The following is a 72089-nucleotide window of genomic DNA, read 5'->3' on the forward strand; positions in this document are numbered from 1 at the left end:
ACTAACCCAAAACAGCCAGCGGTGTTACTACGACGGCGTATATCCAGTTTTACGGTGTTTTTCGTGTTTTCAGGTTTTAAATCATTAAGTTAGCATATCATATAGATATAGAACATGTGTTTAGTTGATTTTAAAAGTCAAGTTAGAAGGATTAACTTTTGTTTGCAAACAAGTTTAGAATTAACTAAACTATGTTCTAGTGATTTCAAGTTTAAATCTTCGAATAAGGTAGTTTTATATATATGAATCGAATGATGTTATGAACATTATTACTACCTCAGGTTTTGTGGATAAACCTACTGGAAATGAGAAAAATAGATCTAGCTTTAAAGGATCCTTAGATGGCTTGAAAGTTCTTGAAGCAGAATCATGACATGAAAACAAGTTCAAGTAAGATTTTCACTCGAAATAAGATTGTTATAGTTATAGAAATTGAATCAAATTTTGAATATGAGTATTACCTTGTATTAGAAAGATATATTACTATAAATAAGAAAGATTTCTTGAGGTTGGATGATCACTTTACAAGATTGGAAGTAAGCTAGCAAACTTGGAAGTATTCTTGATTTTATGAAACTAGAACTTATAGAATTTATGAAGAACACTTAGAACTTGAAGATAGTGAGAGAGATCAATTTAATGAAGAAAATTGAAGAATGAAAGTGTTTGTAGGTGTTTTTGGTCGTTGGTATATGGATTAGATATAAAGGATGTGTAATTTTGTTTACATGTAAATAAGTCATGAATGATTACTAATATTTTTGTAATTTTATGAGATATTTCATGCTAGTTGCCAAATGATGGTTCCCACATGTGTTAGGTGACTCACATGGGCTACTAAGAGCTGATAATTGGAGTGTATATACCAATAGTACTGACATCTAAAAGCTGTGTATTGTACGAGTACGAATACGGGTGCATACGAGTAGAATTGTTGATGAAACTGAACGATGATGTAATTGTAAGCATTTTTGTTAAGTAGAATACATATTAAAACACTACGAGGATGAATAAGTGTCTTGAAATCTTTCAAAAGTGTATGAATACATATTAAAACACTACATGTATATACATTTTAACTGAGTCGTTAAGTCATCGATAGTCGTTACATGTAAATGTTGTTTTGAAGCCTTTAGGTTAACGATCCTGTTAAGTGTTATTAACCCATTGTTTATTATATCAAATGAGATGTTAAATTATTACATTATCATGATATTATGTTGTATTAATATATCTTAATATGATATATATACAATTAAATGTCGTTACAACGATAATCGTTACATATATGCCTCGTTTCGAAATCCTTAAGTTAGTAGTCTTGTTTTTACATATGTAGTACATTGTTAATATACTTAATGATATGTTTACTTATCATAATACCATGTTAACTATATATATATCCATATATATGACATCATATAGTTTTTACAAGTTTTAACGTTCGTGAATCACCGGTCAACTTGGGTGGTCAATTGTTTATATGAAACCTATTTCAATTAATGAAGTCTTAACAAGTTTGATTACTTAACATGTTGAAAACACTTCAACATATAAATAACAATTTCATTTAATATATATAAACATGAAAAAGTTCGGGTCACTACACAGACTGTCCCTGAACTCAATTGGCTTTGGCACAAAAGGCTTTCTCATCTTAATTTTAAAAACATTAATGAGCTTTCCAAAAAGAAGCTTGTAAGAGGTCTTCCACAACAACCTTTTAAGAAAGATAAACCTTATTCTGCTTGTATTATGGGTAAACAGACCAAAACAAAGTTTCCCTCAAAAACCCTAGCTACTATTAGTGATCCACTTTACATGCTCCACATGGATCTATTTGGTCCAATGAACACTAGTAGTTTGGGTGGGAAAAGATATACTCTGGTGATTGTTGATGAGTATTCTAGATTTACATGGGTTATTTTCTTAGCTGCAAAAAGTGATGCTCATGAAGAAATCATAAATTTGATCAAAAGAGAGCAAGTTCAAAAGGGTGTTCTTGTTAAACAATTGAGAAGTGATCATGGTACTGAGTTCAAAAATGTCACATTAATTGATTTTTGTGAAGAGTCTGGAATTGGTCAAAATTTCTCTGCTGTTAGAACTCCACAACAAAATGGAGTTGCTGAAAGAAGAAATAGAACCCTTATTGAAGCATCCAGAACCATGCTATGCCAATCAAATGTTGCTCTAAGGTTCTGGGCAGAGGCTGTCAATACAGCATGTTATACTCAAAATAGGTCCTTGATTGTGAAGAAACATGGCAAAACTCCTTATGAGTTATACCATAAAAAGGTGCCTATTATTCATTACTTCTATGTTTTTGGGTGTAAGTGCTATATTTTAAATCAAAGAGATTAGCTTGATAAGATGAGGCCAAAGTCTGATGAAGGTATATTTATAGGATATTCTTCTGTATCTAAAGCTTACAGAGCATATAACCAGAGGAGAATGAAGATTGAAGAATCCATTAATGTTTCCTTTGATGAAAGTTCTATAGAAATGGACTAGTCATCCATCACTGAGCAATCTGCACTTGGTGAATTGTCAAATTTAATTTCTGGAAACAGTGTTCAGACTCAGGATTCAGAGTCTGAGTCAGATGAACCTAACTTGTCTGGATTGAGAAATGAATCTGCAGATAATACTCACACAGACGAAGCTCTACAGGAAGATGAGCCTGTTGTCATTCAAGAAAGTGATCAGTCATCAAATACCAACTTGGATCCTGTTGTTCCTACTAGAAAGTCATCTAGAAATATAGTTCCTCCAAAGCATCTTGAGGACTATGTTGTGGATCTTACAGGTTTGCCTAAACCTAGTTATTCTTCTCAGACACCTGTGTCAGATTTTGCTATAGCAAATTACTGCTTCTTTTCAAATTTTCTCTCACTAATTGAGCCAAAAGAAGTAGATGAAGCATTAGCTGACAATGATTGGGTTGAGGCTATGACTGAAGAGTTGACAGAATTTGAAAGGAATGATGTATGGGAGTTGGTTCCAAAACCTGCTGGTAAAACTGCAATTGGCATAAAACGAGTTTACAGAAACAAGGTTGATAAAGATAGTATTGTAATCAGAAAAAAAGCAAGGTTGGTTGCTCAAGGGTATAGACAAGAAGAAGGAATAGACTATGATGAGACTTTTGCTCCTGTTGCTGGAATTGAGGCTATTAGATTGTTTCTGGCATATGCTGCACACAAAGATTTTAAGGTATTTCAAATGGATGTAAAGAGTGCTTTTCTGAATGGTAAATTGCAAGAAGAGGTTTATGTGAAACAACCTCCTGGTTTTAAAAGTAAGAAATTTCCTAAGCATGTCTACAAGCTGAAGAAAGCATTGTATGGTCTGAAGCAAGCTCCCAGAGCCTGGTATGATACCTTGTCAATATTTCTTCTAGAAAAGAATTTTTCCAGAGGAGCTATTGACAAGACTTTGTTTATCAAAAAGGAGAAAGGTGATGTGTTACTTGTTCAAATCTATGTTGATGACATTATTTTTGGGTCTACTAATCTACACTTGAGAAAATGGTTTTCTGACATTATGTCTAAAGAATATAGAATGAGTAATTTATGTACTTTAAACTATTTTCTTGGGTTGCAAATAAAACAAAGTTTTGAGGGCATTTTTATTAACCAAAGTAACTACATTTCTGACATGTTAACTAAATATGGTTTTAAAAATTGTTCCTCTTTAAGAACTCCAATGAGTGTTTCTGAAAAGCTTGATAAAGATGAGTCTGGGAAATCCACATGTCAATCAACCTATAGAGGTATGATTGGATCTTTGCTTTACTTAACTGCAAGTATACCTGATATAATGTTTGCTACATGTCTTTGTGCACGTTACCAATCTGATCCTAGGGAGTCTCATTATAAAGCTGTGAAAAGAATTTTTAGGTACTTAAAAGGTACCCCTAACCTGGGTCTTTGGTATTCTAAAGACTCGGGGTTTGATCTAATTGGTTACACAGATGCAGACTATGCAGGTTGCAAATTAGACAGAAAAAGTACTTCTGGTGGATGTCAATTACTAGGTGGAAAGTTGGTTAGCTGGTCTAGTAAAAAGCAAAACTCTGTGGCCACTTCCACAGCAGAAGCTGAATATGTTGCTGCAGGAAGTTGTTGTGCTCAGTTACTTTGGATGCAACATCAACTTCTGGATTTTAGGTTAACATTGACCAAAACTCCAATAATGTGTGACAATAAGAGTGCAATTGCTATTACTGAGAATCCAGTGTTTCACTCAAGAACCAAGCATATTGAAATCAAGCATCATTTTATAAGGGATTGTGTTAAAAAGGGCAAAGTGTTTTTAAAGCATATTGGTACTAAGGATCAATTGACAGAAATTTTCACTAAAACACTTCCTGAAGAAAGGCATTTTTATCTTCTCAGACAACTTGGAATGTTAAATCCATCAATTGAAATGTTGTCCAGTGATGATACTCTCTAAACTATTATTCTATAAAAAAAAAATTAATTAGAGTCTGGATTACTTCATATTCAGAGTCTGGATGACATCATGTTATTTAGAGTCTGGAAAGGTTTACTCTGCTGGTGTATTTTTACTATAAACTTGTTTCCTTATTTGGTCAATAAAGGTTTTCTTTATTCGGTTTTCTAAAGTAAAAAGTTAAATTTTGAAGGGGGTTAATGGTAACTTTTTGAAATTTTTGTGTCAGGGGTATTTATATCTCTCCTAATTTTTCTTCTTCAAAATCTTCTTCAAATTAATCTTCAATCATCAACCCTAATTTCTCTCATTCGATCATCATCTTCTTCAAAACCTCTCTCGGTTTTTATAATTCACTCGTGTTCTTGAAAGTCTTTGGCTGAAGTTAATGGCAAATATGAAGTTCATTTCTTTTGTTCTTGTTCCCACTGATAACATGATTAGGGCTAAAGATATCAGAGGAGAAAAGGATGTGCAGGTTTCGGCTAACAATAGGGTTGCTTGTGATACTATTCCTGCGAATTTTGCTAATGAAGGGTATGAGGATCTGGTATTGTTCATGCGAAATCACCCTTTGAAGGATGCTTTCTTCAAGACAACGATCATGTTTCCAGAGATGTTAGGAGAATTTTGGTACACTTGCGTTGGAAACAGGGAAGCTAGGACTATCACTGGTACTTATAGAGATGGTAAAAATTCTTTAACTCTTACTGAAAATCATTTAAGAGTTGCTTTAAATCTTCCTGTTCAAGATAACTTTGTTAGAACTGTGTCAAGGTCTGCTGTGAGATCTTGTTTTTCTATGGTTGGTCAACCTTTAACTGATTCATCATCTGTTAAGATCAGTATATTTTCTCCAAGGTGGATGTTTTTGTTGTCGAATATCATTAGAAGTCTGAGTTTCAAGTGTGGTAGCTTGACTGAAATTAATGATTTTGAGGCTTATCTGTTTCATGCTATAGTCACAGGAAGGAATATTGATTTTGCACGTTTGTACTTCAATGAACTCTTGGTTCTCGCTGAAAAAACTCCAAGGGATCATAATGTGCCTTTTATCAGAATTTTGAGTCTTATGTTTGAACAAGCTATGACTCCTGCTTTGTATGATGGGCTTAAAGTGTTTCGTGTGTATGAGTATAGATCTATTCCAGAATGTAGTGTCAGAATGTTTCACAGCCATATTGTGAATGATCAAGAAGTTGCTCTCACACCTGCTATGATGCATTGGGTCAATCTTGGCCGTGCAGACCAACCTATAGATTCTGAGCAATCAGAGTCTGCAGGGGCATCTTCCTCAGAATCTGAGCAATCAGGGTCTGAAGAAGATCACAACAATGGTCAACAGTCTTTAGAGTCTGAGCAATCAGATTCTACCCCCCACAAACTCCACCCCATGTTGTTACTCATACAAAGCAGGCTGAGGACATGAATGAGGAAATCCCACCTCATTCTAACCCATGTTCACCCACTGCTACTGAGCAAATTTCTCACTCAACCCACCTTACGAACTCACCAGTTCATACTGAGAATACCACCATAATTGAAACCTTAGATGATACAGCACTTGTGGATTCACCTCAACAATCCACTAGGCAAGGTGCTTCTAGTACTACTCCATCACCTCTGCTAGAGGTTGGTGAGAGGAGTGCTTTTGATCCAACCTGAACCTGATAGGATAGTAAACTTGGATACCCATATTACAGTCACTGAAGAAACCAACTCAGTTGACTTATTTGAAGAAGTCCCAATCCTGGACTCAAATAACCAAATCCAAAAATCAGCTGCAATGACCAAGCCAACTGTTACCCCAGACTTAAGTCTGTCACTATCCATCCAAAATGTTCCATCCTTACACATTCTTGCACATGCTGCCAATGTTACACTCATGTCACAAGGTGTGATACAGGCCTCAAATCCTTCTATGTCCAAAGATCGCCCTACTTTGCAACAGAAAGGTTTTGAGGACATACCAACCTTACCCAGGTTGGCCTGAGGCACAAGTCACTATGGTTGGCCTGAATCAGGTTTTGACCACTTTGACTAAGAAGTTTGATGACAAGCTTTCTGATGTGTAGTCTAAATATGATAACCTTAATCTTCACTTTAATAATAATTTTGTTTCTAAAGCTGAGATGATGGAGGTGAGGAGGATGGTTGGGGATGTGCAGGGGTTGACTGGTTCAAGTAGTGCAGAGTCTGTCACAGATATTGTTCAAAGGTTGACAGCATTGGAGAAGAAAATGGTTGGTGTTGATGAACTAAGAGAATGCTTTACTGGGTTTGCATCTGATTTTAGTTCTCTTAAAGCTCAACAAAATGAAGTTTGGGAGTTTCTTTCTTCTATTCCTTTAGATGATGTCAAAAAGGAGGAGAAAAGGAAAAGGTCCACTGATGAAGATAATGCAGGTATTGAGGGGGAGCAATCCAAGAGGGCTCAAATTGAGGGGGAGCAATCACACAGGAATCAGGTTGAGGGGGAGGATATTACTGTTAGGTATATTACTGATATTACTGTTAGGGGTGTTGGTGATATTCAGGGGAGTTCTAGTGGTGTTTTGGTTGCTGCTACACAAAGAACAGATGGTGATCTTAGGGCTCAGATGAATAAAAGGTTCAGATTCAGAAGATATGATGGTGATGTTGTGAAAGTTGAGGTTGAAAAATCTGAGGTTGAAGGTGTGACTCTATTGTTAACAATGACTCATTTGCCAGACAGGAGGTTAAGAGTTAAAACGAATCAAATTGTTCGTTTGGGTTTTTGTGAGTGGAGAGGCATAGCTGTTTGTATCAAGGAGTATGCAGGTGATCAAGTTATTGTGAATGAAGTATTGAAGAGAGTGTGTATGTTGATTCACTTGGTGTTTGAAGAAGGGTTCATCAGTACTAAAGATTATGAGGTGTTTTGTGGAACTTTTAATCTGGAGATGAAAGAGAGAAGGGTTAAGGGACATGTTGAAAAATATGTTGTTCCTGAACATTTGGATTTTGTGGATAATAAGTTTGTTGAGTACTTGGATGGTTTAATGATTAAGACCACAGGAAATCAAAGGATGCTGATTAGGTGTGATCACTTTGAAGGGCTAGTATTGATATGTTAATTAATCTATTATCCAGGTGTGAAACAGAGCAAACATTTCCTTTCAGGGTACAATTGTTGAAACACTTGTATAGCAAGCTGAACATATTGAAGAACATTCATCATATGAAGAGCAAGTGTAAGCTTATTGAAAAGGAGTATGCTAAGGTGGTTAAGTAGGTGAACATGTTGTTTTGACATCATCAGATAGGGGGAGATTGTTGGGAATAATAATCTGACGAGTCAAAAGTATTTTGCAGATTTTAGAGTCTGGAGGTTTAGAGTCTGAAGTTGCAGACTGGCATTTACTGAAGTCAACGGTTGAAGATTTCTTGAAGCCAAAGCTAAAGATTATTCTGGAGATATATTTGCAGATTAAGAAGATATGTTTTGAAGATTCAGTTTTATCTCCAGAGTTGACTTTTGAATTAATAGCAAATTAGTTTGGTTTTTAGTTTATCTTTTCCTTATTTATAGCTAAGTAGTTTTGGAAACCAAATCTCCAGATTTGGTGTTTAAATAGGGACGTATGGTTTATTTTGAAGATGTACTTTGCACGTTCAATTATCTATCACTTATTCTATTCATCGTGTTCTCTCATTTTCTGCACTTTAAATCTTATTTATTGTATAAAGTGAGAGTCTGGTGTTCATAGTTGTATTACTGTGAACTAAAAATTTGTTTTGCATCACATAATTGTATGAAATTAGCTTCGCTCATTAACTTTATATTGTTTTATAGTATTATGACTCATTGCAGGCTCTTTTGTAATTCTATAATGGAAATTCTTATCATATTTGTACCTACACCAAATTGCAGATTAATGTGGTTTTGACATTTGTCTCTTTTATGTTTCAATGGATGCGTAATCAATGATGATAATAATAATGTGAGATGATGACTAATATCTTATTTAAATCATGCTAATTAAAATTTAATCTAAACTAAATGAATCTTAGGGAAGAAGTATGTTTAATTAAATTAGTCAAGCCGGCCAGGTTCCTTAACAATGTTGCCAAAACATCAAATATATAGTCTTCCCACCACCACAATATCAGTCACACCATCTCATTCATTAATCTATCTCTTTTGTTTAAGTTCCTTCACAAAAATGAACACTCAACAATCAATCAAAAACCAAACCCATGTTTCTATCAAACTTTCAAATCACCTTCTGAACAAATCCCACAACTCAAACGTTGTTTTCTCTCCACTTTCAATCCATGTCGTTCTTAACTTGATCGCCGCAGGTTCCAAAGGCCTAACACTTGACCAGTTGCTATCTTTTTTAAAAGCTAAAAACATTGATGAACTCAATGCTCTTTCTTCACAGCTTGTGTCCATGATCATGGTAGATGGTAGTCCAGTGGGTGGGCCACAGTTGTTTTTTGCAAATGGAGCTTGGGTTGAGCAAACTGTTACTCTTAAACCTTCCTTTAAACAGGTTGTGGAAACTGTTCATAAAGCTACTTGTAATCAAGTCGATTTCCAAACCAGGGTTAGTTCTATTTTACTCGCAATTGTTTCTTTGTTATTTAAAATTTTTAAATTCTAAATACTTAGTTTAATCCCTGCTCAAAATCTCATAGAAGTAGAATTGTAATATTAATAGATATGTGTAGTGAAATAAAATTTAGTAATAATCTATAAACCACCAAATCAAGTAATTATCAAACATCCATGGAAGTCCCCGACTCATCCTAACTACGCGGAATTTTGAAGTAGTCTGACAAGTAGTGGACTAGTCTTTGACTTGGTTGATTTATTTGGTCAAAGTTGTCAAAGTCCAATTTGTTGGAGATAATCGGTTAAGGAAATGCACAATGGTCCCACATCGGAAAGTGATAGAACCAAATGTATGTATATAAGCTTATGGGAACCTCAATCTATCACCAATTGGTTTTAGAGTAATGTGGAACTCATGAGTTTATATATCGTACATGTTGGTGGACCTGAAACGATCATACACGTGGTATCAGAGCCGGAGAAGGGAGAAAGTAAACGGTACGCAAGATGATGAAATTCGGTGATCGATAGCATGTAGCAAGTAGCATGCAGAAAGCAAGAGCAAGGATGATCACCAATGCTCGTCAAGCAGCATGGGTTAACCGATTAAGGGGTGATTGTTGGAGATAATCGGTTAAGGAAATGAATAATGGTCCCACATCGGAAAGTGATAGAACCAAATATATGTATATAAGCTTATAGGAACCTCACTCTATCACCAATTGGTTTTAGAGTAATGTGGAACTCATGAGTTTATATGTCGTACATGTTGGTGGACCTGAAACGATCCTACACAATTTAATCTATTAAAGTCGGATTTATTTAGTTTGATCTGTTCAAAGTCGGAATTACACGATCAAAGTAAGACAAAAAAGTGACAGTCAAGGTTGGTCTACGTCTAATTAGACTCTGACTAGTCTCCAACTTTGCCGATTCGTTTTTACATTGTCTCAATTGACTACATTTAAAACCTTGAAATCTTGAAATGCCTTATATGTACAGTAATAGTTAATAATTGGATGTACGTTTCCTGATTATTGAAGGCTGCTGAGGTAGCTAAAGAAGTGAATTTGTGGGCCGAAAAACAAACTAATGGTCTCATCAAAGACATCATTCCTCTTGATGCGGTTGATGAATTTACAAGGCTCATCTTTGCAAATGCAATCTATTTTAAGGGAGCCTGGAGAGAAAAGTTTGACCCGTCAAAGACTAAAGACTTTGACTTTCACCTTCTTGATGGTAGCAAAGTTCAAGTACCCTTCATGACAAGTAAGAAAAAACAATTCTTGCACAAATATGATGATTTCAAAGTATTGGGGCTTCCATATGAAAATGGTAATGATAAACGGCGTTTCACGATGTACATCTTCCTCCCAAATGCAAAAGACGGCCTTTCATCTTTAATACAGAAAGTCGGCTCACAATCTGACTTCTTGGAGAGTCACATTCCACGCCGAAAAGTAGAGGTCGGGCAATTTTTGATCCCAAAGTTTAAGATCTCATTTGGGTTTGAAGCTTCCGACACATTGAAAGAATTAGGCCTCTTGTTTCCTTTTAGCACCACACATGGTTTGAGTGACATGTCTTACACGGATAAAAAGTTATATGTTTCGAGCATTCAACATAAATCATTTGTGGAGGTAAACGAAGAAGGTACAGAAGCTGCAGCGGTCACTGGAGCAGTCATTATTTTGGAATGCAGAAAACCCGTTTTTGTGGCAGATCATCCGTTTTTGTTTGCGATTAAAGAAGATACAAGTGGAGCCGTGTTGTTTATGGGTCAGGTTGTTGACCCAACTATCAACTGATCGTGTTTTTGATGTCTTTGTGTGTTTATCCAGCCAAAAGTGAGTTTAGTGCGACTTTTGAGAGGCAATGCATAATTGCATAGAACGTTCTCACAAATCGCATTCAAGTGGTTTTTGACTTGATCATTTATGATGGTTATATTTGTTTCTAACTAATAAGTTATTCTATATAAATTACCTTCAACATATGTACCATGTGTATATTAAGCATATGTACCATGTGTATATTAAGTTATTGACAATTTGACATGTTGAGACAATTAGTACAGGGAGAAAAACAGAGGTAAAGTTTGACGATATAACATTGCTCATATTATCATATTATGTAGGTATTAATATTTTTCGAAATAAAATAATATAAATAAGCAGATTCGAAGATTCGAAGATTAGAAAAGGTACTTACCATTACAAGCGGAAATCGGAATACTAAATCAGATACAATACTCAAAAGAACAAAAAATCAATTACAAACGGAAATCAGAATACTAAATCAGATACAATACTCAATAGAACAAACAAACAAGTAAAGCCTAATGCAATCTAACCACCAACAGGTGAACAAAGATAAACAAGCTAGGAATCAAAGTGACCAAATGTACAACTAAAACCTGTAATACCGGCCATACCAAAATCATTTCCGACGAAACGCGGCGGATAATCCTGAATTCATATAGGTATAGAATCTACCTTAGGTTGAGAATCTATCTTGATTTCTAGAATCTGAATTTCATGCACCTTAGGTTCAGATTCTAAGAAGTAGTTTAGAGATTTACACCTAAATGATTCTAACATACGTTCAACATTGTCAAACTTGACTAAGAAAGAATTACTTAAGTCTATTTTGGGCCGTTAAAAAAAAAGTCTATTTTGGTTGATGCCATAGTGTCTATTTTGGTGTTAAAGGTGTGGGGTATGTCCCTCCTTTTGTATGGTGGTCTTGTGATTATTAATAACATAATTCCTTTCCGAAAAAAAAAAAAAAAAAAAAAAAAGTTCTTAAGATCAGACCTCACAGTTAATATGTACATCATTTTGCAACTTCTTGTGCAAACTTGTGTTTCTCATATACAAGAACACTTGTCATCATTTGAATTTCAATTTCAAACCTAGATATTTCAAACTTGTAATCTGTTTTTTCAGATTCTCAATTTGGTTTGAAATTTGTTTTCGTTGGCAAAGAAATACGGTGTTCCTAACATCAGAGAATGTTGACTGACCGAGTACATCATTTTAAAGTACGGAGATTTTCTTACTTAAAGTGGTGTTTTCCGACTCACTTTTTAACAATTTATCATTTAGAGACATAAGTTGAGTTTGTTTTCGACCTTCTTCAATTTCGAGCTTCTGAATAAGAAGAGAAGAACTTTCAGCCTTGGATTCTGATGCATCAGTCTGAGATTGCTTTTGTGTAAGTCCTTGTTGCTTGACATTGGAAATCTTGTTGAAGAGTATACATTTTCCGTTATAGTTTTTCTTCTCTTGATTTAATTTGAGAAAGATGTAAACCATTTCCTGAAAATATGAGCTTTCAACTTATATTCTGATTCCCGTTGAGAAGCTCATTTTTCAACTTGAGAATCCGTTCTTTCAAATCATTCTCATTTGTTGCTTGCTGAGAATTCGACTTCTTGTTAAAAAAAACCCCTTAAAGTTGATCCCAAAGTTGTGTATGAAGCTTTTGTTGAACTTATAAAAAATCAGTCAAAGTAACAAAAGTTTACACAATTGGCCCTTTCAGGTTAACTCTAGCTGACTCAGTTAAGTAGACAATCGGATCTAAATTTGGGCCCGATATAATTTATTTGTATTACATGGGCTTGATCTGAATTTATTTAGCATACTTTATTTGGGCCTGATCTAAATTATTTATTGTTTTATAACCTAAACAAAATAAATTGCGTCTTCTGATTCAGAAATTAACTCAATAAAATCCGAACCTGCAACTACGAAAAATTCTCGGTTAAAAGTTTTCTCGGTTGAATATAAAGTTTACAGTTGAACTAAATTTCCGGTTGAAGGTAAAGTTTCCGGTTGTGTAAAGATTTCGGTTGTGATGGTGATCAGATCGGGATCAAACTCTCATACACGAGGAAGAAATATTGGGTTCTTTTTTGTATCTTTTTGTATTTGTATTTGTTCTTCAATCTATATTGCGTTTCTTATGTATACTGCTACCACTCTGAACGACCCTCATCAACACTACGAAAAACATGTTACCGGAAAAAAGTTACTTGCAACCCACGTTTTATCCAACACATCAAACGTTGTTTTCTCGCCACTTTCTATTGATACAGTCCTGAGGTCAGTTGCGGCGGGTTCGACGGGAGAAACACTCAAGCAGTTGCTATCTTATTTGAAAGCAAAAGGTATTGATGACGTCAATGCTCGTTCGCAGCATGTGTCCTCTGTTTTGGGTGATGGCAGCCCATTTGGTGGACCTCTTTTAAGGTATGCAAATGGAATTTGGGTTGAGCAGACACTTTATCGTCGTTCTTATTATGAAAATAGGAGGAAAAGTCGTCATAAAGTTGCTTGTAAGTTTGGAGATTTCAGGAATAAGGTTAGTTTTCACAACTTTTTTTTTTTGTTAATACTCCGTAGTACGCAACTATATATAACAAAAGATCACATTTAAACACCCCTTTTATAACTAAGAAATATCATATTTAGTGATGTACATTGTGTTAGCCATTAATCCATATTTCCTGAATAGTTAAAGTTTTGAAGTTGTTGAATGTTTCCAAATTCATCTTGATGGTTAAGTTAACTTAAAAAAATACATGATAAAGTTTAGTCATTTTAGTAATATTACTTTTTTGTTTTGTCAATTTATTATCGACTTATGGTTAATGTTTCTTAGTGTGGTGGTGGGATCGATACCAAATTGTCATTAATCTTCACTAGTAGTATAAAATTTGTATTTATTGATTAATGTAGCCTAATGAGGTAGCCGATGAAGTGAATATGTGGGCCGAAAAGAAAACTAGTGGGCTGATTAAAGACTTGCTTCCAGTTGATGCGGCTAGCAATGAAACCGCAATATTGTTTGCAAATGCTCTCTATTTTAAGGGAGTCTGGAAGGAGAAGTTTGACCGGTCAATGACAAGACTACACGATTTCCGTCGCCTCGACGGAAGCACAGTTCAAGTACCCTATATGACAACTAACCAAAAACAAATTCTTCGTCAATATGACGGTTTCAAAGTCTTGGGCCTACCTTATGAACAAGGCGAAGATAAACGGCGTTTCACAATGTATTTTTATCTCCCAGATGAACGGGACGGCCTTCAAAGTTTAGTTGAGAAAATAGATTCAGAATCTGACTTTTTCGAATCTTATATTCCAAGCGAAAAAGTAGATGTAGAGAAGGTTATGATCCCAAAGTTTAAGATTTCGTATGGGTTTGAAGCTTCTGATATGTTAAAGGAATTAGGTCTAGTGTTGCCTTTCATACCTGGAGGTATAACTAATATAACGAAATGTTTAAGGGGTGACGAACTATATATTTCGAGTATTCATCATAAATCGTTTGTGGAAGTCAATGAAGAAGGTACAGAAGCTGCAGCATCAACTGCAGTCTCTATTGCAAAATGCATAAATATGGAGTTTGTTGCAAGTCATCCATTTTTGTTTGTGATTAGAGAAGATACGAGTGGAAGCATTCTGTTTGTGGGCCAGGTGGTTGACCCAAGTGTTTCTTGATCTGGTTATTGCACTATTATGATTGTATTTAGATTGTCTTTTATTTAGGAGTCTAGTTGATGCACATTATGCAGTGCTTTAGTTTTGTTATGTTTAGGTAAACATAGAATTTGTGGTTTTAACTGACAAATTTTAAGTACTATCTAACATCTAATATTTGCTTCATAGTAGTTACAAATTTGTTTTGGAACTTTATTGTATGAAAGTAGCTACTTCCATAAGCTTTCTCCTGTTTTTAGTATTATGATTCATTGCAGCCTCTTTTATAATTCTATTATGGAAGTGGAAATTTTTATCATTTTTGTACATATATAAATATCCAGATTAATGTGTTTTTGACTTTTGAATTTCTTCAGGTTAGCATTATACTGTAATAATTTGGGAGCTTTTCAAGAGTTTACCTTGGTTTGCCTAGGTATAATTGTCTTATAAAAAACCTATAATGATCATGTTATGGTAATCTTTATGCAAAAATTGTTTGTTTAGATGGATCAATGTTACATTTTTGTATAGGATATGTATATTTTTTTCATTTATGTTAACACTAAAAATATTTAAAGAGAAAATGGGTCTAGAGCCCGCCCGACTCAGGTCTCGACCCAACCTGTTCGACCAATTTAGAATACTTACAAGTTACATCCTCTACATGATGATGACTCACATTTGAACACAAGAATCGTCTATGGATTACCAATAATCATTACATGAACACAACCCATCTTCAAAATGATGAAAACGATTTACATCTCTAACAATAATCTTCCTTTCGTATACGCAAGACACCAGTTTAAAAGCAGAATGACAATCACTGCAAACTCTAAGGTTCTTAGTTATGCGAATAGGCAAGCTCTTATCAATATTTATAAGCCCAAAAGCCAAAGCTAACTTTTCACCATGATAATAAACCATAGCTTCCTTATCTTCATCTTCTACATCATGAAATACACATGACAAGTCAGGAACATAACCCGCCTTTTTCAAATCGATAATCATTTGCTCCATCTTCTTATAAACGTCTCTTGTAACCGAATCCAACTGTTCTCCAGTATGAAAACCATGTAACTCGTTATTAAATTCAATTAAACTAAGTGCAGCGGGCTTTTTTAATCCTTTATTTTTCATATTTTCTCTCAATTTTCCAACTTCATACCAATTTCTTGAATCAGCATATACATTCGACATCAGTACATAATATCCACTATGTTGCGGTTCGAGGCAAAAAAGATTATTAGCCGCAACTTTTGCTAAATTTGTATTTCCGTACATCTTACAAGCCAAAAGTAAAGCTCCCCAAACATCATCGTTTGGTTTTGACGACATATTTTTAATCAAATCGTACGCTTCATCTAACTGGCCCGCTCGACCAAGCATATCAACCATACAAGCATAATGTTTTGAGTCAGGTGTCACTAAAAAATCTTTCATTTCTAAAAAACATTTTTTTCCTTCATTAATCAACCCTGCGTGACTACAAGCAGAAAGAATCGAAATGAAAGTGATATGATTTGGATGAATGTTTTCGTTTTTCATCTCGTTGTAGAGTCTAAGTGCTTGTTTCCCATACCCATGCATACCGTAACCCGAAATTAAAGTGTTGTATGAACTAACATCAAGTTGATCTAAAGGTACTTGTTTAGACATTTTTACAGCAGTGTCCAAATCTGAACATTTAGCATACATGTCCATTATCGCGTTCCACAACGTTAAGTTAATTTCAATATTGTTTTCTATAATATAATCATGGATTCTGGTCGCGTGATGTCGGGAACCAATATACGCACAAGCTGAAACAAGTACCAACACTGTAACTTCATTAGGCATAACATCAAATACCTTCATTTGTTCAAAAAGATTCAAAGCTTCACTAGCTAACCCATTTTGCGTGTAGCAAGTAAGCATAGAATTCCAAGTTATACGCTGTTTAACCTTTGCATGAACAAACACCGTTTCCGCATACTCAACCTCCCCGCATTTTCCATACATGGCTAAAATCGAATTCACAACAGGTACCTCAAGTAATAACCTATTTCGAAGAGCAAACGCATGAACAGCCCGACCTTTTCTCGCATCTCCCAACTGACCAACAGCAGACGCAACTGTCACAATCGTAACCCAATCCAACGCGAACCCTTCGTCCTGCATTCGACCAAGCAACCACAACGCTGTCTCACCTCTCTCATCTTGTTCATAAGCAGTAATCATAGATGTCCAACACACAACATCTCTCTTAGACATTTTATCAAACACTTTGCGTGCATCATCGATTACCCCACACCCGGAATACATATCAACAAGAGCAGCATCAACGTAAATATCCGACCCAAACCCGGTTCGTATCACCTCAGAATGAACCATCTTTCCAAATGTAATCACCAAATCAACCGCGCACGATTTAAGAACAAACGGAAACGTGTAATTATTGGGCTTGATACCGCTTTCACGCATAAGTGAATAGAACCATAAAGCTTCAGTACAATACCCATTATTTGCATAACCACGGAGCATGGTGTTCCATAAAAAGGAGCTTGATTCATGATCTGTTTCGTTGAATACAGATCTGGCTTCATTAAGATGTAGGTGATCGGCGTATTTGATGATCACACGTGCACTTAAATGAACACTCTGTTTGATAATGCCGGTGGTTGTAAGAACAGAATGTATTTGAGTTAGTAATGGTAAAGTGTTGCATGATTGAATGATTTTATCGTAATGTGTATCGATTTCGGAGATTGTATTTTTGTTACATATGCTGAACCATCGACGAAACATTACTTGATAAAATATATTCTCATTTTATTTTAATCAATCAAAATCAAAATATAAAATAAATAATGAGTAGGTATGAGATCAGTATAGGTACCGTACCGATACCGAAAATAAGGAAAATCGATAACCGAATATCGTACCGAATACTGAAATCGGTAATGGTTCGGTACTCGTATTTTCGATATAATACCCGTTTTTCCCAAATTTACATTTTTTTTCGATATTTACAACTTTTTTTTTTTCAATTCACATAACTAATTTTGTTACACAATTAATATTGGTATACCTTTCGAATTATATTCACGAATATATCTTTTGACAAGGGTTTCATGGCATTTTGAGAAATAGAAGGTAGTGTAAAAGTTGTATGAAGTGATTTGCATGAGTATGGATACCGAATGGTCTTCCCGATACCGTACCAGTATGGATACCGAATGGTACCGATACCGAAATTGTCTCAAATCAAGAGCCGATACCGATACCGAATACCATCGGTATTTTAGTATAGGTACCGGTACGGTATCGGTATTTCGGAATTTTTGTTCATCCCTAATAATGAGTAAATAAAATTTTTGATTGGGCCCGGTTTTGGGCTTGTTCGATTAAATACTCACGGCCTTCAACCATTGAAATAGAACTAGAAGGCCTTTTCTTGAAGGTTCAACCATAATGTTATAACTTGAAGGCTTTTTTCTATAGAAATAGAACTAGACATTAAATTATCACAATTACCAAAACAAAGTTACAAGTCGATAGAATACTGACCCCAAACAGCAATCGAACTTTTTTTAAGGCAGAAAAGAAAGTCAGAAATTAATGAATTACAATCTGTAATTCGGAACTTGTAATCATCTAAGAGCGGTCCCAACTCTTAGTCCACGAGCTCCGCCCACGTCAGACCAGGGGTCCGCCCAGCTCCATCGTCCACCGTTTCGTCCATTTTGACCAGAATTGAGGACGCTTCTTTGGTCCATTAATTAACCCTTACATACTAAACCTCATGGCCAGATGTGTAGCTTCAGTTATTTCGAAATGTAGTTTTGAGTTTGCGTTCACACTACAATCGGTCCCTCAACTTCCACTTACTTTACACAACGACCCCTCGAGTTCACACTTTTTCAGTGGTAGAAATCGTAAATATATAATTTTATTAAAACAAAAGAAACTATTTCTACCCGAATTTTTAACGGGCCCTATCTTCTCGCTCGGTGCGAGTTAAATTTTTCCGAGACCACCGTTCAACTAGGAAAAGTCTCACGAACCCAACGGGACTAACTGTACGTGAAACGGACGTTTTTTAAAAAACGCTTAACACAACGACAGCCCGTATATTTCTGTTCGCCGCAAGTTGAATTTTTCCAAAAGCACCGTTACACTCGAAAATTTTTACGAACAAAACGAAACTAACTACGTTCGAAACAGACACTTTTTAAAAAACGCTTAAGAGAACGACATCTAAAACGGCGCTTAAGACATGAGCCGTTTTCCCCTCTGTAAATACACAACGCTACGTTAAATATGAATACACAAGCCGAAAGCCCGTACTGCATCGCGCGGGCCGCATCCGGACTAGTTTTATACCATTAGAAAGAAAAAAAAAATTAAATTAAAATGAGCAACGACTAGCTTAACGGCTATTTTGATTTTTTTTTAATTTTTTATCTTTTTACATTATATATATTACTCTCATTCTCATTGTTTTTACATACACAAACATAAATTTCTTTCTCATTTTCATCACTCTCATTTCATATTTTCTACCCATTCCATCATTTTTACACTCAAATAAACAATATGAGTTCCAATAACACAAATTTCGATCCCGACGTAAATATGGTATTATCGATCACGAATACCGCTACGAATCGAGCACTCGAATTAATTGACGCGTTAGAAGAATTAAGTGATAACGAAGAAGTTGAACCAATACCATGGGCACCTAGAAGATATTTACATAGAGATCGTCAGGGCCGTGCAACGACTTTATGGAATGATTATTTTTCCGACGATCCCACATATCCGGACAATTATTTTCGTAATCGTTTTCGAATGAGCAAACCTCTATTTCTTCGTATATGTCAAGGTATTTTGAACTTTTCTCAAACTCCGGTTCCTTCGTATTTTAGTTATTTTATTCAAAGAAGTGATGCTACTGGATTACTTGGTTTAATATTGTTCAAAAAGTAACATCCGCCATACGTCAACTAGCTTATGCCGCTTCGGCCGATGTTTTTGATGATTATTTGCATATGGGTGAACAAACCTCATATGATTGTTTAAACAATTTCTACAAATGTGTTTTCCACTTGTACGGACCCGAATATTTGAGAAAACCAACTGCACAAGATGTGCAACATTTGACCACTAAACATGCTCAAATACATGATTTTCTGGGAATGTTAAGAAGTATTGATTGTATGCATTGGAGATGGAGAAATTGTCCGGCACGTTGGAAGGGTCATTATACACGAGGTGACCATGGTTACCCGTCAATTATGCTTGAAGCGGTAGCGTCGTACGATGGATGATTTTGGCACGCTTTTATTAGAACTGTTGGATCAAACAATGATATCAATGTACTTAATCAATCCGATTTGTTTAACGACTTATTAGCCGGTGAAGCACCACCATGTACGTATACGGTTAATGGGTGTACGTTTACTAAGGGTTATTATTTGGCGGATGGAATTTACCCGGAATGGTCTACATTAGTTAAGTCGTTCGGATTCGATAGACCCGAAACAAAAAAAAAAATTCAAAAGGTATCAAGAATCGGCAAGAAAATATATTGAACGAGCATTTGGAATACTACAAGGCCGATGGCAAATTGTTCAACGTCCGGCACGACCGTATTGTATCCGCAAAATTAGAAGAATTTTGTTAGCATGTGTGATATTAAATAATATGATAACCGAGGACAACGGCCGTGCATTTTGTGGACTCGAGGATAATTATCGTCCGGTTCGACGAACACCGGGATCATTCCAAGAAAGGGTTGATGCGCATATGCGAGTGGACGCGGAAATAAGAGATGTGGGCATGCATAGACTATTACGAGATATGATTGTAGAACACATACATAATCTTCCACCTAATTATCGCATAAGACATGATCCGACAAGAAATCCAGACAATCAAGATGTCGTCGGACCTTCACACATTCCCGATGATGAGGATGAAGAAGATCAAGAAGACGACGATGAAGAATAGGACTTTTAATATTATTTATTGTAGTGTTTTTAATTTTTAATAAAAGTTTAGTTTTATTTATATTTTCATGTAATTTTATTTTTAATTGTATGTTCTATTTTAATGTACTTTTTATTTTAATTATTGTAATATTTTTTTAATTTTTCAATAAAAGTTTAGTTTTATTTAAATAATTGTAATTATTTGATAATATAAAAAAATTGAAAAAGAAAATAAAAATATGGAAAGAGGAGTGTCATTGTTGGGAGTGTTTAGTCCTGAGTTTAGTCCTGAGAATGAAGTGGGATGAAAGTATTGATGTGGCGCTGAATGGTTGGCTAGTCCTGGAAGAAGTCCTGTCATGATTGGGAGCACTCTAAGACCATTAGAGTCCTCCCAATGGTTTCATCTTAGTCCTTCAGGACTAGACGCCACCTCAGCGCAACAGTTACACATTTCTTCCTTATTTTTATTACTTTTTTATTTTTTCTAAACAATTAAATAATTAAAATTCAACATAAAAATCATTAATATAAAAATAAAATTTCATTAAAAATAAAAATAAAGTTACAATAATTAAAAAAAAAGTTACAATAAAAATAAATAAAAATAAAAAATACTACAAATAAACTACTCGTCGTCGTCGTCGTCGTCCGGACGTGTCAATTCCTTAGCATATTTTTTCATAAGTCTCGCTCAACAATTCATCATCATTTCGTATTCGTCAAGAGGCAAGTCACGTGATACCGGTTTGGAAAGAAGCTTCAAACTTTTCAACATTGTCCTCGTCTCGCTTTCTTCACAAAGCTTTTCCATGGTTTTAGTCGCCGCTAGTTGAGATGCTTCGGCGGATTGAGTATCTTTATCCGAACTTCGTCGGATGACATACGACTCGCGGCATAGGATGAGTACGAATCCCTTTGACTTTTAGCTCGACTCGGAGGGCGTCAAATCGGGTCGTTATCTTTAAATAAATTTTCAAATTGGGTTGGGTCGGGGTTCGTGCTAATTTGCGGGTTCAAACTAACCTCGGTTGGAATTGGTAATTCTTCGGCTTTTTTTCTTTGGTTGGTAGCCGATATACCTTCACTTTCCATAAACTATGGGCAATTTCTAAAAACTTGCCACGCATCCTCAAAAGCAAATTGTCGGCCCTTGATTTGGTGTTTGAATTGTTTTCGAGCCGCATTCATAATGTCCTCCCCCGAACAACTACTTTGCCACATTTCCTCAAGCTTCGAATAATACCAATAAAAATCTTCACATCTCTTTGAATTTTAGCTCATTTCCCACTTATTTGATCCGCACACTTTTGCTCTTTAACTAACGAATTGTATTGTCTTCGGGCTTCACCCCAAAATGAATTATAAGTTTGGTCGTTTCCCACATCCGGATGTTCCGAAACATACACATAACGCTCGGCTAGAATTTTTGTTTCCAAATCAGTCCAAGGAACTTTTGGACACCTCACTTTTTTCCCTCGAACATCGGCCACCCGTTCCTCTTCGGGTTCGACATCGACATGGCGCAGAGTTTCGGGAACTTCTTCATCATCGGACTCGTCAGGAAGTCTTGGATAATATGGTGTTTGTTGGGATTATTGTTGAGATTGTTGGTTCGTGTAAATGGGAAATGGTTGAGATTGTTGGTTGATATTATAGGGAATATGTTGTTGATAATTTTGGTTGGTGACGTATTGTTGATGTTGAGTTTGTTGTGTGTATATGTTTGAAAACATACCCGCAAATGCATTAGATGAATTAGCATTTGCAAAGCGAGAAAACCCGATACTTTGTTGCGATTGATCAAGCAAATTTTGCATCATGTCGCGACCGACCGAATTCGGTTCTTGAGCTTGAGGGCGTTGTTTCAATTTGCCTTTGTTTGGAGTTTTTTTGGAACTCATTGTTTGTGAAAAAAAAAAGATTGTAAAAAAATGTACAGAAAAATGAAGTAAATTAGAATGGAGTGTAGTTTTTGTGGTGTAAAATGAGTAAATGTTTTATGATTTATATAGAGTGTTTAAATGGAAGAAAAAAACACATAAACGTTTGATATAGTCGTTGTAATTTTTTTTGTTTTTTTGTTTTTTTTGTTTTTTTTTTCCAACAGTCATTTTTTTTATACCAAATCTCCGTCCTCAATTATGATTCAATCGCACGAAACCAGACACGAAGAGGTGGGCGGAGCCCTGGGCGGCCCCTGGGCGGTGGCATGCCATCGGCACCCACCTGGGCGACCGGCTGGGCGGTGGTGAGGGTGTTTCCGTTGGGAGGGCTCTTACTAGACTCCTACACTAAGAAGCAAAATGACCCACGTACCCCAATCTCCTTAACAGCAACTTAGACAATTCTTTATGGTAGGATTTTGTGGGGGTTTTATGGGAGTTTTGTGAGTGATGTGACGACATTATGAGAAAGTTGTGGAAGTTTTGTTTTTGTGTGTTACAAAATATATATTCGTAAGCTATAGATTGGGTGGAAAATGTCAACATTTTCTTTATAATTCAAATTCAAAATCCATATAATCTTTCAGGTTATAATGACAATTTTATGAAGAATTCGACCATTGAAAATTCTAGATTTCTTTTTTTTTTTTCAAATTAATATGTACAATATTTAGTATCATTAAATGTTAAAATTGGTGCTGTTTTTGGTTTGAATCCTTCACAAGAATGTTTAATCGCTACATATGGAGTATACTGCAATCGATTTCACAGTTTAGTTCAATAAATTTAAATTTTTGGCTAAAATCTCACAAGTACTGAGATGACCCGTCCCAATCTATAAGGACGAATACAATAACATATGATTACATCGCGAGGTATTTGACCTCTATATGATACATTTTACAAACATTGCATTCGTTTTAAAAGAAAAGCTTTCATTTACATCGAAAGTTGACAGGCATGCATACCATTTCATGATATCCAAACTATAAATGACCTAATCTGTCATCTACTTAAATATAATCTTTAATGAACTTCAACGACTCGAATGCAACGTCTTTTGAAATATGTCATGAATGACCCCAAGTAATATCTTTAAAATCAGCTAATGCACAGCGGAAGATCTCTTTCAAACCTGAGAATAAACATGCTTTCAAGTGTCAACCAAAAGGTTGGTGAGTTCATTAGTTTATCATAATCATTTATTTTCATCATTTTTATAGACCACAAGAATTTCATTTCCAGTTCTCTTAAATATACGTCCCATGCATAGAGACAAAAATAATCATTCATATGGTGAACACCTGGTAACCGACATTAACTAGATACATATAAGAATATCCCCTATCATTCCGGGATCCTCCTTCGGACATGATATAAATTTCGAAGTACTAAAGCATCCGGTACTTTGGATGGGGTTTGTTAGGCCCAATAGATCTATCTTTAGGATTCGCGTCAATTAGGGTGTCTGTTCCCTAATTCTTAGATTACCAGACTTTAATAAAAAGGGGCATATTCGATTTCGATAATTCAACCATAGAATGTAGTTTCAATTACTTGTGTCTATTTCGTCAAACATTTATAAAAGCGCATGTATTCTCAGTCCCAAAAATATAAAGGGAAAAAAAAGGCAAATGAAACTCACCATACTGTATTTTGTAGTAAAAATACATATAACATCATCGAACAAGTGTAAGGTTGGCCTTGGATTCACGAACCTATATTAATTATATATATTTATATGACGGTCAATATTTGTCTAACAATTTAGGCCAAGTCATAGTGTACCACAATCCTAATGCTCGAGTCTGACTCAACAGTATAGTAACATGTTATATTACCCATGCTCATTTAAAATTCTAGTAAAAGGTGACGTGTGAAACAACGTAACACAAATGGTATCATAATCATAAAATAGTATTTTAGTATTTAGAGAAAGTCAACACGAAAAAATTAACTGAAAAGTTAACGGAAAAAGTCAAAGTTCAAGGACAAAAGTCAAAGGTTAAAGTAAAAACGAGGTCGCATGCAAAAATACAATAACTTATACAAAAATGATTTTTTTCGGTCAAACATGACTAAACGACCATTTCAGCGATTTTTAGAAAAATTATCGAAACTCCGATTGATAAACGGCCAAAGATAAAAATTACACATTACCAAAAAGATTAATCATAAATTTTTACAGAAGTAAACTAAATCTAGACAACTCGTAGTTGCCAACGTGGTTTCGGCGTTTCAAAGTTAATTTTTCAGCTTTAATAAATTTACAAAAGTGACCGAGTAGCCTACTTTGGAGATTTTTAGAAAATTCCTCGAAACTCGGATTGACAAGCGGTCAAAGCCTTCAAATTCTCGTTACCACAAAGATATAACATGATTTTTGGCAAAAGTAAACACACATCAGGTCGACCATGGCAACTGATACAAAACTGACATTTTTAATAAAAAGTTCCAGCTCTTTTTAGAATTTTAAAATGTGACCAAACAGTCAACTTTGACGATTTTTAGAAAAATCGTCGAGACTCGAATTGACAAACGGCCAGAGTCGTTTGTTAGACCTTACAGCAAAGAATTTAGTGGTATTTTTGTTTTAATCTGAAACAACGCAGGTCAGCGAGAATTTCAGTTTCCGTTTCAACATTTCATCAAAATTTACAAAACTTCTTTTGTCCATAACTTGACAACCGTTCAACGAAACGAGACGTGCTTTATATGAAAATTTATCTACTCGACGAGTAGAATTCAAATAACCACTTTTTATAACCCAGAAAATTAGTTCACTAATTAATATTAGAAATTTTAATTACGAAATTAATTGTTTAATTCATAACTTTCTAACCGTTCATTGAATCCATTCGATATCTAAACGAAAAGTTCTTAATTTTTCGCTAGCTTTCCAATGACATGCATATCTTATATCTTATTTCATCCCTAGTATAACCACCTTTAAGATTCAACATAACTTATCTAAGGGCAATATCAAATATACAAGCATGCACAATCCTATATTCTCGAGCACTAGTCAGGGATATACTATTAGTATGTAAAAAAAAAATTATGAGTACTCACGTATCAATATTGAGATTCAATATTGTAGGAAAGGTACGTAGACGCAACGGAGATGACAAACACTAAATTGACCTCAAGAGCATACCAATGGACCATACCCATCACCTCCATAGCTATAACCCATAATTTCCTTAGCCCTATCATACTCATAAAACTTGTTTTGAAATGACCCGCTCATGACCTCGTCGTAATATTTTATGTATAATACTAATAATATTACTACTGATATTAATACTCCTAACTATAAGATTAATAATAATAATAATAATAATAATAATATATAAATATATATACATATAGATTTAGAGAGTAGATAGATAGATGATATAAAAAAATTCGGCCAGAATGATCAACCTTTATAATGTGGCCTCACCAAACCCAGCTCATATGCACTAAAAATTTGTTGCCGACACTTTTTCATTAACATAAAGAACGTGTAGTAATAGGTTTTATATATTAATTAATATATAATATATTTAATCTTTAGAATTAATTAAATATTATATTATATTTACGCTCATGGTAAAAATATAATTTTTACAAAAATGACACGGTCGTGGTCTCACGACTCATGTACCACTTTCGGTTTTTCGGGTGCACTTTCGTACGTTTAGAAAACTAGCCTTTTACGTTACGTGACGTGTACCTTTTACAAAAAATTAGACTTACTCAACAATAAATTACCTTTATAAAAATATAACTTATTAAATTGAGTGTTGTGGTCATTTCCTTTTATAAATTAAAGTCTCGTTGTTTGTCACAATATTTTATTTTAAATTAAACGTTTTGTGACATGTACCTTTATTAATAACTAGACTTAAATTAATTAAAAACTAACCCACTCAAAGTGTAACTTAATCTTTTGAGTGTTTTGATCATTTCCTTATATAATTCATAATCTTGTTATTTATCAAAGCCTATTTATTAATATTAGTTTAAAATCAAAACGTTTTGTGACAAATTTAAATTTATAATCTTATACATATTTTTGAAATATTTATCTAATAACATACTAGTTATCCTTTCAAAACTAATTATATAATTTAAGATCATTTACATAATCGAAAATCCTATAACGTTTATGCTTTAAAACTTAATTTGATTTCATTCTTTTATGCGTAAAAGCTTAGTTTAATTTTTTTTAACTTTCTAAATAATAAATCAAAATATAACATATCAAATGGGTTTATCTAGTCAACGAATCTTATCCCAATTATTCCTTTTATATGATCAATCGAGTATTATGAAATTCAATTCTCCACTAAGTTTTGTCTAACTCCCAATAAGTGATACTTTGTTCTTACTTGTAAATCACTTTACCATTTATTCCGAATACCGTTAAAAGTAAGAGTTTTCTAATTCAAAGTGGGCCTCATAACAGAGACTCGAAATCATAATTCAATGTATCTGATAATTCAATCATTTGATATTATCTCTTAATCTCGTCGATAAACTTACATCGAACAAGTACGTTCATATAAAGTATTATTCATTCAATACCTTGATAGCATTTCCAAGTTCATAAATTAGATCTCATAGCTTATTTTCATATTAACTAATCCGTCCAATGTTTTACTAATATATCTCAATTTAATAATCACACATGTATATATACATATATATTTATTTACACATAATTGTTCGTGAATCGTTTGGCATGGTCAAAGGGTAATTGATTATATGAATATAGTTTTCAAAACTTTTGGGACTCAACATTACAGATTTTGCTTATCGTGTCGGATATATATATAAAGATTAAAGTTTAAATTTGTTCGAAAATTTCCGGGTCATCACATTACCTACCCGTTAAAAGAAATTTCGTCCCGAAATTTGATCGAGGTCGTCATGGCTAACTAATAAAATGTTTTCATGACGAATATGAATCGATAATAGAGTTTTATCATAATTGAATGATATAGATAAAACGATTTGTTTTTGTGAAGAGCACGAATGAAGCTATCACCTAAGAGTGAAAATGAATAAATGCACGTTTGACCTAACAGGTGGCGTAGTCAAGATTGATTTCCGAAATTTAAGAAATTTAGAAGAAGATCTCCATAATAAGATTTGATTCGTCGGTAATTAAGGAGATTAGGATCCTCTTTGGTTATACGCGATAATCTGCTTTGATTGCTGTGTCTATAAATCCACCCCCTTCGTTTTCTTACAACTTACACCTTCTATTATTTCTTCCTCAATTCATACTTTAAAGTATTCATTAATATGCTCCATCCCATCCTGATCCTTGATATCCTCTTAACTTTCATATCTGTCATTCTTCTTTTTAATCTGCCACCGGAAGAATCTATTTACTTCTACTATACTCTTGGGTTTATAGTTTTTCTAGTTGTCCCGTGTCTTTATATTGCTATTTGCATTGACATCTATGGTTTATAATTTACGGGTGGTTATTGGGTTTTATATCTTCCCTTATACTTCGATGTCCCTACTTCTGTCTTCTATAATCATTGTCATCCATAGTTAATGCTCCCTTCTATTTTTTGCGATCTATACTCCAATTTCTGTTTCGGAGCTTTGTCCTTTCGTTTCTTCTTCTTTCGATTTAACATCTCTTGTAATGGTCCAGAATTCGTAGGTATAGATTTCAGAATGAACATAGTAATTGTTCTAAGAAGGAAATGGTAATGGTAAAATATTGATTTGTTAAATTACCAGAATACCCTGGAAAAGACCGAATCATCAAGAAATATTTTCTTGATATATTTAGAGGTTAGATAGAATGTAAGAGTCGTGTAAATGACACATGATGACGGTATGTCCTGTGAATCATCACGTCCATTAGAAACTTAGCATGAATTACTGTAATATAATGACGTTGATCAAGTGTCATTATATTATACTAACCCATGCATCAGTTCCCAACACCACTTCAAAAACATTCATATTCAAATTTTTCAGAATTTAGAAACTAACACAGTTTCTTTTATGTTGCAGATATTACGGAGAGATAAATGATACTTGATAAGAATAGTTGTGAAAATATCTCCAAAGATATGGAGAATCTGTATAATGGAAGATACGAAGATATCTTATAATATTTTAGATATGATGATGATGAAGAATATCTGTCTGTGAAGGTTTAGAATAAGAAGTAAGGTGTTTGCTAACGAGTTCAGCAGGCACTGAATCATTTGGATCCTTTGAAGGCAGATTCAGTCTCTGTGATTTGTCCATGGCTTCCTTCATACTTTGCTCAATCCGTTTTTCAGTACCAAATTCTTTCTTTTTCTGTGCTTTACCAACTCACTATCTTTTATCATCAGACTTTTGACCGTTTAAACCATCTACCATTTTTATGTTTCCTCTGCATTTAATGCTATAATATCTGAATATCTGGTTATCAATCTGCGGTGGGTTCAGAAGAATCATGTTTTAGATGATTAAACGCTGGTGGTAATATGGTGTAATATGAAAGGTTTTCCAGTAATAATGACGAAAGGGCAACGTATTTATCGGGGTTAAAATAAGACTAGTCCGACTGAAACGTCGAAGTTGACTTGCTGAAGCTGTGACAAAATCGGCTACTTTGAAAAGGAATTGAAATGTTTTTTTTTTTTTTTTTTTTTTTTTTTTTTTTTTTTTTTTTGCTAAAGAATTTGACGAGGGTACGTGTTAAACTACGACTTTGGTTTCGAGAGCTTTTCAGGTACAAGACTTCGGATAATGTGTGGTTGGATCATCATCTCGATTGTTCAATGTTTGAAGTGTCTTCCAGGATTTCGAAGGGTTTTAAATGCAGATTGTCATAGTCAATTTCCAAATGATAAAATCGTCCTGATTCCCGAATGAATTTCATCTATTTCTGAGTGTTACGAATAAAAGTGATGTTCTGTCACAGTTTTGAATTCAAAGTATGACTTTGATAGATGTAGGAATTCTAAGAGTGATGTCTTCTGTTAAATCTTGACTTGGATTTTTTTTTTTTTTGATTTGTCAAAATTAGAATATGTAATCAAATTTGGATGAGAATAGTTATTTTGATTTTTACGAAAGAATGTATATTGTTGAGAGAGTAGTGAATACAGTTGGTGATTGCTGAATCAGATTCAAAGAATGTAACATATTAATTGTGAATTTAGACATCTCTCGGGTATTACCTACCCGTTAAAAAATTCACAAATAATGTTTTGAATAAGAATTTTCATTACAGTCCTTATGAAAATATATGTGAATATATTTTCTTCAGATGTAATACAGATTCAATGAGTTTAAATCATACTAAGCTCATTTGATTTTCAGATTGAATTAGAAATGAATTTTTTTTTTTTTTTTTTTTTTCTAAAACATTAGAGATTTCATAATCTTTGCGGAGTATTTCACTAATGTAGTCAATACTTCAATATTTATTCTTATTGATATTCTTCAGTGAAGGATGTTGACGCTTGAAGAATTCTTGCGAACTTCGCAAAGTACGATTGATGTTTTCTAGAAAGTTTCGAGTGCATCGAAGATGAAAGTGTAAAATCAAACATGTTATTGAATGATACACTTGACTTATTATGAGACGGAATTCATTGAATTGAAGCAGAGATTGTGGTTAACAATGATGAAATTGTTAACGAATAATGTACATCATAGCATATTAGTAATATGAATTAACCGGATAGTTAAGTTCCATACATAATAGCTTAGTACAGAAAGATTTATTATGGTTAAATTTTTTTTTTTTTTTTTATATATATATATAGGATATACATATAAATTCTTTGGAGGAACTGAGTTAATACTTCATAACTCGTTGATATAATATACTCGTTATTAATTCGTAATGATTTCCACAGTGATTCTTGAACTGGCGAAGCTTGTGAGGTTGGAGGTGTTGACGATTCTCACTATGTTGACAGCATTTGACTGTGTTGGTGAGGCTATTGGTACTGCTGATGTTGTTGGTAAAACAAGTCTAGCTTGTACCTTACGCACTAGTCTTGTTAGGGTTTCGGTTCTTCTCTCTATCATCTCTGTCCACTCATCTAGTTTTTGGTTAAGGCTGAGATAGATAATCTCTAAAACTTTAGAGATTACATAATCACCACAGAATGTTTCTCCGATGAAGTTATGAATCAATACTTCATCATTTGTTGTTGTTGGTACTCCTTGGTATCTTTGGTGCGTGTGACGTTGATATCATATATATAGATTGGGATATTGAGGTGTGTGATGCATATGTGATTGTTGGTGGTGGTAATGATCCTGTTGTTGATGGTGGTGTTGTTGATGCCGGTGATGCTGCTGGTGCTTAGGGTATTGAGGCTTGCGATGTTGATGTTACTGGCGATACTGATTATGCTGCTGGTGCTGCTAATGGTGTTTGTAATCCTTGCACCATAAGCTCCAAAGCCGTCACACGAGCACGAAGTTCGTTAACTTCTGCTAGTATACCGGGATGATTGTTGGTTGGGACGAGCGGATAAATAAAATCTAGAATTTGATGTAGTATATAATCGTGACGAGATACTCTGGAAATGAGAGAGAAAATGGTTTCACGAACAGGTTCGCCGGTAAGTGCTTCAGTTTCATCGCCAAGAGGGTAATGTGGTGGATGGAAAGGATCACCTTCTTCTTGTCTCCAATAATTGAGGAGGCTACGAACCCATCCCCATTTCATCCAGAATAGATGATGACTGATTGGTTGATCTATTCCGGTCACACTGTTTTCGGAGCTCGAATGGAAATCCATATCGACATAGCTATCGAAATCTGAGGAGTTCGAACTGGTTGAGGGATCCATCTTGTATGATTAGGGAAAGAATTTTGTTATGAAATAGATTATAGGAATTAGATTTGATATTCTTCAATACATAATTTACATATGTATATATATTATCAAAATTCCATAAATTACGGAAGAAACTTTGAAAGATGTCAGTCAAAGTTCACAGTAACAGATAAGCCAGGATAAGATTTCGTCTATACACTATTATGCAATAAATGCAAGAAAACGCGTATAGACTAAAGAATGATAATCAGGTAATTTCTAAGGATGGTAGGTAGATGATTTCCGACTAAATGATAAGCAAAACTTTTGACATGCAGACACGGTCGAAGTCCAGACTCACTATTGCATCTAAACAACTATCAGTTAGACACACTAATGCAAGACCTGGTTCGCTAAGACCACCGCTCTGATACCACATGAGATGACCCGTCCCAATCCATAAGGACGAATACAATAACATATGATTACATCGCGAGGTATTTGACCTCTATATGATACATTTTACAAACATTGCATTCGTTTTAAAAGAAAAGCTTTCATTTACATCGAAAGTTGACAGGCATGCATACCATTTCATGATATCCAAACTATAAATGACCTAATCTGTCATCTACTTAAATATAATCTTTAATGAACTTCAACGACTCGAATGCAACGTCTTTTGAAATATGTCATGAATGACCCCAAGTAATATCTTTAAAATCAGCTAATGCACAGCGGAAGATCTCTTTCAAACCTGAGAATAAACATGCTTTCAAGTGTCAACCAAAAGGTTGGTGAGTTCATTAGTTTATCATAATCATTTATTTTCATCATTTTTATAGACCACAAGAATTTCATTTCCAGTTCTCTTAAATATACGTCCCATGCATAGAGACAAAAATAATCATTCATATGGTGAACACCTGGTAACCGACATTAACTAGATACATATAAGAATATCCCCTATCATTCCGGGATCCTCCTTCGGACATGATATAAATTTCGAAGTACTAAAGCATCCGGTACTTTGGATGGGGTTTGTTAGGCCCAATAGATCTATCTTTAGGATTCGCGTCAATTAGGGTGTCTGTTCCCTAATTCTTAGATTACCAGACTTTAATAAAAAGGGGCATATTCGATTTCGATAATTCAACCATAGAATGTAGTTTCAATTACTTGTGTCTATTTCGTCAAACATTTATAAAAGCGCATGTATTCTCAGTCCCAAAAATATAAAGGGAAAAAAAGGCAAATGAAACTCACCATACTGTATTTTGTAGTAAAAATACATATAACATCATCGAACAAGTGTAAGGTTGGCCTTGGATTCACGAACCTATATTAATTATATATATTTATATGACGGTCAATATTTGTCTAACAATTTAGGCCAAGTCATAGTGTACCACAATCCTAATGCTCGAGTCTGACTCAACAGTATAGTAACATGTTATATTACCCATGCTCATTTAAAATTCTAGTAAAAGGTGACGTGTGAAACAACGTAACACAAATGATATCATAATCATAAAATAGTATTTTACTATTTAGAGAAAGTCAACACGAAAAAATTAACTGAAAAGTTAACGGGAAAAGTCAAAGTTCAAGGTCAAAAGTCAAAGGTTAAAGTAAAAACGAGGTCGCATGCAAAAATACAATAACTTATACAAAAATGATTTTTTTCGGTCAAACATGACTAAACGACCATTTCAGCGATTTTTAGAAAAATTATCGAAACTCCGATTGATAAACGGCCAAAGATAAAAGTTACACATTACCAAAAAGATTAATCATAAATTTTTACAGAAGTAAACTAAATCTAGACAACTCGTAGTTGCCAACGTGGTTTCGGCGTTTCAAAGTTAATTTTTCAGCTTTAATAAATTTACAAAAGTGACCGAGTAGCCTACTTTGGAGATTTTTAGAAAATTCCTCGAAACTCGGATTGACAAGCGGTCAAAGCCTTCAAATTCTCGTTACCACAAAGATATAACATGATTTTTGGCAAAAGTAAACACGCATCAGGTCAACCATGGCAACTGATACAAAACTGACATTTTTAATAAAAAGTTCCAGCTCTTTTTAGAATTTTAAAATGTGACCAAACAGTCAACTTTGACGATTTTTAGAAAAATCGTCGAGACTCGAATTGACAAACGGCCAGAGTCGTTTGTTAGACCTTACAGCAAAGAATTTAGTGGTATTTTTGTTTTAATCTGAAACAACGCAGGTCAGCGAGAATTTCAGTTTCCGTTTCAACATTTCATCAAAATTTACAAAACTTCTTTTGTCCATAACTTGACAACCGTTCAACGAAACGAGACGTGCTTTATATGAAAATTCATCTACTCGACGAGTAGAATTCAAATAACCACTTTTTATAACCCAGAAAATTAGTTCACTAATTAATATCAGAAATTTTAATTACGAAATTAATTGTTTAATTCATAACTTTCTAACCGTTCATTGAATCCATTCGATATCTAAACGAAAAGTTCTTAATTTTTCGCTAGCTTTCCAATGACATGCATATCTTATATCTTATTTCATCCCTAGTATAACCACCTTTAAGATTCAACATAACTTATCTAAGGGCAATATCAAATATACAAGCATGCACAATCCTATATTCTCGAGCACTAGTCAGGGATACACTATTAGTATGTAAAAAAAAAATTATGAGTACTCACGTATCAATATTGAGATTCAATATTGTAGGAAAGGTACGTAGACGCAACGGAGATGACAAACACTAAATTGACCTCAAGAGCATACCCATGGACCATACCCATCACCTCCATAGCTATAACCCATAATTTCCTTAGCCCTATCATACTCATAAAACTTGTTTTGAAATGACCCTCTCATGACCTCGTCGTAATATTTTATGTATAATACTAATAATATTACTACTAATATTAATACTCCTAACTATAAGATTAATAATAATAATAATAATAATATATATAAATATATATACATATAGATTTAGAGAGTAGATAGATAGATGATATAAAAAAATTCGGCCAGAATGATCAACCTTTATAATGTGGCCTCACCAAACCCAGCTCATATGCACTAAAAATTTGTTGCCGACACTTTTTCATTAACATAAAGAACGTGTAGTAATAGGTTTTATATATTAATTAATATATAATATATTTAATCTTTAGAATTAATTAAATATTATATTATATTTACGCTCATGGTAAAAATATAATTTTTACAAAAATGACACGGTCGTGGTCTCACGACTCATGTACCACTTTCGGTTTTTCGGGTGCACTTTCGTACGTTTAGAAAACTAGCCTTTTACGTTACGTGACGTGTACCTTTTACAAAAAATTAGACTTACTCAACAATAAATTACCTTTATAAAAATATAACTTATAAAATTGAGTGTTGTGGTCATTTCCTTTTATAAATTAAAGTCTCGTTGTTTGTCACAATATTTTATTTTAAATTAAACGTTTTGTGACATGTACCTTTATTAATAACTAGACTTAAATTAATTAAAAACTAACCCACTCAAAGTGTAACTTAATCTTTTGAGTGTTTTGATCATTTCCTTATATAATTCATAATCTTGTTATTTATCAAAGCCTATTTATTAATATTAGTTTAAAATCAAAACGTTTTGTGACAAATTTAAATTTATAATCTTATACATATTTTTGAAATATTTATCTAATAACATACTAGTTATCCTTTCAAAACTAATTATATAATTTAAGATCATTTACATAATCGAAAATCCTATAACGTTTATGCTTTAAAACTTAATTTGATTTCATTCTTTTATGCGTAAAAGCTTAGTTTAATTTTTTTTAACTTTCTAAATAATAAATCAAAATATAACATATCAAATGGGTTTATCTAGTCAACGAATCTTATCCCAATTATTCCTTTTATATGATCAATCGAGTATTATGAAATTCAATTCTCCACTAAGTTTTGTCTAACTCCCAATAAGTGATACTTTGTTCTTACTTGTAAATCACTTTACCATTTATTCCGAATACCGTTAAAAGTAAGAGTTTTCTAATTCAAAGTGGGCCTCATAACAGAGACTCGAAATCATAATTCAATGTATCTGATAATTCAATCATTTGATATTATCTCTTAATCTCGTCGATAAACTTACATCGAACAAGTACGTTCATATAAAGTATTATTCATTCAATACCTTGATAGCATTTCCAAGTTCATAAATTAGATCTCATAGCTTATTTTCATATTAACTAATCCGTCCAATGTTTTACTAATATATCTCAATTTAATAATCACACATGTATATATACATATATATTTATTTACACATAATTGTTCGTGAATCGTTTGGCATGGTCAAAGGGTAATTGATTATATGAATATAGTTTTCAAAACTTTTGGGACTCAACATTACAGATTTTGCTTATCGTGTCGGATATATATATAAAGATTAAAGTTTAAATTTGTTCGAAAATTTCCGGGTCATCACAAGTACGTACTGCGATGTCACGCTTTTTAGGTTCTTTCTTATGAGTTCTCTAGTATCAAAAGTTCTCTCAAGATCTTTTCAATACACACACACACACACACACACACACACACACACACACACACACACACACACACACATATATATATATATATATATATATATATATATATATATATATATATATATATATATATATATATATATATGAGAACTTTTTTGGGGTGAGAACAATGGAAAACCCGAATTCGAGCAAAAACAACCCACAATCGAACATTTTTGTCCAAATTCAAACAAAAAAATTTAGATGCATAAAAATCAATGTTTTTTACATTCCTGTTTTACAAACCATTTTTGTTCAAACATGTCCAAAATTGTTCGAAATTAGCTACTTTTGTTTGACTATGACTATTTTTTGTTTGAATTCAACTTTTTCATATTTAGCCCGACTTAGAATTTTTGGTTTAGGGTGTAGTCCTTAAACCCAAAATTCTAAACTCTGAACTCTAAACCGTTCGTGTTAAAAACTCAATCTAAACTCTAAATCCTAAATCTAAACCCTAAACCTAATTTGAAAAAAAATTCATGTAAAACAGCTGTAGAACAATATGTTTGACAGCTTGTTCTACAAAATATTGTAGAACAAAGAAATAATTGAATATGCCCAATTGTGCTCGCCCTTCCCTGTTATTTGCTCGACCATAGAGTTCTCAGGATTCTCACACTAAAAAAAATCCTCATTTGATCATTGCTAAACAGTATTTTTGGAATAATCGGATAAGCAATTCTCAGCCACACATTTTCAGTCCGTTAATATACATTAGATGTATGATAATATATTAGATGAATGTTAATGTATAAAGATAAATATTATGTTATGATGCATGATAATAATAATTAAAGTGAATCTAAAAATATTAAAATAGTGTTAAAACGAATGTTAACGAACTTAAAATATTATTATACATCTGCTGTATGTTAACAGTTTGAAAATGTGTTAGAGGAAATTGCTTATCTCCAAGAATTATATATATATATATATATATATATATATATATATATATATATATATATATATATATATATATATATATATATATATAAACACACACAAACTGTTAGAAAAAATGTATAGACGAAACTGAAAACATGTAATTAATTGAAACTAATTACAAAGACTTATTATGCCATCATACAAGCAAATAATCAGATCGAATATAGAAACTGAAAATTAAATACGATCAAACTGAATAATAGGTTTGAATCGGGCTTGTGTTTGACACAATTTTCTTAAACAGATTCTTCGTCTGTTCCCATGATATACCGGTTCGATGCAGCGTACTACCGGACTTGAACACTTGCCTGAAATGATATCGAAAGCGGGGAGACCGTACAAAACTCACTAAATAGCCATTCATAAGTTCATCTCCACTCCTATGTGATGAGACAAGTTGCATTCTCTTTTAGTTTTTCCATATTTTGCATCAAACACACAACTTTGAGACTCGATATCTCATTTACTTTTTTATCCGTTTTGGACACGCATTAGTTCGTTGTAAATCCTTCGTTAAAAATATTGAATTATACAAATTTAATCTAAACATTTTTTTATCGTTTTAGTATTTATTTCTGGGTTAAGTTTGTGCAGGGACTGAAGTTGTCATTTCTGGAATTGAAGTTTTGTGGCTGAACTGCAAAAAGGAAAAGTTTAGTGTTTGAAACATCAAGACTTCAAGGGCTTCTCTACAAATTAACTTATTTATATATATTTTAATTTATTTCATATCATTTATTATTGTGAATTGTATCTGGATTCTATTTTTTCTCTCGATTCATTCTAGGGTTTTTGATGATTCTTCAAGTTTGTATTTATTGTGAGTGTTAATTAGGTTCAAATCTGTTAAACCTATTTGAGAGGATTACTGTGTGATTTGGTTTGTATTTTGGTTCATAATTGTTTTTGATTGTGAATCTTGTTTAGTTGATTTAACTTCCTGTGATTGGAAGTTTCTTCTTCCAGTGATTGGAAGGTTTATTTTGTGTTTGTTCATGGTATCAGAGCCAGGTTTCGATCCTGAGCCCTGTGGGTTATGGGCCCACAATACTGTATTAGTTTTGATTCAAATAGATGTTACATTCAGGATTTAATTTAAAAAAGACTTATGGGGACTGGTAGTGAATTTGATGGTTTTTACTTCTTTGATGAAAGTTTCAATGGTAAGATGTTTAAGTGCAATATGGTTTATTCGAATTTGTCTAAACATAAACTGTGGCATGAAAGACTTGAACATCCTGCTAATCAGGCTCTAAATGAATTAAGTGATAAACTAGGTTTTAACAAGGTTAATGATAATAATGAACCATGTGAAACATGTCACAAAACAAAACAAATAAGAGATCATTTTCTTGTAAGTGATCATAAAACAAAAAAAACTTAGGTGACTTAATTCATCTTGACACTTGGGGACCTTATAAAGTTAAAAATAAAGAGGGGTTTAGATATTTTCTAACAATTGTTGATGATTTTTCTAGAGCTGTTTGGACTTACTTGTTAAAAACAAAAGAGGAAGTTTTTAGTTGTTTTGAAATGTTTTACAACTTAATTTTAAATCAGCTTGGTAAAACTATAAAAATCATTAGAAGTGATAATGGAACAGAGTTTTTAAATAAGAGAATGAGTAGTTTTGTTAAGGATAAAGGCATTATACATCAAACTTCTTGTACTTACACCCCACAACAAATTGGGATTGTTGAAAGGAAACATAGGCATCTTCTAAATATTGCTAGATCCCTTATGTTTAAGGGGGGATTACCTTTGTATTTGTGGTCTGAATGCAATCTAACAGCTACTTATTTTATTAACAGGCTTCCTTCTTCTATTTTGTTTGGAAAGTGTCCCTATGAATTGATTTATGAAAAGTGTCCTAATCTCTCCCATTTAAGGACTTTTAGTTGTCTTTGTTTTGCTACTGTTTTAAATAATCATGACAAATTTTCTAGTAGAGCTTTAAAATGTGTTTTCTTGGGATATTTAAATTTTCAAAAAGGTTACAAGTTGTTTTGTTTAGATGATAAAAAGTTTGTTTTTTTCAAGAGATGTTAAGTTTTATGAAAAAGAAATTTCCTTTCAAGTTATATTATGTTTTTCAAAACTGTTTTTACTGAAGATAATGTTAATTATCAAAACTTTTTTGACTGTTATGACTTATGAGGATACTTCTGTTGTTTTAAAACAAAAAACTAAAATTAATGATTTTGAGTCCACTGAGTCTGTAAGTCCCAATGATGTAGGGAGAGACAGTACTAAGGATGATGGAAATCATGCCTTACTTAATGACTCAATTGAGTCACAAAGTGATGGTGTACCTACAACATCCAATGTTGATGGTATTGAGACACAAACTGTCCATGAGGGTAATTTTACTGATGTTGGTACAATTTTTCGTATCGCGGGTGTAAGGTACTAGTACAGAACAATATCCGCCTAGCGTTGAGCGATTGGATGTTGATTGATGTTTGCCCTAAGGAAATAATCCCTGCAGACCCAGAACAAAGATGAGAGATCCGTGGGGTGGCCTTAATCAATCTTTGGATCAATCTGTAATTGATCCGTCTAGCGTTCTGTTGCTAAGCGTTAATGTTTTAGAGTGAGAAAGAACTGTGTGAGAAAGTGTACTTCTCTCTGAAGTTCAGATGTGAAATGTGGTGACCCAAGGGGTCTATTTATAGGCGTAGACTGTCCGAAATTCTCGGAAAACACGTGACAAACGCTAATTAATTTAGTTATGCAAAATATCTGGAATGCCTATGGCGTGTACTGATGTGGTTGCGTGCCGCTCACGCGCTTAACTAAAGGGCTTAAGCATATAAGCTACCTGCAGGGTGTAGTGACCCTAACTTTTCCATGATTATATATTAAATGAAATTGATATTTACATGATTAAATGTTTCCAACATGTTAAGCAATCAAACTTGTTAAGACTTGATTATTTGAAATGAGTTTCATGTAGACAATTGACCACCCAGTTTGCCTGATAATTCACGAACGTCATAACTTGTGATAATTATATAATCGTTTTATTTTTTTTATGATGTAAGTTTTTATTTTATATATATATATATATATATATATATATATATATATATATATATATATATATATATATATATATATATATATATATATATATATATATATATATATATATATATATATATAAGAAGAAATACAATTAAATCAAAGATGTACAAGTAAAACACTATTTGCTACATTAAAACACTATTTGCTACAATAAAACACTATTTACTACAGTAAAATACTATTTGCTACAGTAAATTTCGCTTTGCTACAGTAAAATACTATTTACTACAGTAAAATACTATTTGCTACAGTAAACACAATTTACTCGTATTCAATCCGTATTCGTACTCGTACAATACCCAGCCTCTAGACATATATACTATTGGTGTATACACTTCAATGATCAGCTCTTAGCAGCCTTAATGAGTCACCTAAACATGTGGGAACCATCGTTTGGCAACTAGCATGAAATATCTAACAAAAATACAAACTAATGGAACCTTATATTCAAGGGTAGGTTCACGTTAATCTTAACCAACCATAACACTTTCATTTTTTAACTTTCATGCATCAAACTTATCTCTCTCTTATTCTCTTTTGATGTTCTAAGTGTTCTTCATCACCTTCATCAAAATCTAGCTCAATCTAGCTCATAAATCCTAACCTAGATCAACTTACAAAACAACTACTCAAGAACACACCAAAAACACTTTCAAGTTTACTAGCTTACTTCCAATCTTGCAAATTCATTTCAAGTGATCATCTAATCTCAAGAAATCTTTCTTATTTACAGTAAGATATCTTTCTAATTCAAGGTAATACTCATATTCAAACTTTGATTCAATTTCTATAACTATAACAATCTTATTTCAAGTGAAAATCTTACTTGAACTTGTTTTCGTGTCATGATTCTGCTTCAAGAACTTTCAAGCCATCCAAAGATCCTTTGAAGCTAGATCTATATTTCTCATTTCCAGTAGGTTTACCTACTAAAATTAAGGTAGTAATGATGTTAATAACAACATTCGATTCATACATATAAAACCATCTTATTCGAAGATTTAAACTTGTAATCACTAGAACATAGTTTAGTTAATTCTAAACTTGTTCGCAAATAAAGTTAATCCCTCTAACTTGACTTTTAAAATCAACTAAACACATTTTATATATCTATATGACATTCTAACTTAATGATTTAAAACCCGGAAACAAGAGGAACACCGTAAAACCGGACATACGCTGTCGTAGTGAAACCGGAGGCTGTTTTGGATTAGAAAAATAAAAACTATCTTAATCTTTGAATTGAAAGTTTGTTTTCTGGAAAAATGATATTTCATATGAACATGATACTATATCCAAAAATCATGGTTAAACTCAAAGTGGAAGTATGTTTTTCAAAATGGTCATCAAGATGTCGTTCTTTCGACGGAAATGACTACCTCTTTTGTAAATGACTTGTAACCTGTATTTCTGACTATAAACTTATACTTTTTCTATTTAGTTTCATAAATTATAGTTCATTATGAAACCTTAGCAACTTGAATCACTCAAAACGGTCTTAAAACGAAGAAATTATGGGTAAAACAAAATTGGAAAATTTTACTTGTTGTAGCTACGAAAATTTTACAATAAATCTACACTAATCATATCCTAGCTAACTTATATTGTATTATACATGTATTCTAATATATATTATGTAATCTTGGGATACCATAGACACGTATACAATGTTTTGACATATCATATCGACCCATCTATATATATTATTTGGAACAACCATAGACACTCTATATGCTGTAATGTTCGAGTTCGCTATATAGGGTTGAGGTTGATTCCGAAAATATATATACTTTGAGCTGTGATCTAGCCTGAGACGTGTATACACTGGGTCGTGGATTGATTTAAGATAATATATATTGATTTATTTCTGTACATCTAACTGTGAACAACTAGTTGTAGGTTACTAACGAGGACTGCTAACTTAACAAACTTAAATCATAAAAAGTAATAAAAAATGTTGTGAATATATTTCAATCATACTTTGATATATATGTACACATTTGTTATAGGTTTGTGAATCGACCAGTGGCCAAGTCTTATTTTCAACGAAGGAAAAATCTGTGAAAGTGAGTTATAGTCCCATTTTTACAATCTAATATTTCTGGGATGAAAATACATGAAGTTTTATAAATGTTTTACGAAATAGACACAAGTAATCGAAACTACATTCTATGGTTGGATTATCTAAATCGAATATGCCCCTTTTAGCTTGGTAACCTAAGAATTTGGGAACAGTACCCCTAATTGACGTGAATCCTAAAGATAGATCTGTGGGCCTAACAAACCCCATCCGAGGTACGGATGCTTTAGTACTTCGATTTTTATACAGACGAGAGGATTCTGTTATACAGACGAGAGGATTCTGTTTTGGGGATATTCTATATGCATCTTGTTAATGTCGGTTACCAGGTGTTCATCATATGAATGATTTTACCTTAATGCAGACGAGAGGATTATGCTTGAGGATTATGTTTATAAAATGAAATCTTGTGGTCTATTATTATTACAATTTGATATATATATATATATATATATATATATATAGATTAAACCTAATACTCACCAACATTTTGTTGACATTTTAAGCATGTTTATTCTCAGGTGATTATTAAGAGCTTCCGCTGTTGCATGCTAAATTAAGGACAAGAATTGGAGTCAGCATGCTTGTATAATATTATTTAAAAACTGCATTCGAAGACTTAAGTTATTGTGTAATATTATTGTAAACCATTATGTAATGGTCGAGCGAAAACGCTATATTTTAGATTATCATTATTTGATAATCTTCGTAATGTTTTAAACCTTTATCAATAAAATAAAGGTTATGGTATGTTTTAAGAATGAATGCAGTCTTTGAAAAACGTCTCATATAGAGGTCAAAACCTCGCAACGAAACCAATTAATATGAAATGTTTATAATTGATATGAACGGGACATTTCAGTTGGTATCAGAGCGTTGGTCTTAGAGAACCAGAAATTTTCATTAGTGTGTCTTATCGAGTTCGTTAGGATGCATTAGTGAGTCTGGACTTCGACCGTGTTTACTTGAAAAACGATTGCTTAACATTTTTTTTGTTGGAAACTATATATTATTAACATGTAAATATTATGTGATATATTAATCTCTTAACGTGTTTGATATTGTGTGATAGATGTCTACCTCTAGTACAAATCCTATCGACTCACCTAATAATAATGAAGAGTCGAATATATATTGGGAAGATTCACAAATTCTCGAAGAGGAACTGGAAGATGAGGAACCGGAAGAAGAGGAACCGGAAGAGGAGGAACCGGAAGAAAAGATTCCGGAGGGGGAAATATTAGGAACCACAGAAAAACAGATAAATAAAAGAAAATCCTCAACCAATGGACCAAAGTTAATAATGGTCAATGGTATTTCCGCCAAGGAAGCAAAATATTGGGAAAATTACTAATTTTCTGATGAATCAGATTCTGATGAGGATTCCGATGATGTTATAGAAATTACCTCGACCCAATTTGAAAAAAGAAAAAGGAAATAATAAGGGAAATGGCATCAAAATAGAGAAACCTAATTCCAACCCCGATGAATTTTATATGTATCATCAACACCCGTATTTCTTAAGTTGTAAGAATAACTCGGGAACCTCTAAGCCACCAGGTTTTTCTAAACCATTTGTGAAAACAACGGCTCGTATTAGAGGAACATCATATATCCCTAGGAAATTAGCGAAACGAACCAAGTCCGAAGAGGAAGAAACGAGTGAGTCGGAATAGAGAGTTGTAATCATGTTGTGTAATATATGTATTGTAGTGTGCTTGTATTTTTATGTTATATGTAAAAATTGCTTTTATTGTTTGTTAATTATCTTTTACGAATCTAATCCTCGTCTATTTTACAGTATAAAAACACACAGTGGACGTTAAGGATAGACAACTGAATATTTTAGAAGACCTACCAGGGGACATGATTGATGAAATCTTGTCTAAAGTCGGTCAGAATTCATCGGCACAATTATTTACGGCAAAATTAGTTTGTAGAACATTTGAAGAACGTTCCAGGAATGCCTTAGTTTATAAAAGGCTTTCATTTGAAAGATAGGATATATCACATTGGGGACACCGTAAGTTACGCCGTGTTTTCTTTAAAGCGAACCCAAATGCAATTTTACGCTACGGGTTAAGAACCTATTTTGACTCAACATATCCCAACGTAGGACTTTGTGAGTTAGAAAGAGCTTCTTACATGCAACATAAAGAAGCATGTTATGCTTACGGGTTAGTGATGTTCGCTTCTCACCAAAGTGAGAAAAAGAACATCGGATTACAACTTTTAAATAAAACCTTCCCACAAGTGACGGATTCAGTAGTTGGGGTGAGAAACAAGGTTTTTAGATTATTACGGGGCTGTTGGACATTATGAAACCCTCGTCCCTTTGACGACGTTACAACATGCTGTCTTGTCAACGGCCACAACGGTTATGTTTCACAAGACCAAGGATGGGAAGTAGTCTTATTAAAACCAGAATGCATGACTTGTTTCTGGACTTATGAATTATGTGTTTTTATTGCCTTTGCTGAACGACTTGTGTATTAACTAGGATTGTTGTTACAACTATTTTGTATCAAAGTTATTGTGTGCTATATTTCATGCTATATGTATAATAGCGGTATTGTAAGTTTGTAAAATATTGTATAAAAGTTTAAACGTGAAATATTATTATAATCAGTTTTTCATATAGAATTGATGTAGTTGAATTGTATGTTAGCTACTAAGTATGAACTTAACGGGTAGGTACTACCCGAATTAAAAATTATAAAACCCTAATATGAAGAAAAAGCTTTTATAAATAAGTTCATATTATGCTATAAAATACTATTGACTGCTCTTAAAATTCTATATGATTAACTCAATTCTTTTGGCTATTTTTGAAGGAAATGGCACCGACTACTCGTCAAAATTTGAATATAAGCGAGGAAGATTTACGTGCATTCCTTGCCGCAAATATAGTTGCAGTTCAGGCTGCGATGCAAAACAACAACGATAACTCTGGGTCTAGCAGTGGAGTTAACTCCACAGGAAACCGTGTAGGATGATCCTATAGGGCTTTCACTGCCTGTAAATCTCTAGAATTTGATGGAACTGAAGGACCAGTCTGAAATGTCCCATTCATATTGATTATAAACGTTTCATATTAATTTATTTTGTTGCGAGGTTTTGACCTCTATATGAGACGTTTTTCAAAGACTGCATTCGATTTTAAAACAAACCATAACCTTTAAAATATTACGATGATTATCAAATAATGATAATCTAAAATATAGCGTTTTTCACACGACCATTACATAATGGTTTACAATAATATTACACATCAACATAAGTCTTCGAATGCAGTTTTTAAATAATATTATACAAGCATGAACTCCAAATCTTGTCCTTAATTTAGTATGCAATAGCGGAAGCTCTTAATAATCACCTGAGAATAAACATGCTTAAAACGTCAACAAAATTGTTGGTGAGTTATAGGTTTAACCTACATATTATCAAATCATAATAATAGACCACAAGATTTCATTTTTATAACACATCTCATATCAGGCATTTCGCAAACTGCATAGAGATAAAAATCATTCATATGTTGAACACCTGGTAACCGACCTTAACAAGATGCATATAGAATATCTCCATCATTCTGGGACTCTCATCGGATATGATAAATCAAAGTACTAAAGCATCCGTAACTCGGATGAGGCTTGTTGGACCAAATAGGTCTATCTTTAGGATTCACGTCAATTAAGGGCAATTTCCCTAATTCTTAGGCTACCAAGCTAAAAAGGGGCATATTCAGTTCAATAATCCAACATAGAAAGTATTTTCGATTACTTGTATCTATTTTGTAAAACATTTATAAAATCACATGTATTCTCATCCCAAAAAAATAATAGATTTTAAAAGTGGGACTATAACTCACTTTCACAGATTTTTACTTCGTCAAGAAGTAAGACTAGGCCACTGGTCGATTCACGAAACTATAACAAATATGTACATATATATATCAAAGTATGTTCAAAATATATTTACAACATTTTTAATACGTTTTACTGTTTTAAGTTTATTAAGTCAGCTGTCCTCGTTAGTAACCTACAACTAGTTGTTCACAGTTAGATGTACAGAAATAAATCGATATATATATTATCTTGAATCAATCCACGACCCAGTGTATACACGTCTCAGGCTAGATCACAACTCAAAGTATATATATTTTTGGAATCAACCTCAACCTGTATAGCTAACTCCAAAATTACTGCATATAGAGTGTCTATGGTTGTTCCAAATAATATATATACATGGATCGATATGATATGTCAAAACATTTGCATACGTCTCTATGGTATCCCAAGATTACATAATATATTAGAATACATGTATAATACAATATAAGTTAGCTAGAATATGATTTGTATAGAATTTTTACAATATTTCCCGTAGCTACAACAATCAAAAATATCTAATCTTGTTTTACCCATAACTACTTCGTTTTAAATCCATTTTGAGTTAATCAAATTGATATGGTTTCATATTGAACTCTATTTTATGAATATAAACAGAAAAAGTATAGGTTTATGGTCAGAAATATAAGTTACAAGTCGTTTTTGTAACATGTAGTCATTTCAGTCGAAAGAACGACGTCTTGATGACCATTTTGAAAAACATACTTCCACTTTGAGTTTAACCATGATTTTTGGATATAGTTTCATGTTCATAAGAAAAATCATTTTCCCAGAAGAACAACTTTTAAATCAAAGTTTATCATAGTTTTTAATTATCAAACCCAAAACAGCCCGCGGTGTTACTACGACGGCGTATGTCCGGTTTTACGGTGTTTTTTGTGTTTCCAGGTTTTAAATCATTAAGTTAGCATATCATATAGATATAGAATATGTGTTTAGTTAATTTTAAAAGTCAAGTTAGAAGGATTAACTTTATTTGCAAACAAGTTTAGAATTAACTAAACTATATTCTAGTGATTACAAGTTTAAATCTTCGAATAAGATAGTTTTATATGTATGAATCGAATGATGTTATGAACATCATTACTACCTTAATTTTAGTAGTTAAACCTACTGGAAATGAGAAAAATAGATCTAGCTTCAAAGAATCCTTGGATGGCTTGAAAGTTCTTGAAGCAGAATCATGACACGAAAACAAGTTCAAGTAAGATTTCCTCTCGAAATAAGATTGTTATAGTTATAGAAATTGAATCAAAGTTTGAATATGAGTATTACATTGTATTAGAAAGATATCTTACTATAAGTAAGAAAGATTTCTTGACGTTGGATGATCACTTTAAAAGATTGGAAGTAAGCTAGCAAACTTGGAAGTATTCTTGATTTTATGAAACTAGAACTTATAGAATTTATGAAGAACACTTAGAACTTGAAGATAGAACTTGAGAGAGATCAATTAGATGAATAAAATTGAAGAATGAAAGTGTTTGTAGGTGTTTTTGGTCATTGGTATATGGATTAGATATAAAGGATGTGTAATTTTGTTTACATGTAAATGAATGATTACTAATATTTTTGTAATTTTATGGGATATTTCATGCTAGTTGCCAAATGATGGTTCCCACATGTGTTAGGTGACTCACATGGGCTGCTAAGAGCTGATCATTGGAGTGTATATACCAATAGTACATACATCTAAAAGTTGTGTATTGTACGAGTACGAATACGGGTGCATACGAGTAGAATTGTTGATGAAACTGAACGAGGATATAATTATAAGCATTTTTGTTAAGTAGAAGTATTTTGATAAGTGTCTTGAAGTATTTCAAAAGTGTATGAATACATATTAAAACACTACATGTATATACATTTTAACTGAGTCGTTAAATCATCGTTAGTCGTTACATGTAAATGTTGTTTTGAAACATTTAGGTTAACGATCTTGTTAAATATTGTTAACCCATTGTTTATTATATCTAATTAGATGTTAAATTATTACATTATCATGATATTATAATGTATGAATATATCTTAATATGATATATATACATTAAAATGTCATTACAATGATAATCGTTACATATATGCGTCGATTCAAAATTCTTAAGTTAGTAGTCTTGTTTTACATATGTAGTTCATTGTTAACATACTTAATGATATATATAATTATCATTTTATCATGTTAAATATAGTGTAACAATATCTTAATATGATACATATATATTTAGTAAGATGTTGTAATAACGATAATCGTTATATATATCGTTTCGAGTTTCTTAATTCAATAAACTCAATTTTATGTATATAAATAATTGTTAAAATACCTAATAAGATACTTACTTATCATAATATCATGTTAACTATATATATAATCATATATATGTCATCATATAGTTTTTACAAGTTTTAATGTTCGTGAATCACCGGTCAACTTGGGCGGTCAATTGTCTATATGAAACCTATTTCAATTAATCAAGTCTTAACAAGTTTGATTGCTTAACATGTTGGAACCACTTAATCATGTAAATAACAATTTCATTTAATATATATAAACATGGAAAAGTTTGGGTCACTACACAGTCGGACTGAAACGATGGACCAAGAAGGTCGAATCTGTGTTTGCTATAAGCAAATGTGCCAAAGAAGACAGGGTTAAGTACGCCACGCATACTTTCACAGGTACTGCGTTAACATGGTGGAACACCTACCTCGAACAGGTGGGACAAGATGCTGCTTACGCACTACCGTGGCCAGCATTCAAACACTTGATGAATGAGCAGTATCGTCCCAGAAACGAAGTCAATAAGCTCAAGACAGAGCTTAGAGAATTACGAGCGCAAGGATTCGATATTACCACATACGAACGACGATTCACAGAGTTGTGTTTATTGTGTCCAAGAGTGTTCAAAGATGAAGAAGAGCAGATCGATGCATTTATAAAAGGGTTACCAGAGAGAATTCAGGAGGATGTGAGTGCGAGAGCGCCTACCTCAATGCAAAAGGCAAGTCGAATGGCTCACAAACTTATAAATTAGATCGAGGGGAGGATTAAAGAGCAGGGGACCGAGGAGGCCAAAATGAAACAAGTCAAGAGGAAGTGGGAAGAAAACAGTAACAAAGGTCACCAACACAACAACAGTAACTATCGCTTCAACAGTCAGCCCAACAATCACAACTATAATTACACCATTTTTCGCAAAAACAAACGCAACAACCACCATCTCAACAACAACAACTACAACAATCGTTCCAACAACAATAACAACCACAACAACAACAATCCCAGTAATAACAACAAGGGGCAGAAACCGTGCCAGAGGTGTGAAGGATAACATCTGAATGGGTTCTGCACGACATTTTGCACCAAGTGTAAGAGAAATGGTCATAGTGCGATGAAGTGTGAAGTCTACGGACCAATGACCAACAAAATTAAAAGAACAAATAATGTCGGAATAAATAATGCCGCCATTATTTGTTATGGATGTGGGAAATCGGGCCACTTCAGGACTAACAGCCCGAACCAAGGGAATACTAATGGGCAAGGCCACAGAAGAGTCTTCAATATTAATGCGGCAGAAGCACAGGAAGACCCGGAGCTTGTTACGGGTACGTTTTTATTGACGAAAAACCTGCTTATGTTTTATTTAATTCGGGTGCGGATATAAGCTATATGAGTAGAGATTTTTGTGCTAAATTGAATTGTCCATTAACGCCTTTAGATAATAAGTTTTTACTCGAATTAGCAAAGGGTAAATTTATTACAGTGGATAAAATATGTCAGAACCGAGAAATTAAATTAGTTAGCGAAACGTTTAAGATTAATTTGATACCAGTAGAGTTAGGGAGTTTCGATGTGATAATTGGCATGGATTAGTTGAAAAAGGAGAGAGCAGAGGTTGTATGTTACAAAAACGCGATTCGCATTGTACGCGAAAAAGGAAAACCCATAATGGTGTACGGAGAAAAGAGCAACGCGAAGTTAAATCTTATTAGTAGCTTGAAGGCGCAAAAACTAATAAGAAAATGTTGCTATGTCATTTTAGCACACATCAAGGAAGTCAAAACCGAAGAAAAGAACATCAGTGATGTTCCCTCGCAAAAGAATTTCTCGATGTTTTCTGAAAGAATTACCGGGACTACCTCCACATCGATCCGTTGAATTTCAAATAGATCTTGTACCCGGAGCTGCACCAATAGCTCATGCTCCATACAGACTCGCACCCAGCAAAATGAAGGAATTACAAAGCCAATTACAAAAACTATTAGAACGTGGTTTCATTCGACCAAGCACATCACCATGGGGAGCTCCTGTTTTTTTTGTCAAGAAGAAAGATGGTACATTTAGATTGTGTATCGACTACCGAGAGTTGAACAAAGTTACCATCAAGAACCGTTATCCACTACTGAGAATCGATGAATTATTCGATCAACTGCAAGGTTCGTCGGTTTATTCAAATATCGATTTACGTTCTGGGTATCATCAAATGCGGGTGAAGGAGGATGATATTCCAAAGACTGCATTTAGAACACATTATGGTCATTATGAGTTTTTGGTAATGCTGTTTGGTTTAACTAACGCACCAGCCGTGTTCATGGACCTCATGAACCAAGTGTGTAGACCATACCTTGACAAGTTTGTCATTGTTTTCATCGATGACATACTCATTTACTCAAAGAATGATCAAGAGCACGAAGAACATTTGAGAAAAGTGCTAGAGATGCTGAGGAAAGAAAAACTGTGCGCTAAGTTTTCAAAGTGTGCATTTTGGTTGGAAGAAGTTCAATTCTTCGGTCACATAGTGAACAAAGAAGGTATTCAGGTGGATCCGGCAAAGATTAAAACCGTTGAAAAATGGGAAACCCCGAAAACTCCGAAGCATATACGTCAATTTTTAGGATTGGCTGGTTACTACAGAAGATTAATCCAAGATTTTTCCAAAATAGCAAAACCCTTGACTGCATTAACGCATAAAGGGAAGAAATTTGAATGGAAGGATGAGCAGGAGAAAGCGTTTCAATTGTTGAAGAAAAAGTTAACTACGACACCTATATTGTCATTGCCTGAAGGGAATGATGATTTTGTGATATATTGTGACACCTCAAAGCAAGGCCTCGGTTGTGTATTAATGCAACGAACAAAGGTAATTGCTTATGCGTCTAGACAATTGAAGATTCACGAGCAGAATTATACGACGCATGATTTGGAATTAGGCGTGGTTGTTTTTGCATTAAAAACTTGGAGGCACTACTTATATGGGGTCAAAAGTATTATATATACCGATCACAAAAGTCTCCAACATATATTTAATTGAAAACAACTAAACATGAGGCAGCGTAGGTGGATTGAATTGTTAAATAATTACGATTTTGAGATTCGTTACCACCCGGGAAAGGCGAATGTGGTAGCCGACGCTTTGAGTAGAAAAGACAGAGAACCTATGCGGGTAAAAGCTATGAATATAATTATTCGTACTAACCTTACTACTCAAATAAAGGAGGCGCAACATGGAGTTTTAAAAGAGGAAAATTTGAAGAATGAAATACCCAAAGGATCGGAAAACATCTTAATATTCGGGAAGACGGAACCCGGTATAGGGCTGAAAGAATTTGGGTACAAAAATTAGGAGATGTGAGAGAAATGGTACTTAAGGAAGCACATAAAACCAGATATTCGATACATCCCGGAGCGGGAAAGATGTACAAGGATCTCAAGAAACATTTTTGGTGGCCGGGTATGAAAGCCGATGTTGCTAAATACGAATGAGAATGTTTGACGTGTTCTAAGGTCAAGGCTGAGCATCAGAAACCATCTGGTCTACTTCAACAACCCGAAATCCCGGAATGGAAATGGGAAAATATTACCATGGATTTCATTACTAAATTGCCAAGGACTGCAAGTGTTTATGATACTATTTGGGTAATAGTCGATCGTCTCACCAAGTCAGCACACTTTCTGCCAATGAGAGAAGATGATAAAATAGAGAAGTTAGCACGACTATACTTGAAGTAAGTTGTCTCCAGACATGGAATACCAATCTCTATTATCTCTGATAGGGATGACAGATTTGTCTCAAGGTTTTGGCAAACGTTAGAACAAGCATTGGGGACTCGTTTAGACATGAGTACTGCCTATCATCCATAAACTGATGGGCAAAGTGAAAGAATGATACAGACTCTTGAAGATATGCTACGAGCATGTGTTATTGATTTTGGAAACAGTTGGGATCGACATCTACCGTTAGCAGAATTTTTCTACAACAACAGTTACCACTCGAGTATTGAGATGGCACCGTTTGAGTCACTTTATGGCAGAAAGTGCAGGTCTCTGATTTGTTGGAGTGAAGTGGGGGATAGACAAATTACGGGTCCAAAAATTATCCAAGAAACTACCGAGAAAATCATTCAAATTCAACAACGGTTGAAAACCGCTCAAAGTCGACAAAAGATCTACGCGGACAGTAAAAGAAAGGATATAGAATTTGAAATTGGTGGCATGGTCATGTTTAAGGTTTCACCTTGGAAAGGCATTGTTCGATTTGGTAAACGGGGGAAATTAAATCCGAGGTACATTGGACCATTCAAGATTATTGATCGTGTCGGACCAGTAGCTTACCAACTGGAGTTACCTCAACAACTCGCGGGTGTACATAACACCTTCCACGTCTCGAATTTGAAGAAATGCTTTGCTAAAGAGGATCTCACCATTCCATTAGACGAGATTATAATTAACGAAAAACTACAATTCATTGAAGAACCCGTCGAAATAATGGATCGTGAGGTTAAAAGACTTAAGCAAAATAAAATACCAATCGTTAAGGTTCGATGGAATGATCGTAGAGGACCCGAGTTCACCTGGGAGCGTGAAGATCAAATGAAGATGAAATACCTGCACCTATTTCCAGAAGATGCGTCAACACCTTCAACAACTTAAAATTTCGGGACGAAATTTATTTAAAGGGTAGGTACTGTAGTGACCCGAACTTTTCCATGACTATATATTAAATGAAATTGATATTTACATGATTAAATATTTCCAACATGTTAAGCAATCAAACTTGTTAAGACCTGATTATTTGAAATGAGTTTCATGTAGACAATTGACCACCCAGTTTGCCTGATGATTCACGAACGTCATAACTTATGATAATTATATAATCGTTTTATTTTTTATGATGTAAGTTTTTATTTTATATATATATATATATATATATATATATATATATATATATATATATAAGAAGAAATACAATTAAATCAAAGATATACAAGTAAAACACTATTTGTTACAGTAAAACACTATTTGTTACAGTAAAATACTATTTGCTACAGTAAAACACTATTTGCTACAGTGAATTTTCGCTTTGCTACAGAAAAAATACTATTTGCTACAGTAACTACTATTTGCTACAGTAACCCTATTTGCTACAGTAAACACAATTTACTCGTATGCAATCCGTATTCGTACTCGTACAATACCCAGCCTCCAGATGTATATACTATTAGTATATATACTTCAATGATCAGCTCTTAGCAGCCTTAATGAGTCACCTAAACATGTGGGAACCATCATTTGGCAACTAGTATGAAATATCTAACAAAAATACAAACTAATGGAACCTTATATTCAAGGGTAGGATCACGTTTTTCTTCACCAACCATAACACTTTCATTTTTCAACTTTCATGCATCAAACTTATCTCTCTCTTGTTCTCTTTTGATGTTCTAAGTGTTCTTCATCACCTTCATCAAAATCTAGCTCAATATAGCTCATAAATCCTAACCTAGATCAACTTACAAAACAACTACTCAAGAACACACCAAAAACACTTTCAAGTTTACTAGCTTACTTCCAATCTTGCATGTAACAACCCAAACCGTAACCGACCAAACACGACGAAATTTCAAACAAAAAAAAAATTTTGTTGTTCCAGGCCATCGGTGCGCCGCGCCAAAAGGGCCGCGCGCCGCGCCAAACCCCTGCTGTTGCCGGAAAGTTTAAATGCGAAAAAGATGAACGTGTTCCCGGCATATTTAACCAAAACGCTTTTAACCATACATTCATATATGTAAAACTAGCACATAACTAAGGTATGAACAAGTTTTACAAGGTGGGGCCCACACGTGCCCAAAACGCCACTAAGTTTAAAATACAATGTTTAATACAAATTAGAGTTTCGACCACAAAAAGTTTAATTGCCAAACGACACAACGAGCATGGTGTTTGGGGTTAAACTACCCAAGTCTCGGTCAAACTCCAAGCCATAACCCAAAAGTGCTTCCTAATCATCGAAGCGGGAAACTCAATCCAAGGTAATGCCCTTACCCTTATCCACACACGAACCTATAAAAAGGTAAACAACGAGAGGGTAAGCAAAGCTTAGTGAGCACAATAATTATACATACACATATATAATCTACTTACTCGCACCACTTACACAACATCATATTCGAGTTTAACAATTCATCAAGCATGCTACATTAATAAGCATATACCAATAATTTACAATCCCACTAGTAGCTAATAGTACAATAGCATACGATTCATAGATTAATACTTCCAATACATAATTCACATAACCTTGGTTAACCAATTCGAACACGGGAAGCGGTACTTACAAGACCGTTGGAGTTCATAACGTCCACTAGTGTTACTTACACACCGCGTAATCACTAGTCCCCGGGTGATGTCTTAAACACCGCGACTAACTCACCCTTACAACAATGTGGCGTCTTAAACACCGCGACGAATCCACACTTCATTCAATACAATGAGTGGTGTCTTAATCACCGCGACACTTCCACTCCCATGACATTGTGGTGTCTTAAACACCGCGACAATACCACAAGTCAATCATACCATGAGTAGTGTCTTAAACACCGCGACAATGCTACTCGTTACTTAGAATGTGGTGTCTTAAACACCGCGACAATACCACATTCGTGCAACACAAATAAATACATTATATACACATACGCATAATTATTCCACTCACCTTATGCCTTCGGTGATTATTAAACCAAGCTTGAATTCCAAGGTAACGTACCTATTTCACAAGCATAATTAATCAATCAACTTGGTCTAATCTCATAACACACACCATCCTAGGTCATCTTGACCCATTTTGACAACTAACCCTAAATTGGGTCGTTTTCACCAAAAACCCTAACACTTGGCACTCATGGCCTTCACGCACAATAGAACACTAGGTTTTAGCACAAAACACTAATACTGACCCATCTTGGTCCATTTTGACCCATTTGACTCGATAAAAGTCAACACACCCATTTTGGGTCATTTATGCCCAAATCACACCCATTTACACTTCCTCAAGGTGTTCTAACAACTTACTAGCCAATTAGGGTTTCATAACAACAATTTATACATTTAAAACCCTAGCTTACACATAATTGAGTCTACATGATCCAAATTACCCAAGAACACCCAATTTACTTAAAATGGGTCTTAATGTTCATCTTTAACACAAACCCTAACCCATACTCAAAATCAAAACAAGAATTGAAAGTTAAGGCATACCACAACTATCAAGATGTAGCAATTGACGAGATGAACAACTTTAGAACTTGGACTTTAGCAAGAAACCTTCTTCTTCTTCTCCAAAATGGGATCTCTCTCTCTAGAACTCACTTCTCTCTCTAGAATTGAATTAGGAAGATAAGGTTGGTGAAAAGGGGAGTAAATGAGCTCCCAAACAACTGAACCAAGCCTTAAAGTCGGCCTTGAAGTGAATTTCCCAAAATGCCCTTGATTTAAATTTAAATAAACAAGAGGGGCTGTCTGCACGATTTTGCGCGGCGCGCCATTAGGCCGCGCGGCGCGCAAATGGGCAGAAACTGGTTCCTAGCTCCTTTTGAAATATAAAACCAATCCCACAACAAAGTTAACTTCTATACATTATTTACAATAATTACACGGGTCTTACAACTCTCCTCCACTTATTCGGATTGCGTCCTCGCGATCCAAGCCGCATGACAAGCGGGAAGATAAACCAACACAAACTCTTCGGGCTCCCATGTAAACTCGGAACCCTTATTCCGTCGCCATTGAACTTTGTAGGTCCTAACCTCCTTATGTCTCAATCGTTTGACCTTCTCATCAAGTATGGCAATCGGCTCTTCAATATACTCCAACTTATTGTTTAGTTCGATCTCATCTAAAGGCATCCATGAGGAATCATCCGCAAGGCACTTACGGAGGTGAGAAACATGAAACGTGTTATGGATCCCCGCAAGCTCTTCGGGCAATTCCAATCGATATGCAACTTCACCAACACGAGCCAAAACTTTAAACGGCCCAATAAACCGAGGACCTAACTTTCCCCGTTTTCGAAACCGAATAATACCCTTCCATGGCAAGACCTTAAGCATAACCATGTCGCCCTCTTGGAATTCGATCGTTCGTCTACGTTTATCGGCATACGACTTTTGCCTATCTTGAGCCTTCTTCAAATGCTCCCGAATAATATCAATCTTGTTATTCGTCTCTAAAACCAAATCGGTACTTCCGATTTCTCTTTGACCCACTTCTCCCCAACAAATGGGAGTTCGACACCTTCGACCATAAAGCATCTCGTACGGTGGCATCCCGATACTAGTATGAAAACTATTATTGTATGAAAATTCCACCAAAGGTAAATGCTCATCCCAACTACCACCGAAATCGATAATGCACGCCCGTAACATATCTTCCAAAGTTTGGTTCGTACGTTCGGTTTGACCGTCCGTTTGGGGATGATACGCCGTGCTCAACTTTAATTGTGTACCCATATCTTCGTGAAACTTTTCCCAAAATCGAGATGTAAAACGGGTATCTCGATCCGAAATAATAGATATAGGAACGCCATGTCGCGAGACCACTTCCTTGATAAACAACTTAGCCAAGGCCTCCGACGATATTGCTTCTTTAATAGGAAGAAACAAAGCGCTTTTCGTCAACCGGTCCACGATCACCCAAATCGAATCATATTGAGTTCTCGCCGTCTTAGGTAATTTAGTGACGAAATCCATGGTAATGTGCTCCCATTTCCATTTCGGGATCTCTAACGGTTGCAACTTACCATACGGCTTTTGATGCTCGGCTTTAACTTGCAAACAAGTAACACATCGTTCAACGTATTTTACAACATCGCGTTTCATGCCCGGCCACCAATAATCTTTCTTCAAGTCATGATACATTTTCGTCGCACCCGGATGAATGGAATATTTCGACTTATGCGCTTCATCGAGTAGCACCCGTCGGTAATCACCCGCCTTAGGCACCCACACCCTTCCTTGAAACGACAATAAACCCCGCGGGCCCATTGTAATGAACTCCGATTGGCCCACAATTCGTTCCGCGTGCTTATCGTGAACATAAGCCTCTATTTGGTCTTCAACCATCTTTTCAAGAAAGTCATTAGTGATAATCAAACGTAACGATGCTACACGTATCGCCGGATGTTGAGTCTTCCGACTTAACGCATCCGCGACCACATTCGCCTTACCCGGATGGTAAAGTATCTCACAATCAAAATCCTTCACCACATCCATCCATCTACGTTGACGATAGTTCAAATCTCTTTGAGTAAAAAGATGTTTCAAATTTTTATGATCCGAATATATCGTACACTTGACACCATACAAGTAATGGCGCCAAATTTTCAACGCATGCACAACCGCCGCCATTTCAAGATCATGAGTCGGGTACCTCGTTTCGTGTTCCTTTAATTGCCGAGAGGCATAAGCAATGACTTTACCCCTCTGCATAAGAACGCACCCGAGCCCATTTAAGGAAGCATCACAATAAACCACCATGTCTTCGACGCCTTCCGGCAACACTAACACCGGAGCTTGACACAACTTCTCTCTCAATAATTGAAAAGCAGTTTCTTGCTCGTTTTCCCAATTGAACTTAGCACTCTTCCTCGTCAACTTTGTTAATGGAGAAGCAATCTTAGAAAAGTCTTGGATAAACCGACGATAATAACCGGCCAATCCGAGAAAACTTCGGATCTCCGTGGGCGTAGTCGGTCGTCCCCAACTCTTCACCGTCTCAATCTTCCCCGGATCCACTTGGATACCGCTTTCGTTCACAATGTGACCAAGGAATTGAACCTCCCTTAGCCAAAATTCACATTTAGAGAACTTTGCATACAACTTCTCTTTTCTTAGCGTCTTCAAAACTTCACGCAAGTGACGTTCATGTTCGTGCATACTTTTCGAGTAGACTAGTATGTCGTCAATGAACACGATAACCGACTTGTCCAACATAGGTTGGCACACCCGGTTCATAAGATCCATGAATGCCGCCGGTGCATTCGTAAGACCGAAGGGCATAACTACAAATTCATAATGCCCGTAACGCGTTCGGAAAGCCGTTTTCTCAATATCTTCCTCACGGACCCGCATTTGGTGATAGCCGGACCGTAGGTCGATCTTAGAGAAATACGTTGCGCCTTGAAGTTGATCAAACAAATCGTCGATCCTAGGTAGTGGATAACGATTCTTGATTGTCACTTTATTCAACTCACGGTAATCAATGCACATACGCATACTACCGTCTTTCTTCTTCACAAATAAGACCGGAGCGCCCCATGGCGAAGCACTCAGTCGGATAAAACCCTTCTCGAGCAATTCTTGAATTTGAATCAATAACTCTTGCATCTCCGTTGGTGCTAAACGATAAGGAGTTTTAGCAATGGGGGTAGCCCCCGGAACCAACTCGATGCGAAATTCGACTTGTCTTTCCGCCGGGACACCCGGTAACTCATCCGGAAAGACATCTTCAAACTCATTAACTACCGGAATTTCACGAATTGGTGGTGGCTCATTACGAGTGTCGACAACATGAGCAAGGAAAGCCATACCACCGGTAATAACGTGACGTCGTGCCCGAGCAAAAGTGCATATCGGCACCGATCTCCTTCGTTTATCACCATGAATAATCATCTCTCCCCCACTTGGGGTCTTTACACGAATAAACTTGTCGTTGCATGCAATATCGGCTCTATAACGATCGAGCCAATCCATACCAACGACAACATCAAAATCACCCAAAGTCATCGGAATAAGATCAATTTCGAAACTTTCGGCGCCAAACACAACATTGCAATTTTTACACACATCAACCACTAGCGCCGTCTTGCCATCCGCTATTTCAACTTCTACCGGACGACTCAACTTTACTAGCGGTTTATTTAACTTAGGCACAAATCTTGGAGATACGAAAGACAAATTAGCACCGCTATCAAAAAGTATCCGAGCCGGATTAGAGTTAACCATGAAAGTACCTGAAACGACTTCATTGGATTGTTTAGCTTCTTCATTAGACATCAAGTAGTTACGACCCCTAGCCGTACCCGCTGCCTTCTCTATCCGCTTAGCATTATCATTACGCAACTCGGGACACTCGGGTTTCTTGTGTCCCTCCTTCCCACAATTGTAGCAAGTGAATTTTGTAGTAGAAGATGGTTTGGTACAATCACGAGCCATATGCCCCCTTCGCCCACAATTATGACAAGTATAGGGGAAATCCCCCGAGGCACCTTTCTTCACACTCCCCACACTCTCGGTTGGGCCTTTCTTTGACTTCTTGCTTGAAAAATTTGAGTGACTCGAACCTTCATACTTTCTCTTCCTCAACACAATCGCTTCAAACCCTTTCGCCATATTAAACAACTCATCGAAGCTCTTCACCACGTTTACGCTAATCTTTTCTTGATAACTATCATTCAAGGTTCGATAGAAATCTTCTTTCAACATTTTATCATTCCCGACATACTCCGGGCAAAATTGCGTCTTGGACAAGAACACGGATTTGAGAGTGTTCAAGTCCATCGACCCTTGCCTCAAGGTACGTAGCTCGTCCTTAAGTCTTGTAAGATCGACCGAAGTTCGGTACTCATCGAAGAACTCCGCTCTAAATTCCTCCCAAGTGAAGTCCATACATTGTTCTTCACCATAGAGTTGGATCTTAGCATCCCACCACAATTTCGCATCACCCCTTAACATGCTACAACCATACCTAGTCTTCTTGTCGGGTGGACACTCACAAGTACGGAAGGCCCCCTCCATATCGGAGATGAATCGGGCACTCTTGAGTGGGTCCCGATCGCCCTCAAAAGTAGGAGGTTGAGCATCCCTAAAGTTCTTGAAGAAAAAGTCACGCCTTCCCCCATTTTCTTCTTGAAGAGCAATCTTAATTTGCTCCTTAACCAAAGTGACGACTTGTTCGTCAATCGTCTCGAGAAACATCTTCTTAACATCTTCGCGAAACTCCGCCTTTTGGCGTTGAAAGATGGCCTCAACCTTGGCCGTGAACTCGGGGTCCTCGCTCGTGCCCCCAATATCGGTGTCGTGTCCGTTTCTCATCTTCATTCTATAAAACGGAAAAGATTAAACAACGAAACTAAAGACATGACACATATATACATATACACCATACCACTCCATCTCGCTCGTCAATCGTCGTACATCGCTTGTTTGACACGATTTGCACCCGTAGTAAGGGTAGCTAATCATTACTACGCGAGCACGTCGCGTTAACTCGCTAGTACAACGTTCATTTCGCTCGATGATTGCTATACAACACAAACAATAACGCATGATTAGTTCATATAAACCTATGCGCTAACCAAGACCCGGTCCGACCCAAAGTCCTATAAGTCCGCACAATGCACACACAAAAGTCTAAGTCTAGGCGCCTATCTCAAGTCACCTAAATCCCTTAGACCATGCTCTGATACCACTTGTAACAACCCAAACCGTAACCGACCAAACACGACGAAATTTCAAACAAAAAAAAAATTTTGTTGTTCCAGGCCATCGGCGCGCCGCGCCAAAAGGGCCGCGCGCCGCGCCAAACCCCTGCTGTTGCCGGAAAGTTTAAATGCGAAAAAGATGAACGTGTTCCCGGCATATTTAACCAAAACGCTTTTAACCATACATTCATATATGTAAAACTAGCACATAACTAAGGTATGAACAAGTTTTACAAGGTGAGGCCCACACGTGCCCAAAACGCCACTAAGTTTAAAATACAATGTTTAATACAAATTAGAGTTTCGACCACAAAAAGTTTAATTGCCAAACGACACAACGAGCATGGTGTTTGGGGTTAAACTACCCAAGTCTCGGTCAAACTCCAAGCCATAACCCAAAAGTGCTTCCTAATCATCGAAGCGGGAAACTCAATCCAAGGTAATGCCCTTACCCTTATCCACACACGAACCTATAAAAAGGTAAACAACGAGAGGGTAAGCAAAGCTTAGTGAGCACAATAATTATACATACACATATATAATCTACTTACTCGCACCACTTACACAACATCATATTCGAGTTTAACAATTCATCAAGCATGCTACATTAATAAGCATATACCAATAATTTACAATCCCACTAGTAGCTAATAGTACAATAGCATACGATTCATAGATTAATACTTCCAATACATAATTCACATAACCTTGGTTAACCAATTCGAACACGGGAAGCGGTACTTACAAGACCGTTGGAGTTCATAACGTCCACTAGTGTTACTTAGACACCGCGTAATCACTAGTCCCCGGGTGATGTCTTAAACACCGCGACTAACTCACCCTTACAACAATGTGGCGTCTTAAACACCGCGACGAATCCACACTTCATTCAATACAATGAGTGGTGTCTTAATCACCGCGACACTTCCACTCCCATGACATTGTGGTGTCTTAAACACCGCGACAATACCACAAGTCAATCATACCATGAGTAGTGTCTTAAACACCTCGACAATGCTACTCGTTACTTAGAATGTGGTGTCTTAAACACCGCGACAATACCACATTCGTGCAACACAAATAAATACATTATATACACATACGCATAATTATTCCACTCACCTTATGCCTTCGGTGATTATTAAACCAAGCTTGAATTCCAAGGTAACGTACCTATTTCACAAGCATAATTAATCAATCAACTTGGTCTAATCTCATAACACACACCATCCTAGGTCATCTTGACCCATTTTGACAACTAACCCTAAATTGGGTCGTTTTCACCAAAAACCCTAACACTTGGCACTCATGGCCTTCACGCACAATAGAACACTAGGTTTTAGCACAAAACACTAATACTGACCCATCTTGGTCCATTTTGACCCATTTGACTCGATAAAAGTCAACACACCCATTTTGGGTCATTTATGCCCAAATCACACCCATTTACACTTCCTCAAGGTGTTCTAACAACTTACTAGCCAATTAGGGTTTCATAACAACAATTTATACATTTAAAACCCTAGCTTACACATAATTGAGTCTACATGATCCAAATTACCCAAGAACACCCAATTTACTTAAAATGGGTCTTAATGTTCATCTTTAACACAAACCCTAACCCATACTCAAAATCAAAACAAGAATTGAAAGTTAAGGCATACCACAACTATCAAGATGTAGCAATTGACGAGATGAACAACTTTAGAACTTGGACTTTAGCAAGAAACCTTCTTCTTCTTCTCCAAAATGGGATCTCTCTCTCTAGAACTCACTTCTCTCTCTAGAATTGAATTAGGAAGATAAGGTTGGTGAAAAGGGGAGTAAATGAGCTCCCAAACAACTGAACCAAGCCTTAAAGTCGGCCTTGAAGTAAATTTCCCAAAATGCCCTTGATTTAAATTTAAATAAACAAGAGGGGCTGTCTGCACGATTTTGCGCGGCGCGCCATTAGGCCGCGCGGCGCGCAAATGGGCAGAAACTGGTTCCTAGCTCCTTTTGAAATATAAAACCAATCCCACAACAAAGTTAACTTCTATACATTATTTACAATAATTACACGGGTCTTACATTGCAAATCCATTTCAAGTGATCATCTAATCTCAAGAAATCTTTCTTATTTATAGTAATATATCTTTCCAATTCAAGGTAATACTCATATTCAAACTTTGATTCAATTTCTATAACTATAACAATCTTATTTCAAGTGGAAATCTTACTTGAACTTGTTTTCGTGTCATGATTCTGCTTCAAGAACTTTCAAGCCATCCAAGGATCCTTTGAAGCTAGATCTATATTTATCATTTCCAGTAGGTTTACCTACTAAAATTAAGGTAGTAATGATGTTCATAACATCATTCGATTCATACATATAAAACCATCTTATTCGAAGATTTAAACTTGTAATCACTAGAACATAGTTTAGTTAATTCTAAACTTGTTTTTAAATAAAGTTAATCCCTCTAACTTGACTTTTAAAATCAACTAAACATATTTTCTATATCTATATGATATGCTAACTTAATGATTTAAAACCTGGAAACACGATGAACACCGTAAAACCGGACATACGCCGTCGTAGTGAAACCGGGGGCTGTTTTGGGTTAGAAAAATAAAAACTATCCAAATCTTTGAATTGGAAGTTTGTTTTTAGGAAAAATGATATTTCATATGAACATGATACTATATCCAAAAATCATGGTTAAACTCAAAGTGGAAGTATGTTTTCCAAAATGGTCATCAACATGTCGTTCTTTCGACGGAAATGACTACCTCTTTAGTAAATGACTTGTAACCTGTATTTCCGATAATAAACTTATAATTTTTCTGTTTAGTTTCATAAATTACAGTTCATTATGAAACCTTAGCAACTTGAATCACTCAAAACGGATTTAAAACGAAGAAATTATGGGTAAAACAAAATTGGAAAATTTTACTTGTTGTAGCTACAAAAATTTTACAACAAATCTACACTAATCATATCCTAGCTAACTTATATTGTATTATACATGTATTCTAACATATATTATGTAATCTTGGGATACCATAGACACGTATACAATGTTTTGACATATCATATCGACTCATCTATATATATTATTTGGAACAACCATAGACACTCTTTATGCTGTAATGTTCGAGTTCGCTATACAGGGTTGAGGTTGATTCCAAAAATATATATACTTTGAGTTGTGATCTAGCCTGAGACGTGTATACACTGAATCGTGGATTGATTTAAGATAATATATATTGATTTATTTCTGTACATCTAACTGTGGACAACTAGTTGTAGGTTATTAACTAGGACTGCTAACTTAACAAACTTAAATCATAAAAACGTAATAAAAAATGTTGTGAATATATTTCAATCATACTTTGATATATATGTACACATTTGTTATAGGTTTGTGAATCAACCAGTGGCCAAGTCTTATTTCCAACGAAGAAAAAAATATGTGAAAGTGAGTTATAGTCCCAATTTTACAATCTAATATTTCTGGGATGAGAATACATGCAATTTTATAAATGTTTTACGAAATAGACACAAGTAATCGAAACAACATTCTATGGTTGGATTATCTAAATCGAATAAAGTTCTCCTGTGCTTTATAATCAACTAACCTTTCTCTTACCGATCCCACATATTCAGAGTGCACCACAGCTATGCCATTTGGAGTTGGAAATCGCAATTCTGCGTGTGGTGTTGAAGTAATTGCCCCAAATTTTCGCAGATTCTGCCTACCGAACAAAGCGTTGAACCTTGACCTGCCATCAAGTACTGTGAAGTCCACGATTTCTGTTCTAACCAGAGGGTGTGCTCCCAGCATTACATCCAATTTAATGTTACCAACTGCCCTCATTCATTTTCCCGTGATACCAGCAATCTTCAAGTTTGTGTAACGGAGTATGTCCTTTACGCTGAATGGATAATCTCTGAAACAGTCCAAATATAAGATGTCTGCCTCACTACCTATATCAGTATAGATTCTGGTAATGTGCTTGTTTGCAATTACAGCTGAGTAACCACAGGCTCTTCTGACAGTCGCCAATTTGGAATAGTATGAAACACAATGGGAGCATACATCCACTCCTCCGCCCTGTGTAGTGACCCGAAATTTTCCATGTTTATATATATTAAATGAAATTGATATTTACATGATTAAATGTTTCCAACATGTTAAGCAATCAAACTTGTTAAGACTTGATTATTTGAAATGAGTGTCATGTAGACAATTGACCACTCAAATTGACCGGCGATTCACGAACGTTAAAACTTGTAAAAACTATATGATGATATATATGTGTGTGTGTGTGTATATATATATATATATATATATATATATATATATATATATATATATATATATATATATATATAGGGGCAGGATCAAAGGGGAAGTAACCAATCGGGGGGAAGCGGGGGGAAGCAAAAAAAAAATTCATTTTTTGAAAAAACTTTATTCACGAACATTATAGATTCGATGAAAATAAGAACATTTAGAAAAGACACTTCATGATGAATGTTATTATTTTGGCGGGAAAACGATCGACAAAAATAACATTCAAGATAATATTGTTCGTGAAGAATGTTAACGGTTTTTTTTCTTTATGTTTTATGAAGTAAAATTTAGCCCGATTTAGAGTTTAAGGTTTAGGGTTTAGGGTTTGGTGTTTTGGTTTTATTCTATAAACCCAAAACACCAAACCCTAAACCCTAAACCCTAAACCGTTCGTGTTAAAAACTCAATTTAAATTCTAAATCTAAACCCTAAATCTAAACCCTAAATTTCTAAACCCTAATATCTAAACCCTATAAACCCTAATATCTAAATCCTAATATCCAAACTCTAATATCTAAAACCTCAACATACGCTCGAAAAACACGATAATTGTTATATATTACTTCTTCGAGCGTTTTTCCGCCAAAATAAAAATATTTATCACAAAGTGTCTCTATTAAATGTTCATATTTTCATCCCATCTATAATGTTTGTGAAAAAGTTTTTTCAAAAAAAGAAAAAAAAAGTTTTTACTTCCCCCCGCTTCCCCCCGATTGGTTACTTCCCTCTTGATCCTACCACTATATATATATATATATATATATATATATATATATATATATATATATATATATATATATATATATATATATATATATATATATATATATATAGTTAACCTGATATTATGATAAGTAAGTATATCACTAGGTATATTAACAATGAGTTATATACATAAAAATGAGACTACTAAGTTAAGAAACTCGAAACGATATATATAACGATTATCGTTATAACAACGTCTTACTAAATACATATGTATCATATTAAGATATTGTTACACTATATTTAACATGATAAAATGATAATTATATATATCATTAAGTATATTAACAATGAACTACATATGTAAAACAAGACTACTAACTTAAGAATTTCGAAACAATATATATACGTAACGATTATCGTTGTAATAGTATTTTAACATATATATATATATATATGATGTTAAGATATATTCATACACCATGTTATCATGTTAACATAACAATTTAACATCTCATTTAAGTATAATAACAATGAATTAATTACATTTAACAAGATCGTTAACTTAAAGGTTTCAAAATAACACTTACATGTAACGACTAACGATGACTTAACGACTCAGTTAAAATGTATATACATGTAGTGTATTTAGATGTATTAGTACACTTTTGAAAGACTTCAAAGCACATATCAAAGCACTTCTACTTAACAAAAATTCTTACAATTGCATCCTCATTCATTTTCATCAACAATTCTACTCGTATGCACCCGTATTTGTACTCGTACAATACACAGCTTCTAGATGTATATACTATTGTTATATACACTTCAATGATCAGCTCCTTAGCAGCCCATGTGATTCATTAAACATGTGGGAACCATAATTTGACAACTAGCATGAAATATCTCACAAAATTACAAAAAATATTATAAATCATTCATGAATTATTTACATGAAAACAAACTTACACATCCTTTATATCTAATCCATATACCAACGACCGAAAACACCTACAAACACTTTTATTCTTCAATTTTCTACATCTAATTAATCTCTCTCAATTTCTATCTTCAAGTTCTAAGTGTTCTTCACATATTCTATAAGTTCTAGTTTCATAAAACCAAGAACACTTTCAAGTTTGCAAGATTACTTCCAAGCTTTCTAATCCATTTCAAGTAATCATCCAAGATCAAGAAATCTTTGTTAATTACAATAGGTTATCTCGCTAATTCAAGGTAATACTCATATTCAAACTTTGATTCAATTTCTATAACTATAACAATCTTAATTCGAGCAGAAATCTTACTTGAACTTGTTTTCGTGTCATGATTCTACTTCAAGAACTTTCAAGCCATTCAAAAATCTTTTGAAGCTAGATCATTTCTTGTCACTTCCAGTAGGTTTACCTACTAAACTTAAGGTAGTAATGATGTTCATAACATCATTCGATTCATACATATAAAGCTATCTTATTCGAAGATTTAAACTTGTAACCACTAGAACATAGTTTAGTTAATTCTAAACTTGTTTGAAAATAAAGTTAATCCTTCTAACTTGACTTTCAAAATCAACTAAACACATGTTCTATATCTATATGATATGCTAACTTAATGATTTAAAACCTGGAAACACGAAGAACACCGTAAAACCGAACATACGCCGTCGTAGTGAAATCGGGGGCTGTTTTGGGTTTAAAAAGTATCTTAATCTTTGAATTGGAAGTTTGTTTTCTGGAAAAATGATATTACATATGAACATGATACTATATCCAAAAATCATGGTTAAACACAAAGTGTAAGTATGTTTTTCAAAATGGTCAACAAGATGTCGTTTTTTCGACGGAAATGACTACCTCTTTAAAAAATGACTTGTAACCTGTATTTCCGACTATAAACTTATACTTTTTCTGTTTAGTTTCATAAATTTGTGTTCATTATGAAACCATAGCAACTTGAATCACTCAAAACGGATTTGAAACGAAGAAATGACGGGTAAAACAAAATTGGATAAACTTGCTAGTTTTAGCTACGAAAATTTTGTAACAAATCTAGACTAAACATATCCTAACTAATTTATATTGTATTATACATATTATGTGATCTTGGGATACCATAGACACGTATACAATGTTTTGACATATCATATCGACCCATCTATATATATTATTTGGAACAACCATAGACACTCTATATGCAGTAATGTTTGAGTTGGCTATACAGGGTTGAGGTTGATTCCAAAAATATATATACTTTGAGTTGTGATCTAGCCTGAGACGGGTATACACTGGGTCGTGGATTGATTCAAGATAATATATATTGATTTATTTCTGTACATCTAACTGTGGACAACTAGTTGTAGGTTACTAACGAGGACTACTAACTTAACAAACTTAAATCATAAAAACGTAATAAAAAATGTTGTGAATATATTTCGATCATACTTTGATATATATGTACACATTTGTTATAGGTTCATGAATCGACCAGTGGCCAAGTCTTACTTCCGGCAAAGTAAAAATCTGTGAAAGTGAGTTATAGTCCCACTTTTACAATCTAATATTTTTTTTGGGATGAGAATACATGCAGCTTTATAAATGTTTTACAAAATAGACACAAGTATGCAAAACTACATTCTATGGTTGGATTATTAAACCGAATATCGCCCTTCAAGTCTGGTAACCTAAGAATTAGAGAAATGGCCCCTAATTGACGCGAATCCTAAAGATAGATCAATTAGGCTTAACAACCCCCATTCAGGTTATGGATGGTTTAGTACTTCGAGATTATTATACAGACGAGAGGTCATGTTTTGGGGATATTCTATGCATTAAGTTAACGTGGATTACCAGGTGTTCAACATATGAATGATTTTTTATCTCTATGCAGTTTACGAAATGCCTGATAGGAGATGTGTTATAAAAATGAAATTTTGTGGTCTATTATTATGATTTGATAATATATAGGTTAAACCTATAACTCACCAACATTTTTGTTGACGTTTTAAGCATGTTTATTCTCAGGTGATTATTAAGAGCTTCCGCTGTTGCATACTAAAATAAGAACAAGATTTGGAGTCCATGCTTGTATGATATTGTGTACAAACTGCATTCAAGAAACTTATTTTTGATTTAATATATTCTTATTGTAAACCATTATGTAATGGTCATGTGTAAACGGTATATTTTGGATTATCATTATTTGATAATCTACGTAATGCTTTTTAAACCTTTATCGATAAAATAAAGGTTATGGTTGTTTTAAAAATGAATGCAGTCTTTGAAAAACGTCTCATATAGAGGTCAAAACCTCGCGACGAAATCAATTAATATGGAACGTTTATAATCAATATGAACGGGACATTTCAGTTGGTATTCGAGCGTTGGTCTTAGAGAACCGGAAATTTGCATAAGTGTGTCTTATCGAGTTCGTTAGGATGCATTAGTGAGTCTGGACTTCGACCGTGTTTACTTGAAAAACGATTGCTTAACATTTTTGTTGGAAACTATATATTGTTAACATATAAATATTATGTGATATATTAATCTCTTAACGTGTTTGATATTGTGTGTTAGATGTCTACCTCTAGTACAAATCCCATTGACTCACCTAATAATAATGAAGAGTCGAATATAGCTTGGGAAGATTCACAAATTCCCGAAGAGGAACCGGAAGAGGAGGAACCGGAAGAGGAGGAACCGGAAGAGGAGGAACCGGAAGAAGAGGAACCGGAAGAAGAGGTTCTGGAGGAGGAAATATTAGGAACCATAGAAAAATAGATAAATAAAAGAAAATCCTCAAACAATGGACCAAAGTTAAAAATGGTCAACGGTGTTTCCGCCGAGGAAGAAAAATATTGGGAAGATTACCAATTTTCTGATGAATCGGATCCCGATGAGGATTCCGATGATGTTATAGAAATTACCTCGACCCAATTTGAAAAGACAAAAGAAAATAATAAGGGAAAGGGCATCAAAATAGAGAAACCTTATTCCAACCCCGATGAACTTTATATGTATCGTCAACACCCGTATTTCTTAAGTTGTAACAATAACCCGGGAACCTCTAAGCCACCAGGTTTTTCAAAACCATTTGTGAAAACAACGGCTCGTATTAGAGGAACATCATATATCCCTAGAAAATTAGCAAAACGAAACAGGTCCGAAGAGGAAGAAACTAGTGAGTCGGAATAAAGAGTTGTAATCATGAGGTGTAAAATATGTAAAATAAGTGTGCTTGTACTTTTCTTGTTGTATGTGAAAATTGCTTGTATTATTTGATAATTATCTTTTACGAATCTAACCCTCGTATATTTTTACAATATTAAAACAAAAATGGATGTTAAGGATAGACAACCAAAAATTTTAGAAGACCTACCCGGGGACATGATTGATGAAATCTTGTCTAAAGTCGGTCAGAATTCATCGGCACAATTATTTACAGCGAAATTAGTATGTAGAACATTTGATGAACGTTCCAGGCATGCCTTAGTTTATAAAAAGCTTTCATTTGAAAGATGGGGTATATCACATTGGGGACACCGTAAGTTACGCCGTGTTTTCTTTAAAGCGTTAAATGCGGGGAACCCAAATGCAATTTTACGCTACGGGTTAAGAACCTATTTTGACTCAACATATCCCAACATAGGACTTCGTGAGTTAGAAAGTGCTTCTAACATGCAACATAAAGAAGCATGTTATGCTTACGGGTTAGTGATGTTCGCTTCTCTCTAAAGTGAGAAAATGAACATCGGATTACAACTTTTAAATAAAACCTTTCCACAAGTGACGGATTCAGTAGTTGGGGTGAGAAACAAGGTTTTTAGATTATTACGGTGCTGTTGGACATTACGAAACCCTCGTCCCTTTGACGACCTTACAACATGCTGTCTTGTCAACAGCCACAACGGTTATGTTCCACAAGACCAAGGATGGGAAGTAGTCTTAGTAAAACCATAATGCATGACTTGTTTCTGGACTTATGAATTACGTGTTTTTATTGACTTTGCTGAACAACTTGCGTATTAACTAGGATTGTTGTCACAACTGTTTTGTATTAATGTTATTGTGTGCTATATTTCATACTATATGTATAATAGCGGTATTGTAAGTTTGTAAAATATTGTATAAAAGTTTGAACGCGAAATATTATTATAATCAGTTTTTCATATAGAATTGTAGTAGTTGAATTGTATATTAGCTACTAAGTATGAACTTAACGGGTAGGTACTACACGAATTAAAACTATAAAACGCTAATATGAAGAAAAAGCTTTTATAAATGAGTTCATATTATGCTACGAAATACTATTGACTACTCTTAATATTCTATATGATTAACTTAATTCTTTTGAGCTATTTTTGAAGGAAATGGCACCAACGACTCGTTAGAATTTGAACATGAGCGAGGAAGCCTTCCGTGTTTTCCTTGCAGCAAACATAGCAGCGGTACAGGCTGCAATGCAAAACAACAACAATAACTCTGAATCTAGCAATACAAATAAAGCCACAAGAAATCGTATAGGATGCTCCTACAAAGAATTCATTGCCTGTAAACCTTTGGAATTCGATGGAACCGAGGGTCCAATCGGATTCAAACGGTGGACCGAAAAGGTTGAATCGGTGTTTGCCATAAGTAAGTGTACTAAAGAAGATTAAGTAAAGTACGCTACGCATACCTTCACAGGTACTGCGTTAACATGGTGGAATACCTACCAAAAGTGAGTGGGACAAGATGCTGCGTACGCACTACCGTGGTCAGCATTCAAACATCTGATGACTGAGCAGTATCGTCCCAGAAACGAGGTCAATAAGCTCAAAGTAGAGCTTAAAGGATTACGAACACAAGGTTTCGACATTACCAAATACGAACGACGATTCACGGAGTTGTGTTTATTGTGCCCAAGAGCGTTCGAAGATGAAGAGGAGAAAATCGACGCATTTGTAAAAGGGTTACCAGAAAGGATCCAAGAAGATATAAGTTCACATGATCCCGCCTCCATACAAAAGGCGAGTCGAATGGCTCATAAACTCATAAATCAGATTGAGGAAAGAGTTAAAGAGCAGGCGGCCGAAGAAGCCAACACGAAACAAATCAAGAGAAAGTGGGAAGAAATCAGTGACAAGGGTCACAATTTTAACAATCAACACAACAATCACAACTACAATCGCACCAATTTTTTCAAACAACAAACGCAACAACAACAACCACCCCAGCAACAACTTCAACAACCGTTTCAACAACAATAATAACCACAACAACAACAATCCCAACAATAACAACAAGAGGCAGAAACCATGTCAGAGGTGTGAAGGATACCATCCGACTGGGCTCTGTACGGCAGTGTGTACTAAGTGTAAAAGAAAGGGCCATGGTTCGACAAAGTGCGAAATCTACGGATCAATGGCTAATGGAACAAATAATGCCGGAACAAGTTATG

General features: G+C 34.6%; 4 protein-coding genes across 4 annotated transcripts; 3 read left to right on the forward strand and 1 right to left on the reverse strand.

Annotated features, from left to right (window-relative positions):
* Nucleotides 1–8645: 8645 nt before the first annotated feature.
* Nucleotides 8646–10848, forward strand: LOC139846491 (serpin-ZX-like). Its single transcript, XM_071835977.1, has 2 exons — nucleotides 8646–9032; nucleotides 10084–10848. Exons 1-2 carry the CDS (start codon nucleotides 8646–8648, stop codon nucleotides 10846–10848), a joined length of 1152 nt encoding a protein of 383 aa, XP_071692078.1.
* A 2096-nt stretch (nucleotides 10849–12944) lies between these two features.
* Nucleotides 12945–14550, forward strand: LOC139846857 (serpin-ZX-like). The gene is made up of 2 exons (XM_071836402.1): nucleotides 12945–13408; nucleotides 13786–14550. Exons 1-2 carry the CDS (start codon nucleotides 13010–13012, stop codon nucleotides 14548–14550), a joined length of 1164 nt encoding a protein of 387 aa, XP_071692503.1. The 5' UTR covers nucleotides 12945–13009.
* A 607-nt stretch (nucleotides 14551–15157) lies between these two features.
* On the reverse strand, nucleotides 15158–17319 carry LOC139850654 (pentatricopeptide repeat-containing protein At3g26782, mitochondrial-like). Its single transcript, XM_071840203.1, has one exon. The coding sequence runs from the start codon at nucleotides 17317–17319 to the stop codon at nucleotides 15238–15240; it is 2082 nt and encodes a 693-aa protein (XP_071696304.1). The 3' UTR covers nucleotides 15158–15237.
* Nucleotides 17320–19149: 1830 nt separating this feature from the next.
* Nucleotides 19150–19844, forward strand: LOC139848687 (uncharacterized). Its single transcript, XM_071838396.1, has 2 exons — nucleotides 19150–19399; nucleotides 19501–19844. The coding sequence occupies exons 1-2, from the start codon at nucleotides 19150–19152 to the stop codon at nucleotides 19842–19844; spliced, it is 594 nt and encodes a 197-aa protein (XP_071694497.1).
* The last annotated feature ends 52245 nt before the right edge of the window (nucleotides 19845–72089 follow it).

Source organism: Rutidosis leptorrhynchoides, chromosome 5 (assembly GCF_046630445.1).
Source record: "Rutidosis leptorrhynchoides isolate AG116_Rl617_1_P2 chromosome 5, CSIRO_AGI_Rlap_v1, whole genome shotgun sequence".
In the NCBI taxonomy this organism is placed as follows: domain Eukaryota; kingdom Viridiplantae; phylum Streptophyta; class Magnoliopsida; order Asterales; family Asteraceae; genus Rutidosis; species Rutidosis leptorrhynchoides.

Coding starts and splice junctions, on each gene's coding strand:
- LOC139846491 (XM_071835977.1), top strand. CDS start 8,646: ATGAACACTCAACAATCAATCAAAAACCAAACCCATGTTTCTATCAAA. Junction 9,033..10,083: donor AAGTCGATTTCCAAACCAGG/GTTAGTTCTATT, acceptor TGATTATTGAAG/GCTGCTGAGGTAGCTAAAGA.
- LOC139846857 (XM_071836402.1), top strand. CDS start 13,010: ATGTATACTGCTACCACTCTGAACGACCCTCATCAACACTACGAAAAA. Junction 13,409..13,785: donor TTGGAGATTTCAGGAATAAG/GTTAGTTTTCAC, acceptor TGATTAATGTAG/CCTAATGAGGTAGCCGATGA.
- LOC139850654 (XM_071840203.1), bottom strand. CDS start 17,319: ATGTTTCGTCGATGGTTCAGCATATGTAACAAAAATACAATCTCCGAA.
- LOC139848687 (XM_071838396.1), top strand. CDS start 19,150: ATGGTATTATCGATCACGAATACCGCTACGAATCGAGCACTCGAATTA. Junction 19,400..19,500: donor ATTTCTTCGTATATGTCAAG/GTATTTTGAACT, acceptor TTGTTCAAAAAG/TAACATCCGCCATACGTCAA.